A 71,261-nucleotide genomic window follows, 5' to 3' on the forward strand; every position below is an offset into this window, starting at 1 on the left:
ATTGAACAATTAGGTTTCATTCTTTGAACGTTTCTGAAGAGAAAGAGACTTGTCCGGTCAAAAAATATTGATTTTTGGGGATTTTACATTAAATTTACGAAAAAATGTTTTTTTCACTGTTTAAAAACATAGCATGTTTGAAGGCTTTGAAAAATGGTTTAATATTATTATTTTAAAAAGTCAAAAATATGTATTTTTCCGTCTTATCGTCTACATTAACCCCAAAGAGTGCCAGAAAAGAAAAGTTGAATTCCCTTTTTTTAAACGCCTTTTTTTCGGAACGTCCTTCCGGCAGGATGGGCGCTTGGACGATTTATCACTAAAGCCAGTGGTAAATTTCAGATTTATAGTAAGAAAAATGATTTCAATACTGTTTTACCAGAATATTATAGTAGTGATCCCCAATGGGAAATGCCAGTGTAGTGCCGATGTTCACCACTGGCTTAGTACTCAGACGATTGTTCGGCGTAGTCTAGCCGAGCCTCGACAATTACTGCTGGCGCAGTACAGAATTTTTGTTTCGCCAAAGCTTGGACAAGCCACGGCGGCAAGTGCTGGCTGAGTATAGAAAAATTGTTCACAACGCTCTTTGCCAACATTGCTTTTTTGACATAAACTTGAAAAAAATTATAAAAAAAGTTTATAAATGTTTATAAATATAAATTTATTGAAAAAAATTAATATTTTACTTTTCAGTTGTTCATTTTTTATTCTTATTAAATTTAATAATAACAATTTAACACAATTGTCTAACTTTGTAAATAATACATTATTTAAACAAATTAAAATTATAAACAAAATTTAAACTTTAATCTCAATAATAATTTGGTTCCTATTAAAATACTATTATACTTCTTACTATGAATAAAGTAATTTAATTTAATTATTAAAAATTTAGTTTAATTTATTATTTCTAACGTATCCCTATTTTTTTCTCATCTTTGACTCAATAATTGTATGTCTGAATGATACTGAGATATTAATACTTTACTGTACACATGTGTCGTTAGCATAGTGGTTAGAGCGTTAGTCTGTTAGTCCGTAGGTCGTAGGTTCGATTCCCCTCGTCAGCAATTTTGTTTATTTTCATAGGTTTGCGATATTTCTAGATTCCAATCGTTAGGTACTAAAATATGAAAATCTAATGCACACTTACTGTAATTGTTTATTATTTAATTTTTAAATGTTATAAACAATTTTTTTCTACTTCATTTACTATATCCATTGTTAGTCTCCATCTTTAATACAATTTCTTTAAGAAGAGAAATATTTTATGAATAATAACTATTTATTAATATTATTTACCATTTTGTTGTTAAATTATTTATAATTATGAATTTACGACTAATTAATAACAATACGGCATTTATTGCGGCAATATTCTCAGCCAGCACTGACAGACAGTACTTCGGCAGCGCCAGACGGCGTTATCATCCCAGTGCCATGCCAGTGCTGGCTCTCAGCCTTGCCGCCAGTGCTGCCAGTGCTGGCGCAGTACTACGCCAGTTGTTAATTTCCCATTGGGCGAATGTCAATCAGGGTCAGACAGAATTTCTGTATTTATTTTGTTTGATAATGCTTTGAACTCACCGATATACTTTTTATTCATTCTTATTTTTTTAAGTAGTAAAAACTGAATATAGTCTGTCTACATATATTTAGTTTTTACTACTTACACAAGACAATAAGAAGTTTTTTGTATTTTAATACTAGTACAAGTAATAAACGAAAAAATATTAATTAAAAATATTTTTAATACATTCTTGTATTTTTAAGTAGTAAAACCCGAATATAGTCAGACAATATAAATGTTTTTGTAATTTCAGTACTAGTACTATAAGCAAAAAGCGGAGATATTATTTACAATTGTTTTTAATACATTTTAATTTTAATTCTTAATTAAGTAGTAAAAATCGAATTTAGTCAGACAAAAAAAACCTTTTTGAAATTTTGGTGCCAGTACTATTAATAATAAACGAAATTATTGATTACAGTTACTTTTAATACATTTAATATTTTATTAAGGTAGTAAAAACCATCAGACAGGAATTTTTTACGTTTCTAACTTTCTTTAAAGAGTAAAAATCTCAACTTTTTGCAATTTTTGGGCTAAGTAGTACTAACTGAGAGTAGTCAGGCAAAGATTTACTTTAAATGCCGCTATTGCTCGGAATCGATCTTTCTGAATTTGAATTAGTAAAAATATTTGCTAACTTGAATTAATGACTGACTTTTTCCTACTGAATTAGTAAATTTTACTAAGAAATAGTAATTTCTACTAATTTGTTAGTAAATTCTACTAATAATTCACTAGTAGTAATTTCTACAAATTTATTATTGATATACTACTATTACTAAAATCTCTATAAAAAAACTTCACCTTGTCTGACTATATCCGGATTTTACTACTTTAGTAAAACACTGAATGTATTAAAAGTAATCTTTAATTAATGATCGCTTTTATTATTTATAGTACTATCACAAAAATTTCAAAAACCTTTTTATTGTCTGACTATATGCCATTTTTACTACTTAATTAAAAATTAAAATATATTAAAAATAGTTGTTATTAATATCTTCGTTTATTGCTTATAACACTAGAACTGCAATTCGAAAAACGTTTCTATTGTCTGACTATACTCGATTTTTACTACTTAAAAAAACAAGAATGTATTAAAAGTATTTCTAATTTATATTTTCGTTTATTACTTGTATTACTAGTATTGAAATATTTTTTTCCTGCAGTATTGAAATATTTTGTCTTACTAAAACTGACATTTACTACTAGCACTAGAGTTAGAAAAAAAATTAAAATCGTCTGACTAAACGTGGTTTATACTACTTGTATAATCAATTGATTAAAATTCAAGGACCTCTGATGTTACCACTTAACAAAATAGTTCACAGAAAAAGACATTTGTCTGACCATGCCATGTATTTACTACTTGACAAAAATTCATACAGTACACAAAAGTTACGTCTGACTGTGACTGTCCTTTACTACTAACACATAAATAAGTAGAAATTTCTGTCTCAATAGAATACTGATTTAAAAGTAATAAAAAAAAGAATCACAGGGAAGTCTGACTAAATCCGTTTTTTACTACTTGCCAAAATGAAAAATATAAAACTTGCCAAAAAGATTTTTAAATTGCCTTAAATAGAAATTTTTTATAAAGACGAATAATAAGATTTCATTTTTTGCTTATGTTAAGCATGAAATTAAATTTCATATCATTTGTTACAATTCAAAAAATAACGTGAAACATTGACTTAATTCATAAATATAATTAGCAGGCTTCAACAGTCTGTCCCCTATTTCCCTAAAAGTCCCCTTTTTTTAATTTTGGTCCCTAAACGTACCCTATTTTGAAAATTTGCCCTAAATTTCCCCTATTTTTCTCGTCGCAGGAAATCAATTATTTTCAATAATTTTTAAGTAATTCTGCAAAAGAATTCAATTATCTTGATAACCAACAAAATTCTCCCAATAAAATCAATCATTTTAAGGATTTTTAATTAAATTCTTTTCCAAAATTTAATTATTTTGATAAATATCAAAATTCTTCTCAAGAATTCAATTATTGTAAAAAATTTTAATTAAATTCTTGGCAAAATTTCAATTATTTAAACAACATTTAATAAACTACTTTGCACTAATTCAATTATTTTTATCAATTTTAATGAACATCTCGTCAAGAATTCAATTATTTTTATAAAAAGCAAAATTTTTCGCCAAAAATTCAATTATTTTAAAAAGTTTTTCGCAATTCAATGTTTTTAAATATTTACTATTTTCAAAAAAATTTATCAACAAAATTTAATTATAGAAAAAACTTGTTGATACAACTCTATGAAAAGATTTAGTTATTTTTATAAATAATAAAATTTCATTTATTTTCATCGCAGAATTTCATATATTTTTAATACAATTTTAAATAAATTCCTAAAAAATGCAATTATTATTAAAAATTTTATTAAAACTTGTGGAAACAATTCAATTTTAAGAAATATTTAATTATTCAATAAAACAATAAAATCCGTTGCAATAATTCAAATATTTTCATAAATAACATTTAATTCGTCGCTGCAAATCAATTATTTTCAAAAATTTTTAAGTAATTTTGCAAAAGAATTTAATTATCTTGATAAACAATAAAATCGCATAAATTCTTCCCATAAAAACAATTATTTTAAGGAATTTTAATAAAATTCTTTTCCAAAATTCAATTATTTTGATAAATATCAATATTCATCACAAGAATTTAATTCTTTTAAAAAGTAATAAAATACTTTGCAGAAATTAAATTATTTTCAAAAGTTGTTTAATGCAATTCTAAGTAAAAATTAAATTTTAAGAAACATTCAATATTATTTATTTTTGTATTTAAATAATTGATTTCTCGTAGAATTAAATTATTGTTTTTTGTACTTTTAACTAACAATTCTGTAGAATTAATTTTTTTTTTGAAAAAGTTTAATTGAATAATAATTGATGTTATTGATTTAAAGTAGAATTTTAGTTAAAAATTCTAGAAAATTTTAATTTAATTGAAATGATACAAATAATTTTGAAGAAATTACAGTAACAATATTTTTATAATAATAAACTAATGGTTTTGTCAGTCGGTCATCTTTATGTTTTATAAAGTTGTACAATTTGAAAAGGTTTGAATTTGAAATTTTTGAACATCTTAATTCCAATGGAAAAAAATGATTAAATATTTATTTTAAATAAAACTATTGATGTTTTCGAATAACTTTACTTTTGAAGAAATTTGTAAATAAATTTAATAAAACCTTTTTTTGTGTATCTAATAATTTTTAGAGTGAATCAGAATATTCTTTAGGATCAGGGAAAAAATCAAAGTTGTATTTGGAATTCAGGGAAAAGTTAGGGAAAAATAAAGTTAAATTTTTGTGGCAACCCTGTATAAATAAATTATATTTTTATCTTTATCTAACCAATTTTTATGGTCCCCTAAAAGTCCCCTATTTTTTAATTTTTAGTCCCTTATTTCCCCTAAAATACTTTTTAGGGGCACTGCGAAGCCTGAATTAGTAAAATTAATAAAAATAAATCAATATAAAAACTTTAGTTATAAATTTTACTTGGTAAACTTTATTTTCAGTACCTAATTATTTGGACAATTACAAAAATTTTTTGCATCAAAGATGTTTTTGTTGGGATTTTAAAACTTTTTGCGACATTTCAAATTTTTAATAACTATGCATGAAATAATATTATATAAAAGGAAACGTGTTTAGAAATTTTATTTCTTTTCTTTGAGAAACTTTAAAATATTTTTAAAAAATACGGAAATGTATTAAAATTTCCTAAAATATATATCGAGATATTTTAACAATATTGTCTGGACATTGCAGAGCAACATTTAAAATTTTGCAAAGAAATAATAAAACAATAATATTCCCCTATATAGAAGATAACATAAAAACGCAACTTCTTTTTCCTGCAACTACTGCGCGGATCACTCTTAAGACAAGGTATATATGCTTAACCCTAATTATGATAATGAGGAAAAAAATGACAACTACAAGCACATTGAAATATACAAGATAATTGAAGAATGTGTATAGTAATTAAGACATTAGACACACAAGTATTTTGAGTGGTGTCTTGATATGCCCATTGGTGAATGGCTATATAGCGACGAAGCTCGACCAAAGGTTTATAAACGTCATTACGAGGAACAGCAGTGATTACGTTAGTAGGATGTTGCTTCGCTAAAGGATGTGCAGGTGTGGGTTTCAATATATACGCAGGACGAGCTCTCTTGAAATGCTCAAAGCCGGTTCAAGAACTGAAGTCGGGGTTTTAACGATCGGTCATTAAGCCGAGTAGAAAATTGAGACGTCCACCACCCCTCCTCCCTCTCTCTCGCTCGCTCTCTCTCTCTCTCTCTCTTTTCTCTCTTCGTTAGCTCATAACCAATTGAGCACGGGAAGCCTTAACGTGTCTTATGCATTATCTCCCGGGCGCGGCAACGGTTGTTATTATAAATGGACATGCCACCTTTTCCATAAACCCTTATCTACTAACCATTCTCCAATTAATACTTAATGAATTATAATTTATTCCAATTACAATCACAGTTATTGAGAGAAAAGAATTTCTTATATATACAACTCAGTCGAGAGACGCAAATTGAATATTCACTTATAGAGAAGTCGTTTTAATATAAATTTTCAGTTTATTATGGTATATACATATAATTAGTCGTACAAAAGAGATATATTTTTCTTTAGTTTATTTTCGTAATTTCAATTTTCGCGCCATTATATTTTCTGTCGGACAGTTCGACTCTATAATTATATCGATAGATGGCTGCAAGACTCTTTACTCACAAGTGAGACAGCGGAACTTAAACAGGGTTGCTACAGAAGTCTGTTTTTAAATTTCCATGACTTTTCCAGGTTTTCCAGTACCAAATCTGATAAATTTCCAGGTCACCTTTTGAACATTATATAAATTAGAATTTTTCTGTATTATAAAAATATTCACGTTAGATTATCTCTATTTGATTATTAAAGCACAGACAGGGTGTCTACTGAAAATATGACTTAAAATTCCAGGACATTCCAGGACAGATTTTTTATTTTTCCAGGACATTTACATGTGTAATATTATTTCATATTACGATTAACATAATTTAAATTAACCTACTTGAACAAAAATATTAATTTTATTATAAAAAGAGTTAAAAATCAATATTATATAATATAGATATCAGATTCTTTAATCAAACGACAAATTAAAATTATTTTTTGATGGATCAAAAAAATTATTTTTTTAAATTTGAGTAAAATTTTTAAATTATTGAATATTTAAAAGCAAAATATGGAAAATTCAAGGATATTTCAGGACATTTCCAGGAATTCCAAGACATCATTTTTTAAAAGAAAAAATGTAGTAAAAAATATTAAGTGGAATAAAATTCCAGGCATTTCAAATTTCCATGACATTTCCAGGTATTCCAGACCTTTTTTTAAAAAATCCCTGACTTTTCCAGGTATTCCAGACCTTTTTTAAAAAATCCCTGACTTTTCCAGGTTTTCCAGGTTTTCCAGGTTCTGTAGCAACCCTTTAATAAAGGGCTACCGGCTCTTTTTCACCATTTTTTACATTCTTTTCATTTTATTTACATTATATTCTAAACAGGAATAATTAATTAATTTATTAATTATTATTATTAATTAATTAATTAACTATGTAATAATCGTCTTATTCTTTCTTTCATTCCGTCCACACTTTGAAGTCAGTTTTTGTGTATGCTTTTGTTTTTTTTTTCTTTAAAAAATATTGTTTGACAAATTCGAAAATATGCAGGTATTTGTTCATAATTTATAATAAAACAATATTTGAAATTAAAAAATATAAAAAAATTATGATTAACAAATAAATTTTGTTTATTTTTCTCCTTTTTATTTATAAAAAATATGAGAAAATTGTTAATTGTTAAAAAATTATAATTAAGAAATAGGAAATATACCTACTCATTTTAAGCATAATTTATATTTCTCAATAACAAGAAACATTACATATTCTATTCTATTTGTCAATTAGGACAAATTTTAATTGAAATTGAAACTTTTTCAATTTTTAGAAAATAAAGGAAAAAATTTTACTCAAAAAAATGTTCTGTTACATTTATTTACGAATTTCTTTAATTGTAAAATTATTCGAAAACATCAATAACTTTTTTTTTAAATAAATATTTAACCAATATTATTTTTCCATAGGAATTAAGAATTTAAAAAATTTCAAATTCAAATCTTTTTAAATTCAATAACTTTTATAAGAATGTTTTATAATAATTAAAGATGACCGAGTGATAAAATCATTGTTGTATATTATAAGAATATTATTACAGTAACTTTTTCAAATTATTATTTTCTACAATTTTTAATTATTTTTTATGAAAATAATTGAATTCCTTAAAAAAATTTTATTATTTATAAAAATAATTGAATTAATGCGGAGGAATTTATAAAAAAATTAGTACCTAAATAATTGAATTCCTGAGAAATTTTTATTATTTATAAAAATAATTAAATGTTTGCGTACTGCTTTTAGGAATTTGATACTGATTTGAAAATAATTGAACTTTGGGGAAAAAACATTCTTTTAATAAAATTCAAAGTTTTTCAAAAATAAAGGAAAAAAATGTTTATAAATTCTATATTTGTCAATTACAAATTTTAATCGAGAATAAAATTGAAAATTTTTGAATTTTAAGAAAATAAATAAAACAATTTTATTTAAAAAAATGTTCTGTAACAATTATTAACGAATTTCTTTAATTGCAAAATATTATTCAAAAACATCAATAACTTCTTTTTAAAATAATTATTTAATTATTTTTATTTTTCCATAGGAATTGAGATTTTCAAAAATTTCAAAATCAAACCTTTTTTTAATTAAATATAAAAATAAATAATTTTTTTTAATAATTGAATGTTTCTTTAAATTGAATTCTCATAAAGAATTTTATCAATAAATTTTTAATAAATTAAATTCTTTCGACGAATTGTAATAAAATATTTTTGTCAATTTTTACATTTTTCGAGGAATTCGATTAAAATAGTATTAAAAGTAATTGAATCCCTGTAAACAATTTTATTATTTATGAAAATAATTGAATTATTGCGAAATAATTTATAAAAAATTTGTAAATAATTGAATTCCTGTGAAATTATATTAAATTTTTTTTCAAATAATAATTGAATTCTTTGGAAAAACTATATTAAAATAGTAGATAATTAAAATCATTGAATTGAGAAAAGTTTTTGAAAATAATTGAAATTTTGACAAGAATTTTATTAAAATTTTTGAAAATAATTGAATTTTGAAGAAGAATTTTATTATTTATAAAGATAATTGAAATTTTGACGAGGTTTTTTTCAATTTTGAAAATAATTGAATTTTGTGATAATAATTTTATTACTTTTGAAAATAATTGAATTTCTGCAATCATTTGTTAACTTCTTCAAGATTCAATTTTTTAAAGTGTTTTTAACTAAAATTCTTCTATAAATCCATTATTTTTAATAATTAATTAAATATATATTGACAAATTTAACTAATTTTAGAAGATTTTAAATTATTACATTTTTTCAAACATTTAAGTTCTTTAAAATTTCTAATTAAATTCATTTAAAATTGAAATTTTATAAAATTGAATTAATTTAATTTTAAAATTGAATTAATTTTGAAAATTAGTGAAAATAAAAATAAAAAATTTATTTAATTCAAATAACCGATTAGTTATCTCGTATCAAACAAATATTTACTTAAATCAAATAATTTTTATTTAAATCAAATAAATTGTATTTAAAACAATAATTTCAATATTTGAACCAAACACCTACTGTTTATCTGATTTAAATAAAAATTATTTGATTTAAGGAAATATTTATTTGATAATAGAGAAGTAATCGATTATTTGAATCAAATAATTTTTTTTAGAGTACGTTATAAGAAAAATAAAATTTCCAATATTAATTTATTTTTATATGTATTTTTTTTATTTATTTACAGGTTTAAAGTAACTTAAAAAAATAATGACAGTATTAAAATAAACTTTTATGAAAGTATTTATTTTACTTTATTAAACTTAAAATGAAAAAATATAGTAAATTATTCATTATTTTTGTATAAAAGAATGTATTGTGAAATATTTTCTTCTAAAAATATAAGAAAATAAAAAATAAATGTATAGGAAAAATAAATTATATTTTACAATTATTTATTCATTTACATAATTATACACAGGTAAAATAGCCTAAAAAATTTTTAAAAATAGTTATAAATAATTTCTGTACATAATAAAACGTACACATTACCATATATATATTTTCTTCTGAAATGTTTTCCTTACTTTAAAAAATAAATTGAAACCCAAAAAAAGAAAACAAAAAATACTTTTCTTTGTATTATTTAAATATACCCCTAAAAAAATGAAAATTCTTTTCCCTCGTTCCTTGTTCGTTGCTATACGAAGCAAACATTGGGATTTCATTCAAAAAATACTTGTACAGTACACCATTCTTCAAAATAAAATATTTTGCTGAAATATTGAAGATTGAACGATTGCCGGTGAACTTTGAGTGAATTGAATTTCTGAACCAATGAAATGCCGAGAATCATGATTAGACTTTGAAAATTCTTTTTCCATTTCCAAAAGTTGATTACAATGTTTTTCATCAAGTTTCGTTACCAAGTTAGCGTCACCCGATTGATCGACAACACGCCGGCAAGTTTCCATATTAGAATAAAGTTGAGTCTCGATTTTCTCCCTAAACGGTCTGAAACAAACGTAATCTCAGCATAAGAAATCATTGTTTCCTAGAACGAATTCCTAAATTTTCTTTATAAAATAAAAGAAGAAATAAAGAAAAAAAAAGAAAACAGAAAATTCTCTTTAATTTTCATATAATTTTGCAAATTTTCGAATGTAATAATTTTAAATTCAGAAATTTCAACTTTTTCAATTTTTAAAATTAAATCTTATAGATTTTTAAAAATGACGAGATTTGCTTTTCAGTTTAAAAATTCTATATCTAGATTTTATATTTTTTTTATAATAAAGGAAAAAAAATCGAGATTTTGAGATTACTTTGAAGTAAATTTTGACAATTTTTTTACTAACAATTGGGAAAATTTTTGAAAATATTGTGTTCCACGTGTTTTTCTCTCACGTTCTAGTAATTTATCAACTGTTTTAGGATCAATTTTTTCTGTTTTTGAATTTTCTGACTCATTCCTAAATTTATCGATTGTCTGCAAAAGATGCTGAATTTGTAACTTCAATAATGTATTCTCATGGATTAGACGACTGTTTCTTTTTACAATCTGTTCAATAAAAAATCTCTTTTATTTTATATTTATTTTTTATAATGTTTATTATAAACTTTTTATTTAAATATTAATTTATAATTTTTATTTCATATTTATACTCTTTATTTTTATTTTGTATTTCAATTTCTCATTTATTTTTTATATTTTTTATCCACTCTAAATATTTTTTTATTTATTTTCTTCTGTAAAATGATCTTATAAAAATAAAAAATTTTAATTCTTATTTATATTTATTTTCATTCTTTTTTTTCTTTTAATTTTCTGTATAAAAATTAAATTATTTCACCTGAAGATATTTTAATTTATCAATTGGCAATTTTTCAAGAAATTCATCACAAAAAATTAACTTGAGTTCCTCTTGTGCTTCATCCAATTTTTCCATCATCTCTGACATTAATTGAAAATGCTCATTAGTGAGACGATCTAATTTTTTTTCAACTTTTTCTTTAATTATTTTCATACGTAAAAATTTTACACAAAGATTATAGATTACTTGACTTTTATCGTTTAATTTATTTTTTAAATTAGAATTTTCATTTTCAAAATGAATTTTCATTTTCTCACATTCATCATAATGAAATTTTGAAATACTTCCCGAGTATTTTTTCCTGTAATTTTCCAATTCCCGTTGATAATGATCTTTTTCTTTTTGATAAAAATATCTCTCATCATCCAGTTGTTCTGGAATTAAAATCCTTTATGTAAATATATTTAAATATTTAAATTAAAATTAATTAGTTAATATATTAATAATGTTGTTAAATTATTTAATTATTCATGTTAACTATAATTAATTAATAATTAACTAAATAAGAATAGTGAAAAAATGAAGAAAAATTGTGATTTTGAATTTCCCGGTGATAAATTAGAAGGTGTCTGCCTTATCGACGTCGAATCGCCTTCTATCAGATTACCCGTCTTGCAGGGAAACATTCTGTTCAAGCAAAAGAAAGGGGATATGACGCTCTTATTTCAGAGAAAACTTTTAATTACGTTTTATACTTTTGTTCGTTCTTTGCTGCTTTTTCAATTCTTGTAATAATCTCTCATTATCTCGTCGTACTTTATCCACATGAGAATCTTTCAATTGAATCGTTGACTCTAATTCTAAAGCAGTTTTCCTAACTCCTGCTAACTTTTGGAAAAATAAAATTGCTATTAATTTATAAATTATGCCAAATTAAAAATTATTATATTTTTTGTTTATAAATATTATTCATAATAATTTATAATTATTAAATTATTAAAATTAATTAATTAATAATAATAAATAATAAAAAGTGATGGATACCAAAAGTAATTAATAATAATAAATAAAAAATACAATAATTAAAAATTATTTTTGAAAATAATTATTCTATCATTATTTTTATTTATACAAGAAATAATAATAAATAAAAAATATTGCCTCTATAAGTAAAGAGGAATTTGTTTTATTAATACCTAAAATTATTTATTTTTCATTTATAACTTAAAATTAAAATTGTGAAATATAAAAATAATGAAATTAAATTATATTGATAATTTAAATCAGCTAAGCAAAGATAAATAAAATTTACTAGAACTAAAATTTGTTTCATAAATAAGAAATTATAACTTTCTGTTTAGAAATGTTATTTGTCAATTTATTGTAACAATTAATCCTGAGAAAACAAAATAAATTTTAATATATTAGAAATTTTTACATAAATTTATTTACATGTTCCTTTAAAATTCCAATTTCTTTAGATGATTTGCATTTTAATGAGGAATTTTCACTGAAATTTGTATTATCAACAGGAATATTCTGCATATCATCAGATTTAAGTGAATTTTTTAATCTAAAATTAAAATTTAAAGAGAGGAGAATAAATTTTATAAATTAAAATTTAAAGAAAAAAAATAAATGTAATAAATTAAAATTTAAAGAGAAAAGTAAATTTTAATAAAATAAAATTTAAACAGAAAAAAATAAATTTAATAAATTAATATTTAAAGAGAGAAAATAAATTCAATAAATATAAGTAAAAGCAAGTAAAATAACATACCTGGATTTTGAACTGAAATTTAAATAAATAAATGATTCCCAAATTATTAATAACTAAAAATGTAACAGTAAAAAAAATTACTGAAAACTTTACAAATGTACATTTTTAACAAGTATAAAAAATTAAACTTCTTTTTTAAAAATTAAAAACATTTCTTTAATGTCAAAAATAAAGACTCAATATATATTCATGACAAAAGAAAATGAAATAAATAACTGACGTAACCTTTAAAAACTTTTTATAGTGTTGAAAACAAAAATTAAGTTCAAATTTCATTGTCAATTAATTAATATTATTTATAAGTCTCAATTTAAAAATATTCCCCAAATTTCAAATAAAAAAAACCTCTCTCATTTCATAGAGATCAATTAAATTAATTTAATTAATAATTAATTTTCTAATTGATTAATTAATATTAATAAATATTAATTTAATTAATATTTTACAACTCCTACCGTCAAATATTTTCAATTAATAACTTTTCAATTGAAATAAATTAATAATCATTAATTAAAAAATATTTAACCGAATTCCAAGAAATATAGAGTTAATTAAAAAATAAATAGAGTTAATAAAAAAATTCCAATTTACGAATTAAAAATTAATTTATTCACGCAAAACAATTATCAATAGATGATTCACATTATATGTCTAAAATTAATTTTTATTTTAAGGAATTTTATCCTCAATGTTAATGAGGAAAATCGATTAAAAATTTCTCTTGAATTTTATTTGTGTATCATTTATGTACAAAATTGAAAATTCACGCCTCGAATAAAAATATTGAAATGTGTGCATGATTAATTATTCATTTTTTTTTGTTTTCAATCAAAAAAATAATAATTCTCATTTAAGTGGAATGAATTATAATCTACGTGGATTTTTGGTAACACTATTTATAAAGAAACACTACTTGTTTATCTTAACTTTCTTTCTTCTTTCAATCACATGCAGCAGCAATTATTTTCTTTCTTTTTCATTTTTTTCCATTTTTCTTTTCATATCAAAAAATCCTATAATTATTTAAACTCAAAATTTCTCACACAGAATACTTTTTATCTCATTATCTTGTTCATCAATGACTTATGAATTAATAATAAGCAACTTTATTTCTATTATTTGTTTTCATTCATTGGAAGTATATGGTAAAGAATTGAAAAAACAAAAATTATACGTGTGCGATCATTTTTTCAGAAAAAAAGAAAAAGAATTTCAAAAAGTAAATAAAAATAAATACAAAGACTTAAAAATCTGAATGAAAAATTTATAAAAAGTTCAATAGAAACTTATTGGAATTAAATGGACAATCATTTAACTGAATGATTTAAAAAAAAATAAAACAATTTCGTATTTTGCTAAAATCAAGATTAGTAAACGATTGTAAATTGAAGAAGTACAAAAAAACTTTGTCCAAACTTAGTTTAATCACTTAAGTACATCACACGTATATCCAATCATAAGTTACTGATTTTACAATTCAATCGTGTCTGCTTTGACAAACACTATTTGTCGCTTATCAAAAGAGAAAAACTTCGACTTTTACAAAATATATTTAATTCGTCATGACAAAAAAAAATTAATATAAAAACTTCAAGACTTTTTTTCGTGATAATAAAATTGTAAAAAGACTTTCTCAATTAGATGGTTTCTTAAGAATCAGTTTTGTCTCCATACTTTAAAAAAAAAAATATACATAAACAAAAAATTGTACTAGAAATTTTTTCAATATTTCAAAATCACACTCAGACTGTTAAAAACAAACAAAAAAAAATTTGTTTTTCAAAAAATATATATATATAGTACAATAATCGAAAAAAATCAGGCATTTAACAATGTCCACGCAACAATAATTGCGAGCTCATGAAAATATTGATATTAAAAATTCGCTGAAACACAAAATAATAGTGTTTTTTTTTGTAAACTTATTTGTTAAAAGCCTAGCCTATGAGTGTTTTTCTTTTTTCCTTCTGTGCAATTCTTTTCTTTTCGTTTTTAAGGCGCGCAAAATTTATTTTTTCTTGTTCTTGTTAGCCTGACTTTTGTTTCTAGCGGCAGACGACATTTTGGCATTCTTCTTCTTAGGTTCATCATCCTCGTCATCTTCCTCTGGGTCCTAATAGAAAGTCGACAATCCAATTTTTAATTTTTTCTCATTTGTGAAGAGAATTTAAAAAGAAAAATTTCAATTTTCAAATAGAAAACTGACAATTTAAATAAAATTTGTAAGTAAAAAAATAATTAATTTTTTTGTCACGTCTTTGAAAAAATAGTAAATTTCAATTACATACGAATTTAAATAAATCTTTTTAGGTAAAAATAATTTTTCATCTTGAAATGTTGCACTGCAAATCGTTTTCATTATTCGAAAACGACGTGAAGAAATTGACGAAATTAATAATCTCAACAGGTAGAAATTCGACTGTCAGTTCTTGATTGTTGTCGGATGATTAAAAACGGCACGTCACCAAGACGAATTTTTTTTTTCAGTGAAGAATTAATGTGAAGTGTATTTTATGACTGAATGAAATCGTGCACAGCATTCTTTTCGAATATGATGATTTATTGTACAAAAAAAGAATGGAGATAACAAATCTAAATTAAAATGCAGGATAAAACGAGGGAGGTACATCTATAAAGGATCTTCTATGACGATCAGTTTTGCTTCTTTGAAGTTTCTTTTGTTTTTAACACGGCGTTTTATCGTTTATTAATAGACGGTTTTTTTTATTTTAATGTTAAACTTATCCATGTACGCTATTAAAATTAATAATACGGAATGGATTTCCTAACACATCACTTATCTACTGCTTCGTCCACCTTTGGGCGTTTGGTGCCATTTTTTTTAGCCTCTGCGGTTGGCTTTCTTTTCTTTTGTGGTGCCTGAAATTTTTATTTCTGATTTATATACTTCACGTTTTCAAGAAAAAAAAAGGAATAAATATAGATAACTAATCTCAAAAAAAAAGAAAGAGAGAATTAAGTTTCAAGATACATTAGAAAATAAACAATTTACTAAGGGTTTTCATTTTAGCAAATCATTTTTAATTAATTTCATAATGGAAAATGTGATTTCCCTTCCATGCACATCAAAAAAATTTGCCCTAAAAATTTGTTTAGAAAAAAAAACCGCCCTATAGATTTTGATACGAAGATATTTCCTTTCTTTTTAGTTTTTTGAAATTTTTCCTTTCCACACATGAAAAGTAACGAATCAAAAGAAATCGTCTAAAAGTCCCAAATCAATAACACAATATGCAGGGAATGGGAAATCAATGAGGGAAATGAAAAAATAAAGAAAAAAAAATTTTTTCATCGATTTGGTGACGAGCCATAAACGCCGACAATTTTAACTATTGTCCAAATGCTTGAAGATTAGCATTTCAAAAATTCTATTCCATTCTCATATAAACAAAAAAAAAATGAAATTTCTATGTCATCTTGAAACAACTTAAAAAATAATTAAAAATTATGAAAAGAAATATTTTCTCGTTATAAAATTTATAATCTAGAGAAATGATGATTTATTGTCTGAATTTAGAAAATTTAGAGAGCAAATTGCTAGACATAAAGAAATAGTTCAATTTGAAAAATTTATCAATTACTGTCCAGTCTTTCGAAAAAAAGGAAGTACGCAAATTTAATTTTGTTTTGAAATTAATACATTACCTTCTCGTCATCCTCATCGTCAATATTTTCTTCCTCCATTTCGTCTTCCATATCTTCCATATCTTCGAATTCTTCAATGTGCGAGCCTGAAAATGTTCAAAGTTTTAAAAAAACGAAACATTTACATTATCTACATTTTTCAAACTGTAGATAAATTTTAATTGTCAAAAAGGAAAAAAATGCAAATTTAAAATTAAAATTTAATATTTTTTAAAAAATAATTTAATAATGAATGATTCAAATAAATAATTTTCAAAACAATGTAATTTGTAAATATAAGTAAAGTTTGATAAGACAGAAATTCATATAGAGAAATTATGTATTTTTAATTAATTTATTTTGAAATTTATGTATTTTTTTGTTGTTTCTTACCAAGAAGATTGTGTCCAACTATGTGAACGGGTCCACTTCCCTTAACCAATGTGAATGTAACTGGTGGGTCAGGAAAACTTAAGTCAAGAATAATCTGTGAAGTCTTGCCCATTTCGAGTAAAGCTATTGGGATTTTGATGGGTCCTCTCAGTCCAGTTGCTTCGACTTCCAAAACATTTAATTCACCTGGCTTAGCTTCTGGTCCAAGAAGTGCCTGTAAAATTAACAAATTAATTTTCGAAAACTAACCGTTTTTATTTTTACAAAAATTAAAATCTATTATCTGGACCAGGAAATAAATCACAGATATTTTAGTTTAAAAAAAAAAAGAAAAATCCAAAATTAGTTGTTTTTAGAAAATAAATTTTTCGAAAATGAAGAAGAAAGTAAAAGCATCAAAATTATTTGCAAATTAATAGAAATTGTCCGAACGGATTTTAATAGACAATTTATCTCTATTGGAGTTTGTACCTGAAAATTTCATAAGATGCTGAAATATATTTACAAAAGATACCAACCAATTTCTTAGTAAATTTAATTTTCGGGAATTTGTTTTAATTCTCGGTTAAAAATTAAATATTTCCCGGCATTTTATTGCGATGCCAACTTATTAATTCTCCTCGCAAGGCCTTTGAAAAAGAAAAAAAAGGGAAGTAGCTGGCAGCCATTCTAGTAAAAATGGCGCCAAGTATGAATACATATCACACATACCAACATAACAAATTTTCATTGATTATAGAACTCCCCTTCTTGTAATTAAAATTTTTACAACCCTCATTAACTACAGAAAATCACGCAAACCTGTTATTTATGAACAAAAGAGAGATGCTCCAAACACACAAACAAAAAAATAAGACACTAAAATTATTTATAATTACAAATAGAAAAAAAATACGCTAACAGAAAAAAAAATGCGGAACTATTTCTTGGCGCGTAAATTCCCATTAGTTTCAAATCCCTACACCTAGTGCAACACTACACCTGGCAATTAACAATGCTAGATAGAAATAACACTTGAAAGTAAGCTTGAAACTTAATTTTCAATACTTGAAGACAATTAAAAAAACGCGTTAAAAAAAGTATAACAATAGAAATGTTTGAAAGAAACCTAGAATGGTAAATACAGACAAAAGACGCTCAAAAGAGGGGAAAAAATATACTCCGAAATTTTGCTAAAACAAATCCTTCTTTTAAGGGACGAATTTTCAAGTTCACTTACCATTTTAATAATGAGTTTCTGGTCGCCACCAAAGTGCTGACTTGTGCCGTCAGGATCATCTGCTCTGTGTTCTGGATCCCATACTTCAGAGGCGTTGGGTCCTTCGAGGGTGATTCCTGAACACACAAATCACAATATAGAATTCTCACATTAATTATTATTAATAAGAGATGTAAATTCTTAAATCGTCTAGCCAAGCGGTCCACACAATGGGGCTAGTCACAATGGCCGAAACGCCTGCCGGCGTCTTGCGACCAGAGCACCGCAAAATTTTAATGGCTGACGAGAAGAAAGTAATTGAAATTCGAACTTAATAAAGTAATCTCGGACTCCCGATTCACACAACTTGCAATATTTACCGTATAAATATTCCTCTGCCATGTCGATTAGTTAGATAAAAAAGGATTCTTGTATACTAGACGCGTTAAAACTATGTGTTAAGCGACAGAGCGTCGAAGCGTGTGTTCACAGTGTGTCGACGGAAAGAAGGAAGCGAAGAAATTTACAACCGATACCAGTGACATCGAGCGCATTGTGGTCACTGTGGGAAGTAGAAATTTTAAATTCTCCCCATGTATCAACCAATCATTCTCATTCTTACTCCCGCCTCAATTCTCAACTGCAATTTCATTGGATAATTAATATTCTCTTTCTCTTGACAATCGTAGTTTGCAAAAATGGAGTCATACCTATTTCCGCTTTCAAGTGAGAATGAAATATTTTAAATACCTCAAAATTGTTAAATAAATTAAATAAATCCCATAAATTCGGAAAATTTGTTTCATTCCATTAATAATTGGTTTTTAGGAAAAGTAATAAATCTACGGAAGAAGTCTTTATTATTTACGATTAATTAACATTACATGTGTTTGTAAAAAGGAAGTCAATGCACCATCTACGAGTTTTAATACCTTTGCTTCATCTTCCGTTCGCTCTTCGCTCTAGTTCTCGCAATGGGAGAAATGAAAACAAACTTGAATGATCAGCTGATTATCTTTTCCAGTTTACATACATTTACATTTTTTTTCTTGTCAAAAACGAGTTCTTAATTTTTAATTTTCACCCAAAATTTTGAATGATTCTTAAAAATTTCGTGAAAGAATAAAAAATTCCGAATTTACAATCAACGGGTAAGTTTCATTCTGAGATATTTCTAAACTCTTTATGATTTATTTTTTAGTAAGCAATTTTTGGACTATTGAAAAACAAAACTTAATAATTAATCATTTTATTCGATTTTATTCATTTTATTATTGTGACTTTTGAGGTTATGTTTCTAAATTGAAATTGGCATTTTTATGAATAAGTTTTTGCTTTTTTGTGCACAATTTTGATAAAACTTGATTACATTTTTTATAATAGAAAATTCTTCAGTTTTTTAGTACAAATGGCAAGTGAGGAGCGTTTGAAATCAATTTTATCGGATCTTGGAAAGGCAACATTGCGAGGAGTGCGTAAATGCCCTAAATGTGGAACCTACAATGGTTCAAGGGGTTATTGTTGTAAAAATAAATACTGCGATGCAGTATTTAAAGAGGCTGGGGAAAAACGAAAATTATCAACAGAAGCTTCCAAATTAATAACAGGCTCAACTACTCAAATATTTTCCGTACGAGCACGTGATAAAGATCCCGATTATCGAGGTTTCGTTCAATTACCTTTAAATAGTGGAGAAATTATAAATTTAACTCTATCGACATCACTTTGCTTTATAAATGGTTGTGAACGAAGATTCGATAGAAATGTTTTGGTTTGTATAAAAATTAATAATATATTTTTTTTCGTTTGAAAATACAATTAACAGGGTTGCCACAGACCTGGGAATTATGTTAAAATTTTTTTCAAAATTCTCTTTAAAATATTGCAATTATCTTTAGAAATAATAAAATTCTTCTCCGAAATTCAATTATTTTCAAAAATTTTAATGAAGTCAATGATTTTCAATTTTTACTATTTTAATATAATTTCCCAAAAGAATTCAATTATTTAAAAAAAATTTTAATAAAATTCTACGCAATCATTTAATTATTTTTATAAAATAATAAAAATTTCACAGGAATTCAATTATTTACAAATTTTTTTTATAAATTTCTTCGCAATAATTCAACTATTTTCATAAATAATAAAATTCATCGCAGGATTTCAATTATTTTTAATAAAATTTTAATCCAATTCCTCGAAAAAGGTAATTATTCTTAAAAAATTTATTAAAAATCGTAGGAAGAATTCAATAATTTAAAAATGAGTTGATAACATTTTTTATGAGAATTGAAATGATGAAAATAATTTTCAAAAAGTATAATATTCTTAGAATATAAAATAATAATTTAATCAATTTGACATCTTTAATTATTATAAATCATGAAGAAATTGATCACTCCGAATAACTTCTTGCTTTATAATTAATAAAAAAATTTAATTTTTAGTTTTTAGTTTAATTATTTATAAAATTTATAAAATTAAAAGTTAATACCTTATGTTATTAATAATTTACTTGATATAAAGGATTTCATATGTTTTGTCTTAATTAGATAAAAATTTATCAAAACAATTTTATTTTTGGGTCTGGAATTTTTTAAATAATAATGATCTGGAAAATTTGAAAAAGTCATGGAATTTTAAAATCCATGTTTTGTGGCAACCCTGAAATGAAGTATTAAAAATTTTTAAATTTATTAAAATTAATTTTAAAATTAAAAAAAAATGTTTCACAGGGGAAAGAAGTTCAAAAACCATTAGCGGATTGTCAGCATATTCAAGCAGCATTACGATGTTACGCCGAGGCTCAGCCTTTAACATTAAGAAACTCAGTATTGTTGTCTTTGAATGTCAGTAACGAAATAAAACAAGAAATATGGCTATTGGCAACAGAGACATCGGGACCTCTCGTACAAAGAGTATCGAAGCACATGATGGTCGTTAAATGTAAAGCAACTTCCAAACATCCTTTGGGATATTTGCACTTTTCGTTTTTTATGATCAAAGTAAGAGACAAAGTGGAACATCGATTTTTTTGCAGTTGCGGTAATTTTCAGGTAAACTCAAAGAAAGAAATTTTAAATTTAAAAAAAAGCTTTCAATTAATCATAATTTCGTTAAATTAAAACAGGACTCGAGGACTTCACATAAGGTTGACGTTAACAGTAAAAATCACAATATCCGGTGTGTTCATTTTTATGCATGTATTTGTGCTTTCGCGAGCGATGATAAATTATCAGAAGAATTTGAATATTACATCAATCTTGATCATTCGTATCCGACTGTACCAAAGCCACTTGGCTCAAATCTTCGATCTAATGAAAGTGAAAGATTTATCAGCATGGGTAATTAATTAATTAATTATTATTCGTTATTTATTCTAAATAAATTTCAATTTTGCAATTTCAAAACTATTTTTTCTCAAATTTATTATTTTCCTTTTATTTTAGATGACGATGAGGGACCAACTGAAAATGCGCATTTATTAATATTACGAGATGATGAATTTACGGTACACAATATAGAAGGAAATTTGAATACCGTAAATTTGGACGCTGCCATGCTCTCTGAAAATATTAACGAAAATAACAGAATAAGCGAGCAACATTTTTTCGCCGATTCCAATGTTATCTCACAGGTATTCGGATAATTTTTCTTTATTAATAATCTCAGGCCTCGGATATTATGAATTTTTCGACTTATTTTCAAAAATTGCAACTTTTTCGACTTTTCTTTCAAATATTGCAACAAAATACCACATTTTCTAGTACAAATTACAAATTATTTCGATTTTTCTAGTATGAAAAATAACTATAGACAAATCTTTCAAAAATTATTTATGAATAATTTTTTTTAATTAAATTTTCGAAATATACAATTAATAAAATTTGGAATAATTGAAATTTTGTAAAATTTAATTGAAAATAATTGATTTTTTTCATGTATGTATTATTTATTAATTATTCCAATTTTTGAAAATCAACTTTTTGAAGAAATTTAATTGCAAAAATTGTGAAATTTTATCAAATCTCAATTTAAAAAAACATGGACAATAATTATTACAGTTACAAGATAAAATTTTGTTTGCAACACTGAGTTAAATAAACGACTTTTTCGACTTTTTTGTATTTTTAATCGACTAAAGCGACTTTTTTTGTGTCTGAACTAAAAGTAATTAAATTCTTGCAACGAAATTTATTATTTAAAATAATTGAACTCCTGTGAAGGATTTTATTATTTTAAAAAATAATTTAATTCTTTCGAGAAATTTAATTAAAAATTGTTTAAAATAATAAAATTTATTCAAGGAATTTTATTAAAATATGGAATTCTTTCAAAGCATTTCGTTAATTTTTTTTAATATAATCGATTTTGTTAATAACAAAAAATCAAAAATAATAAATTTAAAAAACAATTTTCCCTTTTTTCAGGTACACAATTTAGAGATAATAGATCAAAATGCCGTTTTCGACGGAAGTACAGTAAAAATAATAAGCGACCAAGCAATACTAGAAAAATTAGACCAAGTAAATAGCAGTGAATGTGTTATAGACGATAGTTTTGAAATAATAAATACCAACAATGTCAAATTTCTCGACACAAATGTTCTTCTCGATGGCAATAGTATTAGAATTCTAAGTGAAAATATAATTCCCGAAAATAGTATACGAATAATCGATAGAAATTCACTAATTGAATGCGATACAGAAATTACTAAAATTGTTAATCCAAGAATTGGAAATTCAATGAAACGAAAGAGAATTGAATCGCCATCGATGAATACAATAAGTATTAATAATTTAAAATCGATTGAGCCAAAAAGAGTGAAGACAAAAACAATTAATGCAAAAAAATATCAGTGTTCAAATGAATTAATTGATGAAAATAAAACAAATCAATCGTTTATCAATTGGCTCGCCTCTGTAACCGAGAGAATTAATGAAACAATGCATTATCAGTGCAGTGGAAAACCAGATCCACTTGTATTTCATGTGCCACAGAAATTTTTCGAATGTCTTCGTGAGAGAATATCTTGCGGGGCGAAAAAGAAACGTTTACCAAATTCAACGACATCGTTTGTTCGAAAAGACGGTGTGCCTATTGGTACTTTTACAAAATACACGTGGCAAATAACAAATATTTTACACGTGAAGAGTATTTTTGAAACACCTTTAATTTCATTGGAAATAACGAGAAGTTTCATTCAAAATGCAGATGGTTCTTATCAATTGTATAAAAGAGAGGAAACTGATATTGATCGTTATAAAAAGACAGTAAACAGCGCTCTGATTAAACCCATGGAATTGAAAACATATTTAAAAGTTGGTGAGTGTTTTTTCAATTAATTAAAGCTAGAGAATAATTTTTGCAATTATTTATTTTTATCATTTTTTTATTGTCTATAAAATTTCTCTGTTGCCAATAATAATTTTTTTTCTATTTTAGGAAATACTTCTCCAAGTCAAGTGGATCCAACACCATTTCTAATTGAATGGATTCCGGATATTTTGCCGATTTCAAAAATTGGTGAACTCAGAATAAGATTCGAATTTGGTCATGTAACAAACGTGACTCCACAACGATGTAAAAAAGTATCGTTTTTGAAAAAGTATTAATATTTTATGAGTTTACTTTTATCAACGAAAAAAAGCAGTCAACAAATTGTTCTAACATTTTGAATTTAATTTGCATTAATTTCTTAATTAAAATAATTTTTCCTATTAATGCAAAATTAACTGAAATTGCACGTTCCTTTTAAATTTAATTAATACCTTGTAAATACAAGAAAATTTTTACTCGTTACTTTTAAATTAAAACAATATTTAATGTTCTGTTGAAAGAAAAGAATTGTAAAAATATGCACGAAAAGTGATGTAAAAATGTATTTATTAAAAATCAATATCAAAGCAATAAAATCACTTTATTAAAGTGCTTTGATTAAGTACATTTCCGTTTTTTTCATACTTTTTATTCAAATAGCATTCATCCTTTTACGTTTATTATTTATAAAATAAAATAAAATAAAATAAAATAAAATAAAATGTTAAATAATAGAAATGTTTTTCTAGGAGTAATTAAAAATTAGTAGCTTCATTTTTAATGTTTAAAAATTTACATTATTACACATTAAGTACAATATTATAGATTATCGCTAATTTATTAGAAATAATTTTTCGCATAGCCCAATTTAAAGGTAACTTAATCGAAATCAATCATAATATAGAAATTATGTTAATATACAAATCTTGTAAAGAAGCTCTTTTAATATTTGGAATAAATTTCCTATGCTTTGGTACAAAAATAAAACAAAAAATAATTTTTTAATAGTAAAAAAAAATAAGGCATTCTTCAGGAATGTCTTGAATTAAATAACTTAAATAGTATTTTTGATTCACAATTATATATATATAAAAAAAACTAACTCATCCAAACCAATAAGAATACAAGAGTCGAAATTTTATTTCTTGGGAATTTGGAAAAAACACAACTTTTGGATTGAAATCTCTTTAAATGACTATTCTTCGTTTGTTGAATTAGATGTGAGTCAACTTAAAGTCGGTCCGGTGTATTTTAAAGTTTGTGAATAAAAATTTTCTGGACTATGGGTTACAATTAATTGTACTTGATCGGATATTTTCTCACTTTTCGACGTTTCGTTCGATGAAATAACATTAAAGTAAGTACATGGCCTCTCACCTTGGCCATACATATCCACTTTATACGGAGGACTGAGAATATCCAAAAATGCCGCTGGTCCTTCAACACAACTTATTCCATGTAAATTCTTATCGCGAGGTGTTAAAATACAAGCTGGATCATTTTTATTGACTGTTTCTGTAGCATGACTCGTGGCTTCTATTTTCTTATCGGTATTTACAAGGTAATCACTGTCACTTTGAATTGTGTAACTATTTATATTTACAACTCCACTAAGAACCTGAAACAATAATCAGCTTGTTGATAAAAATAAATCAAAACATTACGTCTATTTATAAACAAACGAGAAAAATTTACGCAAGAAATTTATTTTATTCATTACAATAAAATAAAATCTATATTAATAATCGTTGTGTTACGGTAATCTGTTAATTATTTTTTTATAGAAATTAAGTTATTAAAAAATAAAATTAAAAATTAAAAGATATTAAAACATATAAAAATATTATTATAAACATGAAGATATCGATCACTCAGAGTCTTCGACTCGGAGTGATCGCTTTCTTTATGTTTTATAATAATTAAAATTTCATAATTTGTTACTGTAACTTCTTCAAAAATTATTTTCATCATTACGATTATTCATTTCTAGAATTTTCAATTAAAATTCTTCAATTTTTTTAAAATAATTTTTGAAAAAGTTCTTTGTGAATTTTCAAATTCTTTTGTTTACAATTTAATTTTACGAAATTTCGATTATTCTGACATTCTTCAATTAAATATATTAGAAATTAAAAACTTTAAATAATTAAAAAGAAATTCATTCAACTTATTGAGAAAAAAAATTCTATAGAATTCTTAATTAAAAGTATGAAAAATTCAAATTTTCAAAGATTTTTATTTGAAATTAATTTTTAAATCAATATTTATTAGAAAATTCTACAAGAATTGAATTATTTAACTATAAAAATAAATATTTTATTAAACAATTGAATGTTTCTTAAAATTGAATTTTCATAAAGAATTTTATCAACAAATTTTCAAATCATTGAATTCTCTTGATAAATTTTAATAAAATTTTTAAGAATAATTGCATTATTCGAGAAATTTGATAATAATTGAAATTTTTGTAAATTTTTAAACATAATTTGATTTTTGCGAAGAATTTTATTAAAATTATTTTGAAAAAAATTGAATTGTTACGCAAAGAATTTCATTAAAATTTTTGAAAATAATTTTTTTCTTCAAAGAAATTTAATTAAAAATGTATTGAAAATAATACTTAAATTCTAATAAATAAATTGCAGCAAAAGTTATTAAAAAAATTTAATTTCTTTGATAAATTTAAAAAATTTTTAAGAATAATAACTTTTTTCAAAGAATTCGATTAAAATTGTATTAAAAATAATTGAAATTCAGCATTGAGTTTTATTATTTATGAAAATAATTAAATGTTTGCGTAGAATTTTATTAAAATTTTTTTTAACTAATTGGATTCTTTTAGGAATTTTTATTAAAGTAGTAGATATTGGAAATCATTGAAATGAGGAAAATTTTTAAAAATAATTGAAATTTTGACAAGAATTTTATCAAAATTTTTGAAAATAATTGAATTTTTGCAAAACGTTTGCAAAACGTTTTTGAAATTTTACAAAATTTTAAATCAAAATCTTTTGAAGTTCATCTACTTATGAAAATTGTAAACGCAATTCTTTTAAAATTAAATTAATTTTGAAATATTTAAGTGAAATTAGATTTCAAGAATAAATACAATAATTTTAGAAAACAACAATAAGTTTTCCAGGATTTCGATCAAAATTCCCTGATTTTTTCAAGGTTTATAAAATTTTATGAGCAATTTCTTTCAAGTTTTTTAAAATAATCGTGTTTGTTAATAATTGAAATTAAACATTTAATACTTGAATTTTATTAAAATTTGAGAAAATAATTGAATTATTTCGAAAAATTCTATAACGAATTAAAAAAAAATTCTATTCTTTCGTGATATTTTTTTGAAAATAATTGAATTTTTGCAAAGAACTTTAATATTATTTATAAATATAATTGAATTGTTTCAAAGGATTTATTAAAAGTTAAGAAAATAATTAAATTTTTTCGAAAAATATTATTAAAAATTCTTTTAAAATTGAATTCTTTTATGAAATGTTATTACAATTGTATTAAAAATAATTGAATTTTTCACAAGAATTTTACTATTTATAAATAAAATTGAATTGTTTTTTGAATTTTTTTTGAAAATAATTGAATTTTGGTAGACTTTATAACGGTTTAAGAAAAAAATTGAATTCTTTCGTGAAATTTGTTTAAAAATAATTGAATTTTTTCCAAAATTTAACTCTTTATAATTATAATTGAATTCTTTCATGAAATGTTATTAAATTTTAGAAAATAATTGAATTTTTTCTCAATAAATATTAAAATCGTATTAAAAATAATTGATTTTTTGCAAATAATTTTACTATTTATAAATATAACATTGAATTGTTTCGATGGATTTATTAAAATTTTAGAAAATAATATTAATATTGTATTCGTTCGTGAAATTTTATTAAAATTTTGTTTAAAAATAATTGAATTTTTGCAAAAAATGTTACTATTTATTAAAAATAATAATTAAATTCTTACAAAGAATGTTATTATTTATAAAAATAATTGACTTCTTGTGAAGAATTTTAGTAAATTTTTTTTAAATTAATAAACAAGAATAATTAATTAGTAAATTAGTTAATAATTGAATTTTTTTAAGGTTTGAATCTGAAATTATTTAAAAATAAAAAATTTTGCAATTTGCATACAATAATAATAAATTGAATATCACGTTACGCGCGTAACATTTACTATAGTATTTTTATAAAATAATAACTAAATAAGTAAATTCTATAAAAATAATTAAAACCTTTATTAAATTCATCTTTCTTAATATAGAAATTGTAATTATTTCAAAAATTTGTTTATTTGTTTACCTTTAATAAACCATGCATTCCAGGATGATCATGTATGGGCATTGTAACTCCATGTTTCAAAATAAAAACAGAAATTGAGATATCCTCATTTTCAAAGATATCAATAAAACACATTGGTGCCGATTGAAATTGTACGTAACGAAGGACATCGGGAGTTAATTTAACATCATCAGCTTTAATTTCATTAATGAGAGTGTACAATTTCTCGAAATTTTGTTGACAAAATTTATATCCGACATTTTTTTGTCCTGTAAATGTTTTTAATGCTGCTTTCCATAAAATCTCAATTGGCGTTGACATTGTTCTCTTATTAATTTTACTGACACTGTTCAATATTAATTTCATAGATTAAACACGTTTTTGTCAATTTTGAAAATATATAGAACGTAGATAAACTTTGTTGCACAATTAATTTCCTCTAATTATCTTTAATTCAATGTCAACATAACCTTTTGATGTCTTTTGATTACCCATATCAGGGTTGAGTAACTTTGTGCAGTAGTTTTTTTACAGTATGTGGAATATGTACTGACCTTAAATATTTTAAAAATAAATAAAGTAGTAAATAAATAATGGAATAAATAATAAAGTAATAAATAATAAAGAAAAGTAAATAATCTATATTGATAATCTTTGTAGCTATTCCGGTAATCTATTTGCAGTTTGTCTTTTTTCTTTCCTAACTTTTGAAATAATTTTCGTTTTTAAATATTTTCAATTTTAAAATTAATGTACTAAAAATCATTGAATTCTTGCAAAGTATTTATCATTTATTAAAAAATTTGAAAATAATTGAATTCACTTCAAGAATTTTATCAACATTTTTTTCAATAATTGAATTCTTTCGAGAAAATGTAATTAAAGTTGGATTGAAAATAATTTAATTCTTTTAAACAATTTTTTAGTATATAATAAAGTAATAAAAAATTAAAGGAAAAGTAAATAATAAAGTAAAAATAAATAAATATTAAAATAATAATTTAATAAAACGAAAATAGAAAAGTTTAAAAAAAATTTAATGTACGTATGTAAATAGAAAAAGTGAAGCATAAATAACCAGAGTATTTAAAGTAGTATTTATTAATCGATCGCGATATTTAAAGACAGAATTTAATACTTTTCTATATACAGTTTTAATATATTTATATAAATATACAAGTTTAATTAAATTATTAATTCACAAACCTTAATTTTCACAAAGTTATTTCTTATTTGAAATTTACTTGAAAAAGTCACTCTCACTATTTGAATTTGTTTAAGTAGAAAGAAAATTATCACAGAAAAATAATAAAATTAAACACTCCACATGCACATGGTATAAAATTTTCAAATCTAATCTAACGATAATCTTTAATGATTATCAAATTCTTTCAGCGTCGATTTGGCACATTTTTGTTTCATTGTATATATATATAGAAAATTGTAAAGAAACCGATTTTCTTTATTTATTGATAAAAAATTTGTATTTAAAGATTTGAATTCGAAAAATTGTCATGTACGGAAAACTTGAAAAAAAGCATACATACGAACTTTAAAGTCTTCGGTATTCATCTCTCTGTGGATTTGGAGGATTTTTGAAGAAAGTTGCATACATAAATGGTAAAATGGAAGCCAAAGCTAAACACAAACCGACAATTGGTCGATACCAAACCCAAGCAAATCCAACCACTAATAAACTTATTGACATTGACACTGATAAATTCAATGATTCCAGATCGATCAAACTGTGCAGGAGATTTGAATTTAGAACAATTGTTTTCAAAATATTTGCCATAAATGTTGCCGCCAGGAAGAGAAAAAACCATCCGAATCCTCTGTGAAAAAAAAGGAAAGAAATTAAAATATTTAGAAAATGAAGAAAAACGATTTTTGGAAATTGTTAATACGAAAATTAAATTTACCTCATTTTCCAAGTTCTCCAATAATTACTGACATGCTCGAGATGAAACATTTGATCTATTGTTACCACATGTTTTCGTTGAAGCAAAACCTCCTCTCCATGAGTAGTGACATACGGTTCTATTTTTCCATTCGAAAGTAAACCAACAATCGAATAAATATCTCCCGCTTTTCCTGCGTATGAAAATTGTATTCGAATATCCCCAACCTGGAAAATAATTTCCTATATAAATTTTATATTAAAAATGAAAAATTTCTTATATTTTTAGACTAAAAATACGAAATTTTCTAATTAAAAATTCTTCTCTCAAAAATTCTACTCCTTTCAAAAATTACCTTACCTTTGGATTCCACAAATCGTCACTATGATAATACAATCCCGAATGCATCTTTATATCCCTTCTTTCAGGTCTTTCGTCACTGGTAACTTCAACATAATCACTAAACTTTTTCTTCAGGTCCGTACCAAAAACAAAAGATCCAATTCTAACTTCATCTGCAATCTGTATTTGACTTTTAATTGCAATTTCTCTTGGATTTTCATGTCCAAAACGAATATAAAAACGATCGGAATCTATTAATTTATCTTTCCATTCAGTCGTGTAATAATAATCTGCGGACGAATCGTAATTGCTGGAGAAAAAAAATATCAATTATTTACATATTATTATAAAGTATACAAAATTAATTATGGAATATTTTTATACCTCTCTTCCTTGATCTCGACCCATTGGAACATTTGTACTCTTCTTTTTAATTTTACACTGTCAACAATAATTCCATAGTCTGGTTCACTTAAAGGTTCAGTCACTTCTACGGGTCCTGAGACATAAACTAATCGACCTTCATAACTATTGTCAAAATCGTCTGGATTGGAGAATATGACAACATTACTTAATGCCTCGTCTAGAGAATGTGCTACTTTCACAGCTTTACCCTGAAAAATAAATAATTATGTTAAATAATAAAAAGAAAAACTAATGCTAAACAATAAAAATAATTTGATCTTCTGTCTTCTATACTAATAATCTTTGAAGTTTGTTGCTTGGATACTGCTTGCATTTTTATTTCCTAACTTTTGTAATAATTTTCCCTTTTAAATGTTTTCAATTTTAAAATTAATGTACTGAAAATCATTGAATTCTTGCAAAGTATTTATCAAAAAATTGGAAAATAATTGAATTCACTTAAAGAAATTTATCAACATTTTTTTCAACAATTAAATTCTTTCGAGAAAATGTAATTAAAATTGTATTCAAAATAATTTAATTCTTGGCAAGATTTTTATTAAAATCCTTTAAAATAATTGAATTGTTCTTAAAAAATTTATTTCAATTTTTTTAAAAATAATAGTTTTTTTTAATAAAAAAATCTTGTAAAAATTCTGCAAGAAATTTCAATTAAAAAAAAATTGAAAAAAATTAAAATTTAAAAAAAAATTAATTTTTCACATAAGATCAATTATTTTCAAAACTTTTAATAAAATTCAGTTTAAGAATTCAATTATTTTCATAAGTAATGAAATTTTCTCTGGAATTCAATTATTTTAAATACAATTTTAATCGAATTCCAGGGAAAATTAAATTATTTTTTAAACATTTTTTTTTAGTTCTTTGAAATAATTCAATATTATTAATAAATAGTAAATTTTTCACAGGAATTCACTTATTTTAAATACAATTATAATAAAATTCATCTGAAAAATACGCTTATTTACTAAAATTTTGCAAAAATTCAATTATTTGTAGTAATAATAAATTTTTTCGCTGGGATTCAATTATTTAATAAAGTTTTAATAAAATTCTATTCAAGAATTAAATTACTTCCAGAAATAATTAAACTATGATGTACTGAAATAATCATTGAATTCTTGTAAAGTATTTATTGAAGAATTTGAAAATTAAATTTTTTTTAAGAATTTCATTAAATTTCGTAAAAATAATGTATTTTTTTGAAGTAATTTTAATTGCAAATTTTGAAAATAATTGAAATTTACAAAGAATTTTATTAAAAACTTTTGAGAATAATTGAATTGTTTAGAAAAATTTTATTAAAGTTATCTTGAATGTAATTGAATTTTTTCCTAGAAATTTTATTAAATTAATTAAAATTCTTAGAAGAATTTTATTATTTTCAAAAATAATTGAATTGTTGACAAGAATTTTACAATTTATAAAAATAATTTAATTGTTTCGAAGAATTTTATCAGAATTGTTGAAAATAATTTAATTTAAATAATATTTTTGTAAATAATTGTATTCTTTCAAGAAATATTAAAATTGTATTGGAAATAGTTGAATTCCTTCGAAACATTTTATTATTTATGAAAATAATTAAATTCCTTTGAAGAATTTTCTTAATTATGAAAATATTTTAATCTTGCAAGGAATTTTCTTATTTATGAAAATAATTGAATTCTTGCCGAGAATTTTGCAATTCATAAAAATAATTGAATTGTTTTGAAGAATTTAATCTGAATTTTTTGAAGAAATTTTATTAAAAATTGTAAAAATAATGATTTTTTAAAAAGAATTTTATCAAAATTATCGAAAATAATTGAATTTATATTAAAATTCTTGAATATAATTGAATTTAAATAATATTTATGAAAATAATTGTATTCTTTTGAGAAATTTTATTAAAATTGTATTAAAAATAATTGAATTGCTTTAAAGAATTTTATTATTCATGACAATAATGAAATTCTTGCAAATAATTTTATTATTTATGAGAATAATTAAATTCTTGCGAAAAATTTTATTGAAATTGTTGAATACCTAATAATAAACAATTATATTTCATATTCTGCACTTAATAAGTAAATTCTTTTAATTTTAAATCTGTAATATCATTCAAAAATTGAAGTTTATTCTTGAAAATATAAAATTTTTTAATTTACAAAATAATAATATACGGAATACCGCGTTCCGCGCGTATCATTTGTTAGTGATAAATAATAAAAAGAAGAAATAATTATTAAATAAGAAAAATAAATAATAAAAAAATAATAATGATAAATTTTAAAAATATATAATAGCGATAATTTATATTTACCTCGTTCCAAAAAAGAAGGCACATGCCAATTGCAAATAGTATGGAACTAAAAATAGCTGTAAACCAAGACTCCTTCAATTGATCCGAAACAGACATTGAGGAATTATTTAAACCTTGTGGTCTAATATCTCGAACCGGTTGCCTTTGATGATTTGCATTAATATTAATTGGTCCATTTTGCTATACAAGAATATTTGCATTGTTTAGAAATATTACACAGTGAATAATATACGTACGAAACATTACAATTGAAATGAAATGAAATATTATAATATAAGTTAACATGAACAAAACTATTGCCTACTAGAAATTAAGAATTATAATAATAACAATATTAATTTATATAATCATAATAAACTTATTATTTACTTTAAAACGTCAGCAAAAAATATGTAAACAAAGGAATACTTACATTTGCTCGTTGCATTTTTGAATATTAAATAAATTCCAAACCCAAGTTTTATGTCAAATTCAATAAATCATTATATAAGGTTTTTTAATGTTTACACACATATTCGAGAAAATTCCGAATTGCAATAATATAAATAATTTTCTTTCATTTTTCGTATATATACGAAAAGTGACAGTCTTGTTAACTTTTAAAGGTTAGGTTAGGTTAGGTGGCCCAACCTTTAAACGTAACGTACGCTACTTCTTTCTTACGTTATTTACCAAGAGTTAGCGGGAAAATTGTCATTATTCAAAATTACACGTATTTTTTTTAATATTAACGTTTACCAATAAACGTAAGTTAAAAGAAGTAAATTAACATATTCGGTATTTAATAAAAGAAAGAACAAATGTTTCCTCATACTACAACACAATTTCTCCCTTCTCTTATTGAAAAATACACCTACACTTTTTTCCTTTCTGATTTTGATGACATCGACCAATCAGAACAATCCACGAAAAGCTTCGTCTGTATAGACGTGTGGGACGTGGTGTAGATATTACAAATAGCTTCATCTCCGGAGGTTTTATTTGGTAAAAAACATTTGTAGATGAGAAAGTGCAGCGTTATTTCATAAATTTTCCCTAAAAAGTCAAAAGGTTTACTGTTTATCTCGGATTGTTAAAAAAAATCAACGAAAATGTTTCACGGTAAGTTTGATAAACAAATATTTTACTTCTCACCGGCTTCTATTTATTGCCATGCTTCATCTAACATAGTGTAATTTTTATAAAATAAATATATATTAGAAATATACTTATAAGGAGGAGTATTTTTTCAATTTTTCTTCTAAACAATGGAAATTGAGGGATCTAACATAACCTTCAGTTTGTAAATAATTCAAAAATTCACTATTTTTTGTGTATTCTTTCCAGACGCTAGAACGTTTTTATTATTATTTATTGGTTTTATACACCTGTCTTCAGCCTTACAATACAATAAAAAATAAATATAATAAAAAAATAAAAAAGAACGTTTTTATATTTGTATTATTAATTTAGTTGTCATAGGTACTAATAATTTATTCGTAAAATTTTATTACATTTATAGACGAATATAAAAATTCCTTTTTATATAATTATATTTAAGCATTTTTTCTAGGTACATTTTTGGTACATTCAGTTTTACACAGATTTTTTTATTCAAATATGAATTAATTTTATTTACTTGCATTTAATTAGGATTTAATTAGTATTTCTTTAGTTAGGATGACTCAATTATTATGTTTCTAAGTACGACTTAATTAGTATTTCTTTAATTAGGACTTAATTTGTATTTAACATATTCAATAAAGAAACAAAATGCTTTCAGAGTGGGCGATTTTGATGCTGGGAATCCTGTCAGGTGTTCAATGTATGTATTCAAATACGGATGTAGTCGAATTAAATCCAACCAATTTCAAGAGTCAAGTTTTGGGAAGTAACGGTATTTATGTCGTTGAATTTTATGCACCTTGGTGTGGACACTGTCAACAATTAGAACCCGAATATAAAAAAGCTGCAACAGCCTTGAAGGTATTTATTTGCGAATATTGATAAAAATCGATTAAATCAACAGAAGATTATATTCATTTTACTTATTCATATTGATTGATTCAGCTGCAAAAGTTATACTCTAGAGAAGAGTAAAGTTAATTTTATAATTTAATATTGTATTACACAATTTTTTATCTTTAAATATCAACTTTAATTTTTTAATAATTTCATATTCCGAATGAAAAAGTAAATTATTAACTAATTTACTGAAATAATTACAATTAATTTTCAAAAATTTTATTAAAATTCTTCAAAAGAATTCAATTAGGTATTTTCAATACAATTTTAATAAAATTTCTTGAAAGAATTGAATTGAAAAAATTTTCATGAAATACTTTCAAAAAAATCATTATTTTCAAAATTTTTAATAAAATTTCTTCAAAAAATTCAATTATTTTCAAAAATCCAGATACAATTCTTCGAAACAATTCAATTATTTTTATGAATTTTAAAATTCTCGGTAAGAATTTAATTATTTTCATAAATAAGCGAATTCTTCGCAAGATTAAAATATTTTCATAAATAATAAGAAAATTCTTCTAAGGAAATCAATAAATTATTTTCATAAATAATAGAATGTTTCGAAGGAATTCAATTATTTTCAATGCAATTGTAACATTTCGCGAAAGAATACAATTATTTTCATAAATATTATTTAAATTCAATTATTTTCAACAATTCTGGAAAAATCCTTCAAAAACAATTCAATTATTTTCAATAAATTTAAATTTTTCGATAGAATGCAATTTTTCATTAATAATTTTAATAAAATTATCTATTACAATTGTTAACCAAATCAATTACATTAAAAAAATTAACGAAATGTCTCGAAAGAATTCAATTATTTTCAATATTTTAATATAATTCCTTAAATGAATTTTATTATTTTAAAAAAATTTTTAGTGAAATTTCTCGAAAGAATTCAATTATTTTCATAAATAATAAAATTCTTCGCAGGAATTCAATTTTTTTCACTACAATTGAGGCCTTGGATCCAATAACTCGCCCGACGCTCGAAGGCACGCGCTAATACCAGTCGGGTAGCAGTGAGTGGCCCAGAGGCGCTCACTGCTCACTGACTGGCAGTTGCGCGTTCCTCCGAGCGTCGGGCGAGTTATTGGATCCAAGGCGTCAATTATTTCCTAAAAATTTTAATAGAATTTAATAATCAAATTTTTAATTACCTAGTTGTTAAAATTTTATTGTATTTATTAATTTATTGTAATTATTATTATTATTAAACAAAAACTTCATTTTTTAGGATATCCTCAAAGTCGGTGCAGTTAATGCCGATGACCATAAATCATTAGCGGAACAATACGGAATTCGTGGTTTTCCTACTATCAAGATTTTCGTCGCTGGCAAACCAGAAGATTACAATGGTCCAAGAACCGCTGCTGGAATCGCGGAAGGTGCATTGAAAGCGGCCCAACAAAAAGTTCAAAAAATTTTGGTAAGTTTATTAATTGTTTTTTTTTTAATTATAACATTTTTTTTATTTTTAATAGTTATGTATCAGTTTTATAATTACAAATACGAAATTCTAATTAATCGTCGATTTTCAGTCGCCGAACAAGAAGGACTCTAAAGATAGTAAAGATGTTGTTGAATTGACTGACGACAATTTCGATAAATTAGTCTTGGGATCAGAGGACTTATGGTTAGTCGAATTTTATGCACCCTGGTGTGGACATTGCAAAAATTTAGCACCTCACTGGGCAGCTGCAGCTTCAGAACTCAAGGGAAAAGTGAAATTAGGAGCTCTCGATGCAACTGTACACTCGCTCAAGGTGATTTTTCTCTAAATTTTCCTTGTTTTCTGTTTAATTATTTGATTGTTTCAATAATATTCATAATTTAGGTATTTATTTACCGAAAAGTATTTACTTTTCTTTTATTTCTTACTTTAATTATTTATTTTTTTCTTTATTTATTTATGTCTTTTTTTATTTATTTATTTGCTTATTTATTTATTTCTTTATTCATTTTCTTATTTATTTATTTGTTTCTAATTTTGTTTTTTTGCGATTAACAGGCAAGCAAGTATGGAGTGAACAGCTACCCAACAATTAAATTCTTCGCCGCTGGCAAAAAGGACTCGGATTCAGTGAGCGAATACGATGGCGGTCGAACCAGCAATGACATTGTTAACTGGGCAATGGAAAAATTGACAGAGAGCATTCCAGCGCCAGAAATTGTACAAGTAACAAATGAGGAGAAATTAAGAGAAGCCTGCGAAGACAAACCTCTTTGTATTGTTTCTGTCCTTCCACACATTCTCGACTGTCAGTCAGATTGTCGAAATGGATATTTAAATGTTCTTAAAACACTCGGCGAGAAGTACAAGAAGAAACTTTGGGGGTAAATAATCAATTTTTCTTTTTAACAATTCTTTTTATGTTTCCTAACAAAAAACAAAAATAACGTAATACCTAATTTTGCAGATGGATCTGGTCCGAAGCTGGAGCTCAGCCAAATATCGAGGAAGCTTTAGAAATCGGAGGTTTCGGCTATCCAGCATTAGCGGCAGTTAATATCAAGAAAATGAAATATTCCCTTCTTAAGGGAAGTTTCTCCAAAGACGGAATCAACGAATTTCTCAGAGACTTAAGTTACGGACGTGGTAGTACAGCACCACTTAAGGGCAACGAACTTCCAAAGATCTACGAGACGGAATCTTGGGACGGTAAGGATGCTGAGCCACCACAAGAAGAAGATATTGATCTCAGTGATATTGACCTAGACGAGAAGGATGAACTCTAAACCGACTGATGATTATTTCATTTCTCCCACAAAAAAGAAGAAGAATGAAAGAAAAAATACTGTGGACAAAATTTTTTTTCTCCATTTCATTCTCATGCAGTCTCGTGCGCAATTTTTTGCGCCCTCTGTTTCTAATTACTCTAATAACTAATCATTAGAAAACATTTTTTTTAATGAGCGTTAGATATAATCTAGAAACAAAAAAAAATTCAATTTTCACAATAATTCGAATTTTCATTGAGACTTTCGAAAATTTCAATTCAAGAAGAAAAAAAAGTCTGTTTAGTTAATTATTATGTAAGTAATTTTTTAAAAAATACAGAGACAAAAATTTGCAACTTTTTGCATTCCACACAAATGTAAAGTCATTTTAATCTGTACATATACATAAAAATTAATATGAAATCTTGGATGACTTTTTAAAGAATATATTAACCAAAATAAAAATAAGTGACTCTGAGTGAAAAAAATCCGAGTGTTTCTCTGCATATCGTGTTTTAAAATACGTGAACAGTGTTTTTTACGCAGAATATTTCTCATATTCCTCGAAAACATGTTTTTTAAAACTTATTTTTCTATAATTATTTATCTCTGTATGCGCATTTTAAATAGTGAATGTTGAAAAAAAAAAATTAATTTCATACGTAGGGTCTTCCAATGTGCTCAAAATTAATTACGATTATTTTTTTGTCAGCTTTAATTTAGAATCAAATCGTCTTAATGATAAAAATTGTTACTTAAATAATACTATAGTTTGTGATTTAAACATTTTAAATTTCTTTTTACTGAAATATTTCACAATAAAATGTATAAAAATTCTATTTTAACGCTTTCTTTTAGTTTTAAGAATACCTAATTTTAATTTAAAAACAAATAATTGTTTGTACTTAATATTATTGTTAAAATATTTTAAATTTCTTTTTACTGACAAGAACTAATTAAATAATTACCAAAATTAACATTATTTTTTAATAATTTTTGAAAAATAAGAATGGACTGTTGTGAATTACATTAAAAGGTTTTACTCTTGACTACCCAGCCCTGAGACGATTAAAGTACAGTTCACAGTAAAAACAAAGTTAACTATGAGGTTCAGAATTTTTTATTAATTCTCTCTAAAAATCGTGGTATTATTCATTACGTGCTTGTTTATCATTCAAAGAATGGACAAATAAGAAGTTATAATGAATAATTTTTGTTTAAAATTGAAAGAAATATGAAGAAACTCGCGTAAAGAGAACGATTTGACAGATCAGCTGACACAACCTAACCTATTAAACATTTACACATAGAAACATTCTCACACGTATTGCATGTCAAAACAAAGATGAAAGTCAACTAAAGACCACAAGTAATCGTGATTTGGAATTTCGTCATTGATGTTTCGAGTGTTTTCATAAAATTTTGAGTGTATTGTGAAAGTCTCTGAAAGTTGTTTATGAATTAAATAACAAAGAAATTTCCTTCGAAAATGGGTGTCATTTTTCTGGAACATATTGGAGGCTCTCGTCTATTTTCTTGCGCATCTTGCGACACAAATCTCACAAACAGAGGTCAATTGATAAGCACTCGTTTCACTGGTGCAACTGGACGAGCTTTTCTTTTTAATAAAGTCGTCAATCTCAATTATAGGTAATAATGAATTTTTCTTCTATTGTTTCATTTTCTAACCTGTAAACAAAGTTTTTTTGGGGATAAACTGCATTTATCAACAGCTTTTCTTTGTGTTATTAGAAATCACTGCTGCTATAGGTTTATAATACAATTTCATATTAATGTCGAATCGATTAAATTATTCGTAACTTATTTGTAATAAAGTACTAAATATTAATAGCTGTTAATTAAATTGTCAATCAAGTCAGAATTGTTTTATACGAGGAGATAATTTTATTTACAGTGAGGTGCAAGATCGAGTAATGTTAACAGGACGTCATATGGTTCGTGATGTGAGCTGCAAAAATTGTGATTCGAAACTCGGATGGATTTATGAATTTGCAACGGATGAAAACCAAAGATACAAAGAAGGTCGTGTAATTCTAGAACGCGCTCTCGTTTCGGAAAGCGACGGAATGAGCGATAATGTTTAAAACTATTACCAATTTCTAGAGTTCTTTATTAGATTGTAAGAGATAAGTATAGTTTTTTTTTCTTTAAACTATTATTTGAATATGTTTCACTGGAAATTTGAAACAATCTTCTTTTTTACATTCATCACTCTTTCTGAAAGAATTGCATCAAAACTACTGCCTTTAATTCGTCTTTTGAAAATTGATAAAAAAAAAAATGGCATTACTTTTTAGAAAAGTGTTTTCACAAAGAGAAATATTCTAATAATTAATCAAATTAATATCCACTTAAAATATAAAGGCGAATTAAAAAAAAAATTATATCCACAGATTCATGTGGTAAAAAATTTAAAGAATTAATTATTTACGATTGATTTTGATTTTTACTGAAAAGAAAAAAAACCTATTAATAAGTTTTTTTTATTAGTCTATCGCAATGTTACTTATAATTAATTGTTATATATACTTTAATATCTCTAGATTTAAATAATGAGAATCTCAGTAACAAATTTATCTCAAATTCATTCATTTAACATTGAAATTAAAATATCACTTTTTGTTCATAAATAAGTAAATATTGATAATAGTTTTTTACTGAGATAAAATATAATAACCTGACAAATTAGAAAAATGTCATTACTGCCAAAATATATTTACTAATATACATTTTCGCTAAGAAATGAAATACACTTTTTGCTATTTATAAAAATAGGGTAAAGTAGATTTTTCATTTTTTCGCTAATTTAAAGAAATGTTTTTTCAATCTTCTCTGTATTTGATGAGAAAAATACAGTTTGTGCTGCGTGTTCGCCGAAAAACAGTAGATTTAGATGTAAGAATTCGGTAAAAAAAAAGGTTATAAATAAATCTTTTTGCTGAATTGAAAATTTCGATTATTTTTCTTCTCCGTTTATATTTTTATTAAAAAAGAAATTTCTAATTTTTCGTTTATTAAACAAAGAGATGTGGTTAAGAGAAGTTTAAGTCTCGGATAATAGTTTTTCGACTATTTTCAAAAAATACAATTTTTTTCGACTAATTTTAAAAAAATGAAACGATTCCGACTTTTTTCTACACATTTCAACAAAATACCAACTTTTTTTAGTATAAAATGCTACTTATCTTGATTTTTAAATTGTGAAAAATAACCATAGTCAAATATTTTCGTCTAAAATTGTCTTATATTTTTCTGCAAGTTTTTCGAATTATTGAAATTTCGTTAAAATAGAATTGAAAACAATTCAATTTTAATTTCTGTTTTATGTGAATTTTGTTTTGAATAATTGAATTCTTAGAGAACTTTTTGAAAATTATTAAAAATAATAATTGATTTAGAAAAGAATGTTTAAAAATTCTAGAAAATAATTCAATAATACTGAAAGAAATTTTTGGAAATAATTAAATTTTAGAAGCTTTCAAATTGAATTTTTGGAAATATTAAATGTCAGAAGGTTTTTAATTGATTTTTTTTTTAATTTTGTATAATTTCAGCTAAGAATTTAAAATATAATTTAATTTATTTAAATGCATAAATTTATAATCATTTAATCTAAAAATTTTTTTTAAATTAATCAGTTATTAGTAATTCTATTCAATTTTTGAAAATATAATAATCAATTAAAAAATTTCTAATAGGTAATCAAAAATTTCTAAAATTTAATTATAATTTGTAAAATTCATTTACTAAATTCATTTGAAAAAACTGAATTTTAGACGTATTTTAAATGAACTTTTCTTCTTTTTTTTGAATAATTAAAATCTTAAAGAACTTTCTTAAAATTATTAAATAATTTTACAAAGTTATTAAATTTTTGTTAAAAAAAAATAATCCATTTAGAAAAGAATTTGAATTGAAAATCTTAGAAAATTAATTAATTTCAGTAGGTTGCAATTTAAAATTTTTTGAAAATTCCAATTGATGTAGAAGTTTAATTATAGTTAAATATTTATTTCAAAAAATTATTAAACTTACGAAAAAGTTTTGTTTGAAAATAGTAGAAAATAATTAAAATAAAAGAATTAGAATTGCAATTTTTAGAAATAATAAAGTTTCAGAAGATTTAAAAAATTGTAATTTATTTTTAATTTTAACTCCTGTGGGAAAATATATTATTATAAATATTTAAGTATTTATTTATAAAGTTGAATTTTTCAATAATTGAATTTAGAAATTCTGAAAATACATATTAGGTCTTTGAAAAATAATAATTATAATTTTTTAAAAATAATTGAATTCGCGAACGTACAAGTAATTGAAAAATAATCAAACAATTGTAAATTTCGTTTTATTTTATTGAAAAAAATTTTATATTCTCAAGAATTTTTTTACAATTTTTTCAGAATAATCGTTATTTTGTAGAAATATGTGAAAAAATTAAAAAAAAATGTTTTGCAAATTAATAAGTTGAACTTTTCTGGAAATTAGAATTGAATTTTATTGGAAAAATTTTATGTTTTAAAGAATTTTATTACAATTTTTTGAGAATAATCTTGTTTTTATTAGAGAAATGTGAAAAAATATTTTGCGAATAATTAAATTGAATTTTTCTAGAAAATTAGAATAAAATAAACGACTATTAATTACAAAAAGAGAAAAAAAAATGAATTTTTTATTCGTCAAAAATAAAAAATAAAAAGGGATTTAGGGAAAAATAAAAAACACAGTTGCATTTATATTTGTTGAAAGATTTACTCTATTGGAACATATCATCCATACATCGCATGGTCCATGCCGATCTTGCTTGTTTTTTTTATGTAAAAAAGGTGGAAATAAAAATAATATACAACAGACAGCTTCGCTCACCTTTTTTTTTCTTTTTTTTTCATTTTGTTTTTTTAGTTATCTTTTAACGTGTACGTGAGTGTGTGTAAGAGTGTGGTTATCTTCATTTTTTTTCAACGCAGAGTACTCTCGAACTCTTCTACAATATTTTTTTTTGTTTGTTTTATTTTTCATCAACGCTGCGCCTAATTACAATATTCATATAAAAAGGTAATTTAGTCAAATTTTGTACATATTGCACGGTCCAATAAGGATTAATTAATTAATCGTTCAATTAATCAATAACATAATTAATAGTACAATACAATAATTAAAATTAATAACAATTAAAATTAATCACATCTCTTTATACTCTCTATTTTCCTTTCTCCTAATTTGTCAAATATGACGAAATTTATGAAATTATCCAGTTAAACATTTAAAGGGCTACAATATTATTTACTTTTATCGCCCGAATAATGCGAAACTTCAATTATTTAAAATACAATTCCGCAGACAGTATAAAAAAAAAAAAATTACTAAACAAAAATTTTACTTTACAAAAAAAAGTTATAAAATATTTTTCACCATTTCGTAGAAATTAAAAAATAGAAAAACAAACTTTCTACAAAAATTATTTTACAGTTATGTTATTGTTAACATGTATATATATATATTTTATACTGTCTGTAGTCACGCAAAGAGCGGGAAAATAAATAAAGAGAATTGTAACGAGAAAACGATTTACAAAAAAAAATTTTTTTTTAACATTTCAAACGCAACGGCTCATTGTCGACGCTTTTTTTTTACTAACTTTAATAATACCACTGGAATAACATTCTTTATCTTCTGCCAACCCCTGTACGTATGGCGTTGGGGTATTATTTCTAAACTGTCAGTACATGAGGTAAAATATCAGGATCGAGAATAAAATACAGAAAAATTATTTCCAAGTGTTTTGTCGTAAATATTTTTCCCATAAAATATTCAAGATACCACTCAATATTTCTGGGTAACAATACAACATTTGCGGGTTTTATCATTTCAACGAAGTTGCAGAGAAATTTTATAAATTTTAAAATAAGAATGTAAAAACAATTGTTAGGATCAAAAGTAAAATTTCTTTCGCTGCAACTGTCGTGAAAAATTTGTGGAAGGTGACGCGAACTTTGTATTTTTTTCTTTTTGTGAAATACAATTGAATAATAGAAAAAAAAACGAAAATTTATCAAAAAAAGAAAAACTATTTGCGAGATTTTTCCAATATTTTTTCTCAATTTGACTTGAGAATTGAATTACTTTTAAACAATGTGGAATTTAAAAAAAAACGCAAATAGTGTTAGCAGAGCGAATCAATGGGAACAATATTTTTTTTCGGTCTCTTTGCCTTTTTTATATTCTGGTGTTCCTATATTATATTTCTCGGTAGAAAATATCTTGCTCGATATGAAGAAGAGGAAATGAAAAATTCTCTCTACTATTGACTATTTTTAAAATATGGAAATGAAATTTTTTTTTAATTTATATTTCTCATATATGTATAATATATATTTATAGGATTCTTTTTTTTTTTGAAATTCCAGGCATTTCAAAAAGACTGACTTTTATACATTGATTTCCCATTGTGTGCTTTACAAACTTATTTTACATCTACATGATCCGTCTCGCTTTTTTTCTTTCACATTCTCGCATTTTCTCTCTTAAACTATTATCATTATGTACATAATATCTGTATGCGTCTCTCTTGCTCTACAACTTTCTCTCTCTTTCTTTCTCTCTTTTTATTTTCTTGACTTGCTTTTGTTTTTAATAAATTCATTCTTTAAACGCAAGTTTCATTTTTCGAAATTTCGTCAGATTTTTTAAACGACGCTAATAAAAACGCTCAGAGCGATTCTACGCTTAGCATCTCGGGTGTGATCGATTTATTGTTCGATTTTCGTTCCTTGCCACTGCTCTCATTGAACCAAAAATTTTCCTTTTTCAAAAATGGGTATTTTTTGAAAAAAGAAGAAAATAAGTTTAAAATATCATTTCTCTCATGAAGAACTTTACCAAAATTTATTCTTTATTTTATTTTTACTTTTAGAAATTTATTTATTAATGAAAATAAATAATTGGAAAAAATTCTTGTATAGGAAATATTTATCTTTTCGAGAAAAATTTTGGAATGATTTATTTTTGCAAAGAAGAAATTATTAAAAATAGGATTTCAAGAATAATTAAATAGTAAAGAAATGTTTGAACAATGAGAGCAATGGAGTAGTGCAAATGAATGCAGTACACAAAAAATAGCAGTACAGTGCAGCAGGAGTGTCTCTACCACTCAGTCATATCAGTCTATATGCCTCGCCTCGAGACTGTTTTTTTTTTTTTTATTTATTTTCTTAATTAATATTAATTTTTAAAAGTTTTTTTTTGCTTAAGCTTAATATTTCGCATTACAAATGACAAATACATTGCAGTAATTGCTCTTTTTTTTAATGTAGATTTTCTCTCCCACATATTATTCAGAATTAGTTTTTTTAATTTCTCATTCTTACATTGCTTTGTTTTTCATCTTAAATGTTCATTTAACGATCTATACGCTTAAAGACCTTTATACTTGTTAAAATTATTGTATATTTATTTAGTTTTTTTTTATTTTTTAATAATCGTTGAAATATAATATTTTGTTGATGTACTTGTCACGCTCAACTGTCTTTGAAGTGCGTTTAGCAAAGAGTGTATACAATTTTTAGTTTTCTCTCTCACGTTCACCAAAACAAAACTCATTATGCAAATTTTAGTATTCTTTTTTCTAAAAAAACAACCAGTAAAAAATAACATTAAATAAATTTAAAAAAAAATAAACGAAAATTTTGGTAAAAAAATAAATTTTCTAAAAAAACAATTTTTTTAAAAAGAATTAATTTCAATTGAATTTATTTATAATTTAGTAGAATATATTTTAAATTCAATTTTAATTCGAATTATAGTTTCACTCATAAATTATATATGAATTAAAAAGAGTGTGTTAAAATATTTTTTATCACAAAAATCGATTAAAAATATAGAGTAAAATTACAAAATTTAAAATTAATTAAATAAATTAAAGAAAGTAAAACTCTAATGAGTGGGTAAATTTTTTGCTAACGTTTTGAATGGTGAGACGTAGACATTGAAATTCGTTGAGTGCAGAGCGCAGCTCGAAAATTAATTTTCTAAGAATATTTTGTAAAGAGTGTACATGTAATTGTGTGGGACTAACAAATTTATAACGAGTCCGTGTGTGAATTGGAATATCGGTGTCAAATTACTTGATTAGCGCATATAAAATTTGTCCAAATAGAAATAATTATTTACCAATTATTACAAGGAGTAAACTCCGCGATTTTTTTCTTTTTCTTTTTCTAATGTACAACAATAATTCAGTCTAATGTATTTCAAAGCACCAATCGTAACTTGCCGATTTTTGTCTCTCATTCTCTCTCAATCACTTCATAATTTTCTTTTAATAAACAAATTTACATTTATCCCGGAATTTTCCCTTTTTGCTAAAAAATAAAAATTTTTTCTAGAAAATTTTACAAATATTCTTTTTTTTAGAAATAATTTTGCTTTTAATGGAAAATATTCCGGAGATATATTGCCTACAAGCAATCGGCCAATTTTTCCTAATCTTTGATTTCGTTCATTAATTAATTACGCACGAAACACGCACCACTCTTTTAAGAATTAATTTCGAGTGAATTATAAAACTCGATATTTAAAAAAAGCTGCTTGTGTTTCGTGTTTCCCTCCCAAAAAGAAAATTTCAATTTCCTAATTTTGATTTGATAATTTCCAATAAATTTTGTTTTTACAATGAAAATCGCAAATCATTTATCGCTAGTGAATTTTTTTTTGTATGTTTGTGTATTTTTGCGCGTGTGTACAAGTACAGGAGTAAATTTAGTAATTAGTCGACAGAACAGAACCGATGACGGCAGGTCTCTTTTTTTATTTTTTCTATTTAAAATTTCAAAACGAGTGAATTCTTAAAATTGCTGAAAATTTAGAAATCAGTTTCATTTTTTATTTTCTTCAATTTTCTCAAATATTGAAAAGGAAAATCTACCATTTTCTACTTTAATACAATTTTCCGTTTTTTTAAGAAACAGATTTGAAAATTTTCAAAGCAATTATTTTTTGTGAAGAAAAATTGCTTAATCTCGAATGGGAGAAATAAGACGGAAATACAGACGGACCGACAGACAGTCGAACGACAGATCGATTTTTACGATTCGCGTATTAATGTCGGTACATAATGTAGAGTATTATTTAACAATATAATAAGTTTCATTAAGAGAATCAAAAATAAAAAATTAATAATATTAATAATGAAGCCACAGAGACTTGAACTCTCTACGCTTGGCAGTATTATGAACAATCGGCCTATATGAAAGGCCGCGAAAAACGACAATCACTTTGTTTTTTTACTAAGAAAATAAAACCGACGTCAATATAGATAACGCCCTTGGCAGTGATCGTAGAAGTGCATATTTTTCTTTACTTCACTTGTTTTTTTTTAAATAATTATTTTGAATAATGCATTTTATTCGTTTGCTTATTGATCTCGTCACGTTTCACAATCTTTTCTTTTAAATTAATATCACGTGTTAATGAACAGCCGAGAGTTTTTCTTTCCCGTAAATTCATTTCTATTAAAACAATACTGAAATATTTAAATTTTTCACAATTCGATGTACTTATTTTACATTTCGTTCATTTATTTATTGCTCGAATAGTTTTTTTCGATCTTTACATATAAAGAAATTGAATTTACAGTTCGGAATTCTCAAAGAATTACATATTTTTCAAGTATTTTCATTGTTTTTTTTTCAAATCGTCCCGAGAAACAACGAATAAATGCTCGAGTAAAATAAATAAAATGCTTCTGTAGACCTGCCGTCGATGGCTGTAATATGAAAACTCGGAGAAGATTTCTTTATTTTTGGAAAAAGGAACGACTTCTTGAATTCTAGATTGAAATCGTCTCTTTTCGATTTAGAGATAAAACACAACTGAAGAGGAAGATTAAAATCCTCGACTCTTACACGCTTGTCCAAAAATAATTTTCTTTTGGACAATTTTACCTAACTACGCATTTTTATATTGCACAATATCATAATACCGTTTCGAATATTAATTTTTCGATAAAATTTGAAAAAAAAATTTTTTTTCACTAAACAAAGTCTTTTAAAACTTTTTTTTTATATAAATAGCTAATAAAATCTTCAATCTTTCATCGTGCTTCTTCTCTTGAATTTATTTAATAAATCTTCTCCTCCTTTTCGACAATTTTTCCGCGACACATACACCTACGTTAAAGAGTTAAAGACGAACGCATTCGTTACGAGCGAAGTGCTTAAGTTTATAAAGAGTTTCTTCATTTTTTTTCCTATACACAAATGTTTCTTAATAATTCGCGACTAAAATTTGCATCGCATTTTTTTTTATCAATATGGAGCTGGGCAATGTCTTCGCAATTATGTCATGTCGATTGTTGCTTTTCTTTACTTTTCGATTTTTTCTTCTCTAATGCTTTCCCATTTTTTTTTTATCAAACAGTTAATTATGGCTGTGGCAATGATAATGATTATGCGCGATAAAATTCGAGTGGTAGATAATGCACGGTACATACAAGATTAACGAGATAGGTATTTGTGATTCTAGGTCCTAGGAATATTATGAGATACAATGGCAATGATAAAACAACCATTGTCAGGCTCTATTCTTTTTCCATTTTCAAAAATTACTCGATTTTACGTTCCAAAAACAAAATCGAAACGATTTTTTCAATTTTTTCTTCTTCTAACAATATTTTCGTCAATTACAAGTTTTTTTTTGGTTTTTTAATATTATTACTTCGTGCCAATTTCGTTTCTCTTAAAAATACTGTGCGCAATTGTTTTTAGGCAGAATTTATTAAAATTTTTCTATATTCCTCTATTTCTAGGGATATTTAAAATTATTTTTTGTTTAATTAAATTAAAATTGCAACTTTGTTCAAATATATTAAAAATTTTTGCTGAAAATTGCATTATTTTTGGTAAAATTAAAAATTAGCTAATTGGCAAACGTTAAAAATTGCTTTTTTAAAAATTTAGCGTTTTAAAAATAAAAAAAATAAATAAAATAAAAGGAGTAATTAAAATTGCATTAATTTTATTTTTAAAACTAATTTCTATTAAATTAGAGATCAAAACTAATTTTAAAAGGTAATTATATTTAAAATTTAGCTATTCTTTATAAAACAATTTTCTAATTTTTCAAAAATTGAACTGCCTTTTTTCTAAAATTACAATTCGCGGCACTTTTTTTCTTTTCAACAATCGAGCCTGACGTTGGTGGAGAAAATGGTCTTTTTTGCTCGTGTTTTTTTTTTAATATATATTTTTGTCTACTTTTTTTCGTCGTCGACTGATTCGCTTTATTATCATTTTTTTTTGTTCAATAAGAGCGTTAATGATGTTTTATGGTGTTATTACGTTCACTCTGCGGTGTGGCAGTGTTCTGCCTTGTGGCGTTACAAAGTTTAATTTAAATCCTTGAAATTCGGATGTAAACTCTCGCACATCCGAGAAAGAAAAAAATTGCCCCCCTCACGTAGAGAAAAGTTAATCTTCCATTTCGGAAGTTGCCGCGTGTTTGTAGATATTACAGGCGGTATGTGTGTTTTTTTTCTAATGTGTGTATCGAACATGATCGAACCGAAGGTCATCATAAGCCTGTCTTTTTCAACGCCAGAGCCTGAAATTCTCGCTTGCAACATTTACGACTGTAACGTTATATTTTTTTTTCTTTATGGCGTTTGGAAGTTCGTCTTTTCAAAAAGGCGCCTTTTCCTCTTTTTTCCGTTTCTTCTCTTTATCCCTTTTTTTCTCTTTTTTCCGTTTTAGCGCCTTTTTGAAGAGACGACTCCTATTTTCTTTTCGAAAGTTTTCACCTTATACAATTGCATACGATCAAGTTAAAATTTACAGTTTTACAACATCGAGAAATTAGCACGTGTAAAGTATGCGAGTGTATTTTGGGTATAAACGTATTTATTTGTCTTTTCGTTACTGAGAAAAGGCTCTCTTTTTTTTTAAAAATATTTTTACCCCAAATATAGCCCTTGTCAGCAAATCGAATGTAATGATGCTGTCATTATTTTTATGCTAGCATTTCGTCAAACCCCCAATAAAGGGGTGGCGATCGTCGCGTTAGATTTTTCATCACTTTCATGCCCCGTCACATCTAAAATTCTCTAATTCATCCGTCGTTCTAGTTCTTTCTACCTTTCTCACTTGAATATTTTTTTTTTTTACTAACAATTATTGAACCTCTTGAAATTTACAATATTTTACGATTTTGTTGATTTTTCTTTTATTAAAAAATTAAAACGGACGGTTAAATTTCATATATTTTTTTCGTTTTTTTTTATCATTTTTTTTTTCGGTGAGCCGATGTCCGCTGCTGAAGGCACAGGGCTTTGCACTTGACTCGGTCACCTAAATCTAGCTGACTGACTACTACCTTTCTCTCTCTCTTTTTCTCTCTAAAATTAAATCAGCAAGACTAGAGAGAGTCTTTCTCTCTAATCTTGCTGATTTAATTTTACTCTACGAGTACGTCCTTAACTCTCTCTCTCTCTCTAAATTTCTTCGCTTTTCCAAAAAACACAAGCACACACACACTCCGTACACACCTGGGAAATTTCGCAATTTTGTTGTTGTTGAAAGGTCCCCCCCCTCACGTCTTTCTCTTCTCCCTCGGTTTTTTTCTTTTTTTTTCTTTTTTTAATAAACAACGTACATGCTAGCAATATATTATTATGCTATGTGTGTGATAATAGACTCTATCGTATCATTATTTATATCGTATTCGCGCTTAAATTCGTGACTCTCCAAAACACTGCTCAACAGTGTTTTGTACTCACAAGGAAAAAAAAAATTTCTAATCCCTCTTATACCCTAAAATTATCTCGCACACTCTTGTGACTCACATTCTTCTTTTTCTACTCTCACTCGCCTAAAAGTATATCCTTAATAATTAATATACTTTACATATATATATTTATATATCGATATCAGGGGGATCCGATTAGGATATATAGTTTAATATAAATATAAGTATATATATATAACATATATAATATGTATATATATATTATATATATAATATATATGTATAAGTGCAGTCAGCTCCTTATAAAGTCTCTGTACTGTCTCTACTTATCACAGCCTGGGTGCCTCGCCACTGCCCTCTTTTTCTTTTACTTTTACTTTTTAAAAACCCGATTTTTTTTCTCGCTTCCTCTTCTTTCTCGATTCACCGCGAGATGAATTTTTGTTTTTATACACTTGATTGGAGAAAAAAAACTGTTCTTTTTTTTCTCTCTTTCTGTCGTATATATAATTTGAAAAGAAGAAAAGAAATTATGGGAGCGATTATTTTATCGACGACGACGACGATTATACGATGATGATATTATGATGATGCGGAGGCAGTGGCACAATGGTGCACTAGTACAAAAGTCACGTACGCCGCCTCCTTTGGCCAGGACAATTTTTTCTTTTTTTTTTGTGACTGGCTCTCTCGAAAAAAAACATCCCTGAACATCGTCCCAGGGGACGATTTTTGACGCTCTCTCTCTTTCTTCGAAGGTCGTGTTGTGGGCGCGACCTAATTCTTTTTTTCAGCCAACCGGTGCAGGTCCCGGTGACCATAGATCGGGAAACTAGGGCACCACGTCCCAGATCTCGGCGAGGAAAGGTGGCAGCTTCTTGTTCTTGAGCTTCAGGCTGGAACACGTCTCGCTATTTTGATTGCCGAGGGTCCTCAATTCGGTGAGCACTGATAATAATTTTGCGAACATCATACAGGACCTTGGCTTGTGTCGATTGTCCACATAGGCTTTCAATGCCTCGAGGTAGATCTCCTGTATTTTCTCCACTTTCCAACCCTCCAACAAATTCGGTCTCTCTGCAAATAATAATTTTTCGAATATTAGAAATCTTGCTTTTTATCGGAAAGAAAAGAAATTGTTAAAATTGTTAAATTGTTAAATTTAATGTTTGATTGTTAAATTTAATGTTTTATTAAAAATTAAAATACTTTTTTACATGACAAATTTTTCCCTCTCTCTGCAAATCAGTTTTTTTTTTCTGAAAGGAAAACAATTTCAGAGTTGCCAGAAAAATTTAATTTCGTTCTTCTCTGATTTCCAGGGAAATATTTGACTTTTTCCCTGACCCTGAAGAATATTCTGATTCACTCTAAAAATTATTAGATACTCAAAACAATGTTCTATTACATTTATTTACAAATATTTTTAGTATAAAACATGAAGATAACAATCACTACGAGTCTTCGACTCGGAGTTATCATTTTCTTCATGTTTTATAATAATTAAAGATGACCGAGTGATTATTCAGAAAGTCTTTAATTAAATATATTTATTAAAAAATACAAATTTTAAATAATTTCTAAAAAAAATTCAATTTCAATTTTGCAAAAAAATTAATTCTACAGAATTGTTAGTTAAACGTAAGAAAAATTCAAATATTCAAAGATTATAATTCGAAACTTTTACAAAATTCATAATTATTTTTAAAACTTTACCCTATGCTTTTAATAATCCATTATTATTAAAAACTTTAATTGAAATAAATTTTCAAATAAATTTTTATTAGAAAATTCTAAGAGAATTCAATTATTTAAATACAAAAATAAATAATTTATTAAGTAACTGAATGTTTCTCAAAATTGAATTCTTATAAAGAATTTTATCAACAATTTTTTAAACATATAATTAAATTCTTTCTACGAATTTCAATAAAATTTTTAAGAATAATACAATTTTTCGAGGAAGTCAATTAAAGAAAATTGTATTGAAAATTATTGAAATTCTCCAATGAGTTTTATTGTTTATGAAATTAATTAAAATTCCTGTGAAATTTTTATTATCTATGAAAATAATTAAATCCTTGTGTAGAATTTTATTAGAAATTTTTTTAAATAATTGAATTTGTTTGGAATATTTTATTAAAATAGTATATATTGAAAATCATTGAAATAAGGAATTTTTTTTGAAAACAATTAAAATTTTGCTAAGAATTTTATTAAAACTTTTGAAAATAATTGAATTTCAGAATTTTTTATTGAGAATTTCAATTATTTCTCTATAAATCTTAATTATTTAATACGAATTTTCAAATATTCATTTCGAATTTCAATTTTTTGCTACAATTTTCAATTATTTATTTTGAATTTCAATTTTTTGCTACAATTTTCAATTATTTATTTCGAATTTCAATTTTTTTTGCTAAAATTTTCAATTATTTCTTTCGAATTTCAATTTTTTTTGTAATTTTCAATAATTTATTGGGAATTTCAATTATTAAACTGAATTTGTAATTATTTATTATGATTTATGAATTTCATTTATTTTAATGTAATTTTCAATTTTTTATTACGAATTTCAATTTTCTTACTGTTATTTTCAATTGTGTATTACAAATTTAATTTTTTTTGTCGCAACTTTGAATTTTTTCACGAATTCAGTTTTTTTATATAATTTTTAATGCTCATAATCAAATTTCTAATTTTTCAAATTTTTTTCCATTTCTATGTTTCAATTTTTTTACTGTATTTTTTAATTTGTTCACTGCAGTTTTCAATTGTTTTTATTATAAATTTGAATTTTTGTTTGAATTAAATTTGTTATTGGACAAAAAATATTTTTTGGGTCTATGATATAAAAAGTGTTGGATACACTTGAAAAACGGGGTCTTAAATTTATTATAACGTGGAAAATAGAGTTTAATAGAATTAAATATAAAATAATTAAATGTGTGCTTAGAATTTTATTAAAAGATTTTTTTAAATAGGTAATTGAATTCTTTTGGAAAATTTTATTAAAATAGTACAAATTGAAAATCATCGAATTGAGGAAAATTTATGTAAATAATTGAAATTTTGACGAGAATTTTATTAAAATTTTTGAAAATAATTGAATTTCCAAAATTCCAAATTGAAACCTATTGAAGTTCATCTATTTATGAAAATTGTAAACGCAACTCTTTTAGAATTCAATTAATTTTTGAAATATTTATGTAAAATTATTCATTAAATAATTTATAAGTATAATTTTATGATAGTTGTTCAAAAATTAAGTTATTGAAAAAGAAATTATTGTCAGAAATAGAAAAAATTGAAGGTTTTTTTATTTAGAATTCGTGGTAATTTTATAGTTTATAAGGCAAATAAAAAAGACATAAAAATTCCGAATTTTCTTATGAATTCTAAACATTTAGTTTTTCCCAGTACTTTTAATAAAAATCCCTGACTTTTCCCTGAATTCCTTGACTTCCCTGACCTGTGAAAACCCTAAATTTATTTTAATTTTATTAACTTCTGTTACATTTTTTCTTGTTTAATTAATTTTCGTTTCACTTTTTTTCTTTTTGATTTGATTCATTTTTGTTTCATTTTCTCTGATTCCAATAAATTTTGTTACATTTCTTTTTTTGATTTGATTTATTTTTCGTTCAAATTACCTGAGAAGATGACGATGGCTGTGAGTAGAGCGTACTCGGCATTATTGACCTTCATGGAGCACATTTGCCTGCCAAAATGTAAGAGGTCCTCGATTGTGTCGCCCATTCCTGCTAAACTGTAACTGTCGCGTGTGTATGCCTGATTATTCGCAAAGACAATACTGTCCGTTCGGACGTCGTATTTCCTCGCCATTCTCAGCATCATCACCTCGCTCGAGCAGGCTTTTAACAGTGCGATCTGATCTTCGCGCATCAGTTTATCAAAGCCCGGTAACCTTTTGGCAAATTCTACAATCAACTGGACCGTCAATATCGTGATTTCAGTAATGTGCCTATATCTAACGTCACTTGGATCCTCATTGTCCGTCGGTGCATTCTGTAAAAGGAATTCAATTTTCAATTCAAAGAGGCGAATATTATAAAAATACTTGAAACCGAAAATAATTAAATTGGTACTCAAAATAAAATATCGAAAATAATATAAAATACTGAAAATACCGAAAATAAAAAAATACAGAAAACAATAAAATACTGATGAAAATACCCAAAATAGGAAAATACTCAACAAAACAAAAATCTTGAACCAAAAGAAAGATTCGAAAATAAAGAAAAAAACAGTGTCGAATAATTTCAGAGGAAAACTTACAGTAATCCTTTTGAGATCCTCCTCGCTGGGTTGTTCGAATTCATTTTGAAAATAGACGAGCCTGTTTATGAGCTCCTCCTGTTCGGGACTCACGGGCTTGACACCATTTTGGGAACCAATTGTGATACCGGCACTACTGCTACCAGACATTGAGAGTGAATCGCCCTCCGTTGGTTCCAATTTCACTATATGCTCAGTTCCAATTCCAGTGAGACTTCCTGGTGAACCGTTCATCGTTGTACTATTAGGTTTATCCTTCTCCTGAGAAAAAGAAAATTCCCAATTAGTCATTCCGTCATTTCGGCATTGGTCCTATAAAGCTGCCTCAATGTTAAAAACAATGACATGAATTTTTTTGTTTTTTGAGTTTGCAAAAATGATGCTTCATCGAATAAATTGCATTCTAATTGCACAAAAAAATGACAAGACGAAAAGATGAGAAAAATTGTTTTTATTGAAACTATTGATTATTTAGAAAAGCTTTCGAAAAATGAATTAAATTATTTAGAAAATGTACATATAAAAAAGTATTGAAATTAATTTGAAAACGTATTTGAAAAAAAGTATTGAAATTAATTAGAAAAAGTATATTTAAAAATGTATTGAAATTATTTAAAAAAGTATTGAAATTATTTAGAGAGAAAATATTTCAATATTGAGTGAAAAAGTATTTAAATGTTAAATGAAAAAATATTCGAAATATTTAATGAAAAAATATAAAATTGTAAATTGAAAAAACAGAATAATATTTTCAAGTAAATAAATAAAAATAACATTGAATTTTGTAAGGAATACATTAAATTTTGATGATTTTGCTTATAATGGAATAGAAATGAAGTCATGATATTGCAATATCATTAAGACTATAAGGAAAGTGAATGAAAATTTAAAGCTGCAAATTCAAATAGTGCAACTATTTTGTTAGCTATTGTAAGTTATTAATTTCTTAAATTGAATTTTGTAGTTCATGAAATTGAAGTTGGTAATTTTTTATTTTGAACTTTGTAATTTCTTAACTTAAAGTTTATAATTTCTTAAATTGAATTTATTGTTTGTAATAATTTATAATTATTGTATTTCAAAATTTTTGTTTCCAAATTGAATCTTCTGTGTTGAATTAAAATTGTATTTAAAATTCTTTTTTTCGAATTAAATTTATTATAGTAATTTAAAAGTTACAATTAAAAATTCTTTTTTCCAAATTGATTTATTTGTAATAATTAAAAATTGTACTTAAAATTTTCTCCTTCGAATTGAATTTTTGTACTTTCTCTTTGAATATAATTATTTTTCTCAAATCGAATTTTACATTTCCTTTTTTTTAATAAATATTTTGTTTCATACTTTTTTCAAAATTAATTTTCTATTTTCTTTTTTTTACAGTAAATTACTTTTTAATTTTTTCCGAATTGAATTTTCTTTTTAAACAATTTATTACTTTTCAAGTATTAATTTTTCAATTAACTTTCGAAATGAAGCGTTCAACATTTTTTTTTTTTAAATTTTAATCATAAGCGCAACTTTTAGATAGGAAGGCAATACCATTGATTATGATAATTTGTTTCAAGGCCAGGAATCAAAGAATATTTTTACCATAATAAAAACTGAGAATATTACGAAAACAATTCTCTTCTTTCTTCTCTGAATGATATTAAAATATTTTTTAAAAAGAAAAAAAAATACAAAATACAATATTTAAAAAAAATTAAAGAATAAAAAAAGTAATAAAATTCTTTTATCGTTGAAAATTATATCCTATTTTATAGATACTATTATTATTATTCATTTTTTCATTTACAAAATCAAAAAATGTCTCAAGAAAAATTTAACGAATATTAAAAAAAATGTTTCTTTAGTAATAAAATATTTACCCTAAAAATATTTTTGAATAAATAAAGTAGAATAATAAATATTTTATTTTTCGAATTTTAATAAGTAAAAATAAGAATATGAAATATTTTTCCAAATTACAAAAATTTATTCCAAAAAAAACCCAAATCAGAAATCAAAAATCCTATTAAACTTCCAAAAAGAAAAGATTCAGAAAAAGAAGAAAGATACATAAATTTTTCCAAAATTACAAAATTTGTAATAATTTTCTACTCAATCGAAAGGCGTTTTTTTTTCATAAATTTAGTAATAAATTATTCGCTTTTTATTATATATAGAAAAAAGAAAGAGAGAGAGAGAGGTCTTTTAAAAGCCATCAAAATATTTCAAGTGAAATTTCTCTTATTAAACGAATGGGACTTTCAAATGTATATTTTGAATGTTCCATCGTTGCTAGTCAAATAAAAGTTAGATTCGAACCAATCACTTTTCAATGCTTCGTCACAAAACCATTAAAAACTGTTCAGTTCTTTACCTGCCTGAAAAATAAAGGTACACACCCTTTTCAAAATCAAAATACCTTCATCACTTGGCTTTTTAGTTTTTTTTTCATTTTATTTATCGATTTATTTTTTATTTTTGTTTATTTACCATTTTTATTTTTTCCCTCTCTATTTAATTTACCTAATTTTATTTAATATTTTCTATTTCTTTTTTACTTTTTATTTGATTTTTTGATCTCATTTTTATATTATTCATTAAGTTACTTTTCTTTCTTTTATTTTTTTTTAATTATATTTTTGAAATTTTTGTGATCTGAATTTTGTATTGTTGTTTTGAATTTTTTTTATTTCTTTTCTTTTTGAATTTATTTTTTTTTCTTTCCTTCAATTTTGTAAAATATTGCATTTTGTAATTTCTTGTAAATTGAATTTGTTACCTATTTTCTTTTTGCATTTTTTATTTCTTCTCTTGTTTTCATTCTTTTATAATAAAATTTTTTTATATTAAAATTAAATTAAATTAAATTCTTCCTTTTTTACTTTTCTTTTTCGTAAAATTTTCTTCGTAAATTTTTGTCAACTGTGTTTTTAATTTTCTTCTAGAATAATTATTTTTATTTTACTTTTGTATAGAAAAATATTTTTTCTAATGGAGAGCAAAAATTTTTTCTTGGAGAATAATTGTTTTCTTCGAGGACAAAATTTTGATTTGAAGTAAGAATGTTTTTCTTCGAGAACAAAATTTTGATTTGAAGGAAAAATGTTTTTCTTCGAGAACAAAATTTTGTTTTAAAGGAAAAATTGTTTTCCTTAAGAACAAAAATTTTGATTTGAAGGAAAAATGTTTTTCTTCGAGAACAAAATTTCGATATTTATTAAATAAAAAATATTCTTCCTCTTGATAAGAAAATTTTTATTTTTATGAAAAATGTGAAAAATTGATTTCTGGCCTTGTAAAGCAATGAAAGAAAAGCGATATGTCCTTACCCCTACCTTCTGGGCCTTTTTCTCTTTGCGCTTCACTGCGCATTGATACTCAGGAACCACACATTCTGGTCTCATACCAACGGTAAGGCATTTCTTTAATCGGCACTCCTGGCACTTGCGACGCATGTACATGTCAATTTCACAATTGTTTCCATACTTGCACTGATAAACCGCATTCTTCGTGATACTCCGACGGAAGAAGCCTTTACAACCTTCGCAGGTGAGGGCATTGTAATGATAACCCGACGCCCTATCACCGCAAACCAAACAGAGCTCTTCCTGTTGCCTAGGAGTTGGGCCTTTCTTCTTTTTCGCATCGCAACTGTCCGCACTGTAGCCGTTCAGCGAACTCGGAGGCGACAAATCGTCCCTTCCTGAAAGCACAAAAAAAATTCATATTTAATACAAATTTCAATTAATATACAATAATTTTCAATATTTAACAGTGAATTTCAATTATTTTTGGCGAAATTCAATTCTTTACTACGAATTTCAATTTTATGCAGTCATTTTCAATTACCTATTTCGAATTTCAATTTTTTGCTTCAATTCAATTTTTTGTTACCATTTTAAATTAATTATTATACATTTCAATTTTTTGCTGTAATTTTCAATTACTTCTTTCGAATTTCAATTTTTTGCTGTAATTTTCAATTATTTATTACGAATTTCAATTTTTTATTATAATTTTCAATTATTAATTTCGAATTTCAATTTTTTACTGTAATTTTCAATTATTTATTACGAAGTTAAGTTTTTTTGCTATAAATTTCAATTATTCCTTTCGAATTTCAATTTTTACTGTAATTTTTAATTATTTATCATGAATTTTAATTTTTTGATCTAATTTTCAATTATTTATTACGAATTTCAATTTTTTGATCTAATTTTCAATTATTTATTACGAATTTCAATTTTTTGATCTAATTTTCAATTATTTATTACGAATTAAAATTTTTTGCTGTTTTTTCAATTATTTTACACTTGTTTTAAAACTTTAATACAAATTTCAATTTTTTTCTCTAATTTTCAAATATTTATTTCAATTTTTTGTTACAATTTTCAATTATTTATTACGAATATCAATTACTTTACACTTGTTTCCAAAATTTAATACGAATTATTATTATATAATACGAAATTCAATTATTTTACTCTAATTTCTAATCGTCAATACAAATCTCAATATCTTGCTGTAATTTTCAATTATTTATTTTGAATTTCAACGAATTTTAACGTGTTTGAATTTATTGCTATAATTTTCAATTATTTATTGCAAATTTTAATTATTTTTCTGTAATTTTAAATGATATATTACGAATTTCTATTATTGAACATGAATTTCTAATTTTTAATACGAATTTCAATTATCTTACTGTAATTTTTAAATACTTATTACAAATTTTAATTTTTTACTCTAATTTCGAATCTTTAATACAAATCTCAATTTCTTGCTGTAATTTTCAATTCTTTATTTTGAATTTCAATTATTTTATTATATAATACTTAATACGAAATTGAATTTCCTATTGTAATTTTCATAAAATTATTACGAATATCGAGAATTTTTCTGCAATTTAACATTATTTATTGTGAATTTCAATTATTTTACCAATTTGGTATCGTATACACGAATTTCAATTTTTCGCTGAAATTTTCAATTATTCATTATAAACATTATCTTTTTGATGTAATATTCAATTATTTACAACGAATTTAGATTATTTTTCTGTAATTTTCAATTATTTATTACGAATTTCAATTTTTTGCTGTCATTTTCAATTACTTATTTCAAATTTCAATTTTTTTGTTGTAATTTTTAATTATTTATTTTGAATTTCGAGTAGTTTTCACTACTTTTTTTATTTATTTATTATCAGTTTCAATTATTTATTGCTGCAATTTCGAATCCTTAACACGAGTTTTAAATTTTTTACTTTGCTATAATTTTCAATTGCATTTTGCGAATTTCAATTATTCTTCTGTAACTTTCAATAATTTATTACGAAATTCAACTATTTTTCTGTAATTTTCAATTATTTACTGCGAAATTCAATTATTTAACTGTAATTTTCAATTATTTACTATGAATTTCAATTTTTATACTGCGTAATTTTCAATTTTTTATTAGGTAGGAATTTAATTTTTCTGATTGCAATTTTCAATTTTTTTTAAGAATTTAATTTTTCTTGATATAATTTTCTATTTTCTTTACGAATTTCAAATTTTTCTTGTAATTTTCAATTTATTTACTTCATTCTTTAATTTTTTTACCGTAATTTTCAATTGTTTTTACTATAATTTTCAAATTTTGTTTAAAACAAATTCGTTGTCGGACAAAATATATTTTTTGATTCTATGTTATAAAAAGCGTTTGCCACACTTGAAAAACAGGGTCTTAAATTTATTTTACCGTGGAAAATAGAGTATAATAGAATTAGGAATTTAGGTCATTCGGTTGAGGTCCCCCCTGATATTTTTTTTTTGTTAGCTCGGTTTTTTTGATTGAGAGCGGAGATGTTCACTTTTTTACGATGTGAAAAACCTTTCTTGAAAGGTTTTGTTTTCCCGTACTTTCTATTGTTAGAAAAAATATATTTTTTATTTTTCTTACTTTCACATAAATTATATATATAAATAATATAATTTAATATTTGACAATCTGATATAAATTATATGATTTAATATATAATAATATAATTATAAATAATACAATAATTAGTATATTTGTAAATAAATAAATAAATAAATAAATAATATTAACAATTTTCCACTAAAAATTAATATAAACATATATTATAAATTTTTATGTATTGATTGAAATTATTTTTTTAATAATTCATTAAAATTGATATCTACTGATTTCTTCAACAATCATATTTAGGAAACAAATATTAAAATTTCCAAAAATTTCCGTGACTGATTCAAAATTTACCGCGTTTTTTTATAACAGTTGCACCGTTTGAGAGAAATTAAAGGAATTAAAGGAACTTACAACGAAGAAAAATAAAAAATAATAAATAAAGATAAATAAATAAAACGTTCTCAATAGGTTTAATACTGAGAAATAAATAAATAGGTTTAATATTAAACCTATATTGAGAACGTTACTAAAATTCTGTTTTACTCTAAATCTAAAATACTGATCTAAAAAAATAAACCAACAAAAATCTAAAGACCCACTGAAAAAAAGATATATTTCGACTCAAATAAATTATATTTTGATTCAAATAAAACATTTCTCAGGGTGAATTAAATTAAAAAATTTAAAACAAAAAAAAAAGAAATAAAATACGAGTGCAGTATTTTTAAAACAAAAAAAAGTGAGTTTGCGTGTTCAGCAACAAAGGATATATAGAAGCAATATTTCATCTTGAGTAGAATCAACATTTTAACGACTGTTTTATGTTCATCTTAAAGATTTTTGCACCTTGGAAGTTGCCAATGGTTTATGAAGATCGAAAAGCTCCAGATATTTCACAATCATTGCAATAAAATACACGAATGTTAACATATTTCAAATTATTTTCCTACTAAACAACACTATAAAATATTGGAATTTTCATCTTCAACGCTTATATTTGCCAGTGTATAAATATTCCAAACGTTGGGGGCAAAATTTGTGATAAAAAAAAATTTCTTTTGATCAAAAGAATTTTTTTTTTAATTTAAAATTAATAATTTTTAGTTAATACTTTCGCTATTTCAGAAAAGCTTATCACTGTTCCAGGAGAAAATTTTTCCCGTGTATAATTATAAAAAAATTAATAAACAGAATACTTTGGGTTGCGTATTGTGAGTGTAATTGTTGGAAATTAATTCTTGTACACAATGGTAATAATAGCACCCGTGATAAATATTAATATTTTGGATCCTCCTGAGATATATATTCTTTCTTGAGCCACACGAAGGGCACTAACATCACACGAACTTTAATTGGCCGGAGATAAGAGAAGAAGAAGAATAATAAAGAACGGAAGTTTCATGAGGCCAGAACGGAACAGGTTCTTCAGTCATTTTATAATTTTATCCCTAGGGCCTAGGTTATTACTCTCCCTTCTTTATATATATACCTTCAAAGCAAACATTCAAGTTCCAGACTTGCATCACAGAAAGACATCACTGACGTAAGGATTAATGGAAACTTCCCAAAGATATTTCATGTTGCATCCACATTTATACAATAACGAATACACTATTTGTTGCGATTAATTAAAATTACATTTTTCGAATACTTGGCAACCTTTAATACGAATTTCAAATATTTGCTACAATTTCCAATTATTTATTTCAAATTTCAATTTTTTACTGTAATTTTCAATTATTTATTTTACGAATTTCCATTTTTTGCTATAATTCTCAATTATTTATTACGAATTTCAATTTTTTCGGTAATTTTCAATTATTTTTTGCTAAAATAAATTTTTTGTTACAATTTTCAATTATTTTACACTTGTTTTCAAACTTTAATACGAATTTCAATTTTTTGCTCTAATATTCAATTACTTATACTTGGCAACCTTCAAATTTTTGGTTCAATTTCCAATTATTTATTTCGAATTTCAATTTTTTACTGTAATTTACAATTATTCATCACGAATTTCAATTTTTTGCTATAATTTACAATTATTTATTACAAATTTCAATAATTTTTTGCGAAATTCAATTTTTGTTACAATTTTCAATTATTTATTACGAATTTCAATTATTTTACACTTGCATCCAAACATTAATACGAATTTCAATTTTTTGATATAATTTTCAATTATTTATTTCGAATTTCAATTTTTTACTGTAATTTTCAATTATTTATCACGAATTTCAATTTTTTGATATAATTTACAATTATTTATTACGAATTTCAATAATTTTTTGCGAAATTCAATTTTTGTTACAATTTTCAATTATTTATTACGAATTTCAATTATTTTACACTTGCATCCAAACATTAATACGAATTTCAATTTTTTGATATAATTTTCAATTATTTATTTCGAATTTCAATTTTTTACTGTAATTTTCAATTATTTATCACGAATTTCAATTTTTTGATATAATTTACAATTATTTATTACGAATTTCAATAATTTTTTGCGAAATTCAATTTTTGTTACAATTTTCAATTATTTATTACGAATTTCAATTATTTTACACTTGCATCCAAACATTAATACGAATTTCAATTTTTTGATATAATTTTCAATTATTTATTTCGAATTTCAATTTTTTACTGTAATTTTCAATTATTTATCACGAATTTCAATTTTTTGATATAAATTTCAATTATTTATTTCGAATTTCAATTTTTTTTTACAATTTTCAATTATTTATTTCAATTTTTTTCTGTAATTTTCATTTATTTATTACGAATATTGAATATTTTTCTGAAATTTTCAATTATTTATGGCGAATTTCAATTATTTAATTGTATTTTATACCTACTTATTTATTATGAATTTCATTTATTTTAATTTTTAATGTAATATTTAATCGTTCGTATAAAGTTTAATTATTTGAAATCGTTGATACAAATTTTAATTTTTTGTTGTAACTTTCAATTATTTATTATGAATTTCAATATTTTTTACTGAAATTTTCAATTCTCCATTATGTATGAAATTTTTTTTTGTCGTAACTTTCAATTTTTTTATGAATTTAGTTTTTTTTTAAATATAATTTTCAATTTTCATGTCGAATTTCAAATTTTTGAAATTCTTTTTTTAAATTCTATTTTTGAATTTTCAATTTTTTTACTATATTTTTCAATTTTTTTTAATTTCATTATTTTTAAAATTACATTCTTCGAATACTTGGCATAATTATAGAAATTAGTTCACGCAAATTGCTATAATAATAATTAAAATTGTGAAATTAAAAGTTAAATTTAAAAAATTGTACTTTGAATTTTTTAATTTTCTGTTGCAAAAAATTGTATCCTCTTGTTATAAATTCAGAAAAAAGATATTTGACTCAGAACCTATACTAAACCTTTTCTTTACTAAACAGTTTTTAGTAAAAATTCAAATATTCGAATTCAAGTATTCAAATATTATTTGGTTCGAATAAAAATTTTATTTACGTGCCGAATAAAATTTTTCGTTGGTTGTTTAGAGAATCAAAAATTATAAATAAATTAATTCAAAATTCAATTTCTATTGTTCGCAACAATTTTGATTTGTTTTTTGTTTTAATTTGATATCATTTGAAAAAAATGTGTTAGGAAATTAATGTACTGAAGGGATTGTAATTAATTTCTTCTTGCGACAGGATTGTGAATTAATTATGATTAATTTATTTTTTCAGAAAGGTTTATAAAATTATAACTGGAAAATTAATTTAATAATTAAATATTTTAAGAATTAAATAGTTTAATATATTTAAATATTTTAATATATTAAATATTGAAATATTGAAATATTCTTTAATTTTGAGTATATAGCTGAATCGAAAATTATTAAATGTATGAGAAATTCCAAATTGAGAAACACTGTTTGTTGCATGTCAGAAACCCACACAGAGAAATCGAAGTTACGATTTTATTGATGATATAGACGCACACACAACAGTGCATCAGCTCGCTCTTCTTTGGTACTTTCACCGTCATTACAATCTACACGTTCCATTCGAGAGAGAGAAGCTCTACCAGTTTACCAGATAATAAGGGATTCCTGACAGTACAATTTGAAAATGTCATCGCTGACACGATATGCATGACAACTTAACAAATACGAGCGTCTTTTGATGGCCATTTCTTCTTTTCAGTTTGGCCTCAAATTATTTTTATTAACAAACAAAAAATAAATAATAAAAGTAAATTTAAATAATAAATATTTAAAAATATAAATTCTCACAGTAGAGAACAGATAATTTAAAATATTTTTTTATTCAAATTAAAATATTAACAATGTTAACTAATCATTATTTAAATTATAGGCAATATTAATTAGTTTTTATTTCAATTAATAATATTAACTAATTTTTATTTTAATTGTAAACAATATGAACTAATTTTTATTTTAAATGTAAACAATATTAACTAATTTTTATTTTAAATGTAAACAATTTTTTTTTAATTAGCTTCTATTAAAATTATTAAGAATAATAATTAGTTTTTATTTAAATTGTAAAGTATGATTCTATTTATTTTTATTTTCTATTTATTTCATGTTTTCTGTCTTTGAAAGTATATAAATTACTCTTAATAATATAAATTAAATTTTATATTTAAATTTCACGATTTAATTCCTATTTGAATTATTAATGACACGATGACTTAATTTTTTATTACATATTATATTAATTAAATAATTTAATTCTTTTTATACAATTATAATTATATAACAATTCGGGGAAAAAATAAAAAATTTGAAAAACGCTCTTGAAAAATCAAAAAACTGAAACTTTCACTTTACGGCACAACAAAGAAAAATTCTAATAAAATTCTTGGCAACAATTCAAGAATAGAATTAAAGAAAAGTCATGCAATCAGAAGAGAACCTGTTCTGAACATGTTTTTTTCTCTATTATATCTGATCAGTAGAAGAACCTTGGATCCCTTCTCTTTTCGAGATGGAGAAGAAGAAGAAGAAGAAAAAGAAGAAAAAGAAGAAGTGGACGAAGAAGATAGGTAGTGTGTCAAGAGAAGGATATGTATATAACATGTGATCTTTTATTACAATTTCTTGTTGCGGATTTACGTCTATTGTTTTTTTCTCCGTCTTTTTCTTTCTCTTTTTCTATCTTCTTCTTCTTCTTCTTCTTTCATCTTTTTCTTCTTCTTCTTCCATCTTTTTCTTTTTCCATATTTTTCTTTTTCTCTCTTTTTCTTATTCTTCTCTCCTTTTCTTTAACTCCTTCTTATTCTTTTCGTAATTGTTCATCGTTCGAAGGCTTCGATCGGTCATGCGGAAGAATTATATTGTATCTTCAATGAAAATACGTGGGAGGCAAACATCAAAGTCTTCACTTTTTTCCACCTTTACGTCCGCCTACATTCTATTATCTTATGGTCAACGAAAATCTAATGCAATTACGCATAAAATCATGATTCACTTTTATGCAATATTCTTTTCCGCGAGAGGATTAAATTAATTTTTTCTCCTCGTGATAAAAAAGGGAAAATTTATATGGGAAAAAAAAGTAGAGGAAAATTTTTACATTATTATCTTTCCTTTTTGAATATGCTTATTAATGAAAAGAAATATATATTTCACTTTTATATATATACAAGGTCAAGAGTGATCATCGAGAATGATAAAAATTATGTACAGCGAGGGAATAATTAATGAAAGAATATAAAGATAGAAATCAGAATAATTTTTTTTTCTGAAAGGAAATATATAATTTTTTGTTCTAGCAAAACTGTAATTTTTTAGAAACAAAAAAAAAGTGCATTGGTGAGTTATTATTATTATTAATATTATGTGTTATAATTATAATGGATGGAGAATATTATTTTACCGGGCAATAAAAATGAAACCATGTAATTATTATTTTTTTTATATAATTTGTCAAAATTTGTGTGGAAAAAATAAAAAAAAAGTTTTAAAAATTTTGGAACGTTTAATTAAACTTTTTCCTACTTTTTGTTTGATTCTAATTTCAAAATATTTTTTGCAAACTAAATAAAATTTTTTAACTAAATAAACCCACTTGAAAAGTTCCCGACAATAATTTATCGAGAAATTCCCGGGAGTGACTCTGGAAATTCTGTTTTCAATTTCATTTTCACTCCCGAGAATTTCCCGGGAACTTTTTCACGTGGGAATGTTTAATTTCTTCCACTTTTTCATTTTATACAGTTTAAGTTTTGAAAATATTCTCTATTATAGAAAAAGATATCTTAAATAGAAAAAAAAACTTCTGTAAGTTGAAAACTTTTTTTTTATAGAAAATTCGCAAAAAATGTGCGTGAAAAATAAAGAAGCAAATAGATTAATCGGCACAACATTTATTTTCCATAGAATTTATTTTTCGTCGAATATATTCTCGAATAGAATTTATAAACAATATGTTATTATAGATAAATAACAGTTTTGAAAATGACCGTGAAACAGGTAATATAAGTTTCTTTTTTTTACGAGTTGATCATTTATGATGGTTTCCATGTTTTCTTATACTGAGAAAAACTACTCGAAGATTACAGCAATTGTTTGCAGTCAATTCTAAAAAAATATATTCGATGTCTAAACGATAACCTATTATTTGATTCATTTTAAACTATTTTTTAAAACTTTTATTTGATTTTTTTTCAACAATGGTATTAAATATATAGGGGACAAAAGAGAAGAAAATATTTTCCAAGTCCAAAATAATTTAATTTACCAATTTTTATAATTATAAATAATTATAAATAATTGAAAAATAAATTAAAGCTATGGAAAAATTTCAATTATTCAAATAATTTCAATTATAATTATTATAATTATAATTATTCAATTGAATCCTTAACACGAGTTTCAAATTTTTTATTTTGCAGTAATTTTCAATTGTATTTTGCGAATTTCAATTATTTTTCTGTAATTTTTAATAATTTATTACGAAATTCAACTATTTTTCTATAATTTTCAATTATTTATTGCGAGATTCAATTATTTAACTAAAATTTCCAATTATTTACTATGAATTTCAATTTTTATACTGTGTACTTTTCAATTTTTTATTATAGGTACAAATTTAATTTTTCTTCTTGCAACTTTCAATTTTTTTACGAATTTAATTTTTCTTGCTATAATTTTCTATTTACATTACGAATTTCAAATTTTTGTTGTAATTTTCAATTCTTTTTCGCGAAATTCAATTTTTTGTTACCATTTTCAATTATTTATTACGAATTTCAATTTTTTGCTATAATTATTTTTCGCGAAATTCAATTTTTTATTACCATTTTCAATTATTTATCACGAATTTCAATTTTTTGCTTTAATTTTCAATTATTTATTACGAATTTCAATTATTTTAAAAATGTTTCCAAAGTTTAATACGATTTTCAATTTTTTGCTCTAATTTTAAATTATTTATTTCGAATTTTTATTATATAATATACGAAATTTAATTATTTCACTCTAATTTCGAATTTTTAATACTAATCTCAATATCTTGCTGTAATTTTCAATTATTTATTATGAATTTCAATTTGTTATTCTATAAGTTAATACCGTTAATACAAACTTTAATTTTCAATAATTTATTTTTTTTAGTTTAACCTTTAGAGGGCCGGGGTGACCACCATTTATTTTGACGAATCTTTTTATCGAATTGACTTCTTATTTATAAATTATGGTTTAGATTGAACAATAATTGAATTAATTGTTCCCGACAGCTATCAATCATGGATGCAACTATTGTTTGAAGTTATCAATAATTGAAACGATTTTTATTTATAGTTACCAATAATTGAATTAAATTTTGTTTCGAGTTGTCAACAATATTGCTATAGTCAATTTATTTTCAGAATTAGCGATAAGTGGAACGACAATTTTTTGGAGTTATCAATAATTGAAAAAAAATATTTTATTAACAATATAATAATTGAAACCATACTTTTTATCTATAGTCATGAGAAATTGAAAAAAAATTTTTAATTGTAGTTGTCGATAAATTGCGAGACAATTCTTCTTTTAAATTATTAGTTAATTAAATTATTGAAAAATTCTGAATGGTTCCACTGTCAATTAATAGTGGAAACAAATATTGTGCGGAGTTATTAATATAATTGAAACAACAACAAAAATGTTGCATGTTGTTTTAACACTACTTTTAGTGTTAAAACAACACTTCATTTTTTCTGTGTACTGTATATAGGGAAAAATTTATATATATAGGGAAAAGTTTTAAGTTAAATTTTTAGGAAAATTTGACGATAAACATTTATTTAAGTGGAACATTTAAATCTTTACAAAATTTTTCGAAGTTTACAAGTAAATCTTTAATAAATTTTCAGGAAAGTTTCGGTGCTGTGTGGCTATTGTTTGTTACTTTCAGCCACTTTTTGCCATTTCTGGCTATTTTTAGTTATACTATTTGCAACTACTAGGCTACATCCATCGTCAGTAAAAGTAAATTTCGCTTCCAGCATCTCCGAAACATGAAACAAGTCCTCAGAAATACTAAAAGAAAATCTCAATTTCTCTCTTAAGATTTGACGAACATATGAAAATATTTCCTCTCCATATTTCTTCATTCGCTTTTAAAGGAGAACGATATTCATGACTATAATGTGCGTTGCGTGAAGTAGTTTTGTTGCGGGGCCCGTTTTAGCTGAGCAACTCCTGCATCAGTTGTGTGTTGTGTGCCAGCGGTGGTTCCCCTCTGTTTCGAGAAACTTAACGGCGGGGAAAGAGAAGAATTTAAAACCGAGGAGAAGAAGAAGAAGAAGAAGAAGAAGTAGTAGTAAAGAAGCGGAGTGACTGCTTTGCTTTAGCAGTTTAGCTTTAGAAAGAAGCCAAAGAGTTGAATGTATATATATATATATGTATATACATAAAAACAAGAGGAAAGAGGACGGCATTATATTGCGACTATATATATACTAAGTCCAGAGTCAAGGCCGCTCACTGCTCCGGAGTTACTAACCAAGACGGAAACCTCGCCGAGAGAGAGAGAGACCTACCTAACTCATACCTCTTTGGCGTTATTATCGCGGTCCACGGCCACGGTTTCTATATATACATATACATACACAAACACTTTTGTGATTTTTGCATGAATGTGTTTCACTTGTTGGATAAGCAACATAGTCACGGCTCGCGAAGCCGTTTTGTCGTGTTCTTGAGAGTTTCTTTTGCTGAACGATGGAGAATACTGACCACTGCGAAAACATTCGCCTGAAACACTGAAACACTGACCAGGCAATATGATGGTCACTCGGTTATTACTCCGCAACCACGACCGTGTCTCACTCATCGCGGATGATGCACCTCTTCTCCTCACTGACAACAATTGCTCGGTCCATTCACATCATCGACTGCGACTAATGCAAGAAGAAGCATCACTAGACGAATACTTCTTTTTTTCCATTTTTTGGTTTACCAGGAAAATTTCGTTTTTTTTTTTTACTCATTTCTATAGATAGAGAATTTTCACTTTTTCCCTCTAGAAATTAGATCTTCAAGCATTTCCTAAGAATATGGTTACTTGAATTTTTGATAATTCCAGAAAGGAATTGAACCGAATCAAAATTTATTTCAATTCTTGATAACTGCAGGGTGTCTATCACAGAAAATACGATAATCTTATTTTAAGAAGCGCCTACTTAAATAGGAGTCAAGAATATTCCTTACTTAAATTAAGTGGCCCCACTTAATTTAAGTAAGAAATATTCTTGACTCCTATTTAAGTAGGCGCTTCTTAAAATTAAATTATCGTTTTTTCTGTGTAATACAACTAATCTGAAAAAAATTTCCCTGACATTTCCAGGTTTTCCAGGTCTTCTACAATTTTTTTCCAGGTTTTAAAAATCAACATATAATAGGGATTACAAAAAATACATTGCTTAAATTTTATTCGATAACACCGATAAATAACGTGGGAGAAGTATTCACAACGTTTGTCATCAACGATTTGAAGAAAAAAAACTGATTTTCATTCAGAAAACAATATTTTATGTTTACAAAATTTTCCTTTTTTTAAACTTTTTTTTGCTCAATAAGCAACATTGTAAAAGTTATATTAATAAAAAAGTTTGAATAGAGAATTATTTTTTCTTCTAAATTATTGTAAAGTCATCAAACGTTATAAATTATGAATATAAAATGAACATTTTTAAAAAAATTATCAGGGCTCGAACCAGTGACACAGTATTTAAAAATACGTACTTTACGGACCAAAAATAAAAAAATACAAAAATCAATTAACATATTTCAAAAAAATTAATTTCAAATAATTATTATCTAAAATTTTAACTGAAATTAGTTTTTAAATAATTTTTTTATTAGAATTCAATTATTTAAATACAAGAATAAATAATTTATTGTATTATTGAGTGTTTCTTAAAATTTAATTCTCATAAAGAATTTTACCAACAAATTTTTGAAAATAATTACATTTTTCGAAGAATTCGATTAAAATTATATTAAAAATAATTGAAATTCTTTGATTACTCTTATTATTTACAAAAATAATTGAAATTCTTTGATTATTTTTATTATTTATGAAAATAATTGAAAATTATATTAAAAATAATTGGTATTCTTTGATTATTTTGATTATTTATAAAAATAATTAAAAATTATATTAAAAATAATTGAAATTCTTTGATTCTTATTATTTATAAAAATAATTGAAAATTATATTAAAAATAATTGAAATTCTTTGATTATTCTTATTATTTATGAAAATAATTGGAAATTATATTAAAAATAATTGAAATTCTTTGATTTTTCTTATTATTTATGAAAATAATTGAAAATTATATTA

General features: G+C 24.4%; 8 protein-coding genes across 14 annotated transcripts in view; 3 read left to right on the top strand and 5 right to left on the bottom strand.

Annotated features, from left to right (window-relative positions):
• Positions 1 to 10,070: 10,070 nt before the first annotated feature.
• LOC122498040 lies at positions 10,071 to 12,671 on the bottom strand. The gene is made up of 5 exons (XM_043605540.1): positions 12,579 to 12,671; positions 11,873 to 12,014; positions 11,166 to 11,560; positions 10,705 to 10,873; positions 10,071 to 10,342 (listed from the first exon to the last, which is right to left on the bottom strand). Exons 1-5 carry the CDS (start codon positions 12,669 to 12,671, stop codon positions 10,071 to 10,073), a joined length of 1,071 nt encoding a protein of 356 aa, XP_043461475.1.
• Positions 12,672 to 14,311: 1,640 nt separating this feature from the next.
• LOC122497772 (nucleoplasmin-like protein) lies at positions 14,312 to 18,682 on the bottom strand. 2 transcript variants are annotated; one of them, XM_043605058.1, is made up of 5 exons: positions 18,523 to 18,682; positions 18,164 to 18,279; positions 16,945 to 17,158; positions 16,573 to 16,658; positions 14,312 to 15,019 (listed from the first exon to the last, which is right to left on the bottom strand). In XM_043605058.1, exons 1-5 carry the CDS (start codon positions 18,542 to 18,544, stop codon positions 14,915 to 14,917), a joined length of 543 nt encoding a protein of 180 aa, XP_043460993.1. In that variant the 5' UTR covers positions 18,545 to 18,682; the 3' UTR covers positions 14,312 to 14,914. The 2 variants fall into 2 exon arrangements, with proteins under 2 accessions (XP_043460993.1, XP_043461000.1); XM_043605065.1 differs by lacking the exon at positions 14,312 to 15,019 and adding an exon at positions 15,446 to 15,786.
• Positions 18,683 to 18,908: 226 nt separating this feature from the next.
• LOC122497737 (uncharacterized protein C2orf42 homolog) lies at positions 18,909 to 24,088 on the top strand. Its single transcript, XM_043605006.1, has 7 exons — positions 18,909 to 19,293; positions 19,538 to 19,913; positions 20,878 to 21,198; positions 21,273 to 21,486; positions 21,592 to 21,779; positions 22,573 to 23,467; positions 23,588 to 24,088. Exons 2-7 carry the CDS (start codon positions 19,551 to 19,553, stop codon positions 23,755 to 23,757), a joined length of 2,151 nt encoding a protein of 716 aa, XP_043460941.1. The 5' UTR covers positions 18,909 to 19,293; positions 19,538 to 19,550; the 3' UTR covers positions 23,758 to 24,088.
• A 132-nt stretch (positions 24,089 to 24,220) lies between these two features.
• On the bottom strand, positions 24,221 to 28,128 carry LOC122497765 (2-aminoethanethiol dioxygenase). Its single transcript, XM_043605046.1, has 2 exons — positions 27,784 to 28,128; positions 24,221 to 25,079 (listed from the first exon to the last, which is right to left on the bottom strand). The coding sequence occupies exons 1-2, from the start codon at positions 28,126 to 28,128 to the stop codon at positions 24,687 to 24,689; spliced, it is 738 nt and encodes a 245-aa protein (XP_043460981.1). The 3' UTR covers positions 24,221 to 24,686.
• A 51-nt stretch (positions 28,129 to 28,179) lies between these two features.
• LOC122497751 (transmembrane protein 43 homolog) lies at positions 28,180 to 33,356 on the bottom strand. Of its 2 annotated transcripts, XM_043605034.1 has the most exons (7): positions 33,149 to 33,356; positions 32,737 to 32,916; positions 30,390 to 30,619; positions 30,024 to 30,315; positions 29,685 to 29,890; positions 29,310 to 29,597; positions 28,180 to 28,316 (listed from the first exon to the last, which is right to left on the bottom strand). In XM_043605034.1, exons 1-6 carry the CDS (start codon positions 33,161 to 33,163, stop codon positions 29,315 to 29,317), a joined length of 1,206 nt encoding a protein of 401 aa, XP_043460969.1. In that variant the 5' UTR covers positions 33,164 to 33,356; the 3' UTR covers positions 28,180 to 28,316; positions 29,310 to 29,314. The 2 variants fall into 2 exon arrangements, with proteins under 2 accessions (XP_043460969.1, XP_043460960.1); XM_043605025.1 differs by lacking the exon at positions 28,180 to 28,316 and having other exon boundaries at positions 29,018 to 29,597.
• A 285-nt stretch (positions 33,357 to 33,641) lies between these two features.
• Positions 33,642 to 38,306, top strand: LOC122497743 (protein disulfide-isomerase A6 homolog). The gene is made up of 6 exons (XM_043605014.1): positions 33,642 to 33,837; positions 34,499 to 34,701; positions 35,984 to 36,175; positions 36,288 to 36,512; positions 36,758 to 37,083; positions 37,167 to 38,306. The coding sequence occupies exons 1-6, from the start codon at positions 33,828 to 33,830 to the stop codon at positions 37,483 to 37,485; spliced, it is 1,275 nt and encodes a 424-aa protein (XP_043460949.1). The 5' UTR covers positions 33,642 to 33,827; the 3' UTR covers positions 37,486 to 38,306.
• A 235-nt stretch (positions 38,307 to 38,541) lies between these two features.
• Positions 38,542 to 39,867, top strand: LOC122498332 (protein yippee-like 5). Its single transcript, XM_043606018.1, has 2 exons — positions 38,542 to 39,117; positions 39,383 to 39,867. The coding sequence occupies exons 1-2, from the start codon at positions 38,957 to 38,959 to the stop codon at positions 39,570 to 39,572; spliced, it is 351 nt and encodes a 116-aa protein (XP_043461953.1). The 5' UTR covers positions 38,542 to 38,956; the 3' UTR covers positions 39,573 to 39,867.
• Positions 39,868 to 49,986: 10,119 nt separating this feature from the next.
• Positions 49,987 to 71,261, bottom strand: part of LOC122498383 (ecdysone receptor) — a 317,159-nt gene continuing 295,884 nt past the window's right edge. For 3 of the 5 annotated variants that reach the window (XM_043606078.1, XM_043606087.1, XM_043606104.1), the window contains 4 exons: positions 57,846 to 58,219; positions 54,526 to 54,786; positions 53,880 to 54,255; positions 49,987 to 51,303 (listed from right to left, as the gene is read on the bottom strand). In XM_043606078.1, coding sequence (XP_043462013.1) covers positions 51,059 to 51,303; positions 53,880 to 54,255; positions 54,526 to 54,786; positions 57,846 to 58,219 — 1,256 coding nt within the window. In that variant the 3' untranslated portion in view covers positions 49,987 to 51,058. The remainder of the gene's footprint in view (positions 51,304 to 53,879; positions 54,256 to 54,525; positions 54,787 to 57,845; positions 58,220 to 71,261) is intronic. The other 2 variants (XM_043606095.1, XM_043606113.1) reach the window with 1 other exon arrangement.

This window comes from Leptopilina heterotoma, unplaced genomic scaffold, assembly GCF_015476425.1.
Source record: "Leptopilina heterotoma isolate Lh14 unplaced genomic scaffold, ASM1547642v1 Lhet_10, whole genome shotgun sequence".
NCBI lineage: Eukaryota > Metazoa > Arthropoda > Insecta > Hymenoptera > Figitidae > Leptopilina > Leptopilina heterotoma.

What these genes read in the sequence shown, in the direction of transcription:
- LOC122498040 (XM_043605540.1), bottom strand. Translation starts at nt 12,671, where the DNA reads ATGCAGAATATTCCTGTTGATAATACAAATTTCAGTGAAAATTCCTCA. An exon ending in ATAAATTAAAATATCTTCAG is followed by an intron (nt 10,874 to 11,165) that starts GTGAAATAATTT and finishes TTTATTGAACAG; the next exon opens with ATTGTAAAAAGAAACAGTCG. An exon ending in AGAACGTGAGAGAAAAACAC is followed by an intron (nt 10,343 to 10,704) that starts GTGGAACACAAT and finishes TCTTATGCTGAG; the next exon opens with ATTACGTTTGTTTCAGACCG.
- LOC122497772 (XM_043605058.1), bottom strand. Translation starts at nt 18,544, where the DNA reads ATGGCAGAGGAATATTTATACG. An exon ending in AGTTGGACACAATCTTCTTG is followed by an intron (nt 16,659 to 16,944) that starts GTAAGAAACAAC and finishes GAACATTTTCAG; the next exon opens with GCTCGCACATTGAAGAATTC. An exon ending in ACGATGAGGATGACGAGAAG is followed by an intron (nt 15,020 to 16,572) that starts GTAATGTATTAA and finishes ACTTTCTATTAG; the next exon opens with GACCCAGAGGAAGATGACGA.
- LOC122497737 (XM_043605006.1), top strand. Translation starts at nt 19,551, where the DNA reads ATGGCAAGTGAGGAGCGTTTGAAATCAATTTTATCGGATCTTGGAAAG. An exon ending in ATTCCAATGTTATCTCACAG is followed by an intron (nt 21,780 to 22,572) that starts GTATTCGGATAA and finishes CCCTTTTTTCAG; the next exon opens with GTACACAATTTAGAGATAAT. An exon ending in GAAAACATATTTAAAAGTTG is followed by an intron (nt 23,468 to 23,587) that starts GTGAGTGTTTTT and finishes TTTCTATTTTAG; the next exon opens with GAAATACTTCTCCAAGTCAA.
- LOC122497765 (XM_043605046.1), bottom strand. Translation starts at nt 28,128, where the DNA reads ATGAAATTAATATTGAACAGTGTCAGTAAAATTAATAAGAGAACAATG. An exon ending in GAATGCATGGTTTATTAAAG is followed by an intron (nt 25,080 to 27,783) that starts GTAAACAAATAA and finishes TTATTGTTTCAG; the next exon opens with GTTCTTAGTGGAGTTGTAAA.
- LOC122497751 (XM_043605034.1), bottom strand. An exon ending in GTCGAGATCAAGGAAGAGAG is followed by an intron (nt 30,316 to 30,389) that starts GTATAAAAATAT and finishes TTTTTTCTCCAG; the next exon opens with CAATTACGATTCGTCCGCAG. An exon ending in TGGAGAACTTGGAAAATGAG is followed by an intron (nt 29,598 to 29,684) that starts GTAAATTTAATT and finishes TTTTTTTCACAG; the next exon opens with AGGATTCGGATGGTTTTTTC.
- LOC122497743 (XM_043605014.1), top strand. An exon ending in AAGCTGCAACAGCCTTGAAG is followed by an intron (nt 34,702 to 35,983) that starts GTATTTATTTGC and finishes TTCATTTTTTAG; the next exon opens with GATATCCTCAAAGTCGGTGC. An exon ending in TACAAGAAGAAACTTTGGGG is followed by an intron (nt 37,084 to 37,166) that starts GTAAATAATCAA and finishes CTAATTTTGCAG; the next exon opens with ATGGATCTGGTCCGAAGCTG.
- LOC122498332 (XM_043606018.1), top strand. Translation starts at nt 38,957, where the DNA reads ATGGGTGTCATTTTTCTGGAACATATTGGAGGCTCTCGTCTATTTTCT. An exon ending in GTCGTCAATCTCAATTATAG is followed by an intron (nt 39,118 to 39,382) that starts GTAATAATGAAT and finishes TTTTATTTACAG; the next exon opens with TGAGGTGCAAGATCGAGTAA.